Source organism: Astatotilapia calliptera, chromosome 14 (genome assembly GCF_964374335.1).
Source record: "Astatotilapia calliptera chromosome 14, fAstCal68.1, whole genome shotgun sequence".
Classification (NCBI taxonomy): domain Eukaryota; kingdom Metazoa; phylum Chordata; class Actinopteri; order Cichliformes; family Cichlidae; genus Astatotilapia; species Astatotilapia calliptera.
In genome coordinates, this window is record NC_137435.1 from 26,976,370 (window position 1) to 27,048,458 (window position 72,089).

At 41.6% G+C, this 72,089-nt stretch overlaps 1 protein-coding gene and 2 long non-coding RNA genes across 3 annotated transcripts; all 3 read right to left on the reverse strand.

Moving 5' to 3' along the window:
• Positions 1–578: 578 nt before the first annotated feature.
• On the reverse strand, positions 579–1,412 carry LOC145420003 (uncharacterized). Its single transcript, XR_013901282.1, has 2 exons — positions 877–1,412; positions 579–794 (listed from the first exon to the last, which is right to left on the reverse strand). It is a non-coding gene; the product is annotated as an uncharacterized LOC145420003 (long non-coding RNA).
• Positions 1,413–5,143: 3,731 nt separating this feature from the next.
• LOC145420004 (uncharacterized) lies at positions 5,144–5,575 on the reverse strand. The gene is made up of 2 exons (XR_013901283.1): positions 5,435–5,575; positions 5,144–5,352 (listed from the first exon to the last, which is right to left on the reverse strand). It is a non-coding gene; the product is annotated as an uncharacterized LOC145420004 (long non-coding RNA).
• A 9,052-nt stretch (positions 5,576–14,627) lies between these two features.
• Positions 14,628–38,076, reverse strand: LOC113036332 (acetylcholinesterase). The gene is made up of 10 exons (XM_026192622.2): positions 37,941–38,076; positions 36,987–37,286; positions 35,610–35,838; positions 35,275–35,407; positions 35,056–35,207; positions 33,908–34,094; positions 26,120–26,430; positions 17,131–17,340; positions 16,888–17,045; positions 14,628–15,168 (listed from the first exon to the last, which is right to left on the reverse strand). Exons 2-10 carry the CDS (start codon positions 37,276–37,278, stop codon positions 15,074–15,076), a joined length of 1,767 nt encoding a protein of 588 aa, XP_026048407.1. The 5' UTR covers positions 37,279–37,286; positions 37,941–38,076; the 3' UTR covers positions 14,628–15,073.
• Between the last annotated feature and the right edge of the window lie 34,013 nt (positions 38,077–72,089).

The window sequence follows — 72,089 nt, forward strand, 5'->3', positions numbered from 1 at the left end:
GTCTGAACAATTTGAACAGGAAGAGTTACGCAGCGTGTTGTCGGGAACGGTCGCAAAGTGAGCTTCTCCAAAATTAAAATGGGCTCGGGAGAAAGTCACTTATTGGGACAATCAGAAAGCGAGTCCATGTCTAAAAGGATTCTGCAAGGTAATCCGATCTAAATTATTTTTCTATATTCATAGAAAAAGAAACAAAACGGAAACGAAATGCGACGATAGATTCCACTATCAGCAACGAATAAATGAATGAATAAGCAATGAGTGAAAGAATGGGGAACTGACTGGACTGGTAAAAGCTGACAAGAGTTGACTGACATGACTGACTTGACACCACTATGCAAGGTTAACTCCCACCCAGATGTGACAAAGTGGGGTAGCTGTATGGATGTGTGTGTCTTTTGTTGCAGGAGCAGGAGGAGACCAGAGTTGGAAACTTTTGGTCACATGACACTGTGTGAGCTTTGCAGATTTAACCTTTGACTGTAATTTTTCAGGGTTTTTGTGTGACAGAAACTGTGTTTACAGGCTATATGTTGATTTGTCACGGCTGATGGAAGGTATGGACTCAAGCGCGGAGCTCTGGGTTGAAGCAGACAGTGCGTTTATTTACAGTGCGTGAAAGATAGTCCTTAAACATCAATATATCCAATAATTGTCCTTTTTTTTTCAGTTTCCAGAAGTGGTGAAGGTGAGTTTTCCCGTGAGGTCTGTGTGCGCTCCTTCCGTGTGAGCTCCTCCTCCCGAAAACACCAGTGAATCCTTTACTCCACTCCTCCGTCCCGTACTTCTCCAATCTGAAAGTCGAGCAAACACAACAATGGATGAGAAGGCTTGCCTGGCCACGCGGGTGACAAGATCACGCGCACACTTAGCTACCGAGCTCCGAGTACAATCCAGCGTCGACTGCCGTCTGGACACATCGTTAAATACCTCCGTCTAGTGAGGAAAGATTAGCGGCAGCTGGAGCCGAAGATTACACTTCCGGGTCAGAGATCGGCCTTTCTCACTCTCTCGGAGACGCCGTTCCTCGGCAGCCAGACCCGCAGAGTAGGGAGGGAGAGAGAAAGAGAGGAGGGCATACACACACATCACAAACAAACAAGCAGGTCGTCCGGGAAGACCATCCGACCGTGACAGTACCCCCCCTCTAACGGGAGCCCCCGGGCGACCCACGAAACTTATCCGGGTGCCGGCGGCGGAATTCCCTCACCATACCATGGTCGAGGATCGCAGACCGCGGCACCCAAGAACGCTCTTCCGGACCGTACCCAGCCCAATCCACCAGAAACTGAAAACCCCTACCGCGCCGCCTGGCATCCATAATGCGAGTAATGTCATACGCCGGGGCGCCAGCGACCATCCGGGCGGGCGGCGGGGGCTCAGGAGGCGGGCACAACGGGCTGGTCCGGACCGGCCTAAGTTGAGAAACATGAAACACATTATGCACCTTCATGTTGCGCGGGAGGGCCAGCCGAACCGTAACCGGGTTCAGGACAGCTTGCACCGAAAACGGGCCCAGAAACCGGGGACTCAGCTTCTTGGACTCGGTCCGCAGGGGAATAGTCCTAGAGGAAAGCCATACCTGCTGGCCCACCCGATAGGCCGGTGCAGGAACGCGACGACGGTCACCGAGCTCCTTATTACGTCCGCACGTCCGCAGAAGAGCTGCCTTGGTCGCCCTCCAGATCCGTCGACAGCGCCTCATGTGTTGTTGGACGGAAGGCACAGCCACCTCGCCCTCGGAGATGGAGAGAAGCGGGGGCTGATACCCCAAGGAGGCTTCGAAAGGAGAGAACCCCGTAGCAGCCGACGTGCTGGAGTTATGGGCATATTCAACCCATGCCAACTGGTCACTCCAGGAGGACTGGCTGGAGGAGACGACACAGCGCAGCAAGGCCTCCAGCTCCTGGTTAGCTCGCTCCGCCTGTCCATTAGTCTGCGGATGAAAACCAGAAGACAGACTGACCTGGGCTCCCAGCTCCGCACAAAACAGCCTCCACACCCGAGCGGTAAACTGGGACCCACGGTCCGAGACAATGTCCTGCGGAATGCCGTGAAGGCGAAAAACGTGCTGGGTAAGGAGCCGGGCGGACCAGTCCCGGGGTCGGGTTCCTGTCGCTGGGCGTCCCGGATCACCCTTTCGATCTCCCAGGTAAGAACCCCCACAAAGCAGGAGGCGGGCAGGATGGGCCTCTCTTTCTCCCCCGGGTCGACATCAGGTGCGAACTGGCGTGACAAGGCGTCCGGTTTCGTGTTCTTGGACCCGGGTCTGTAGGTAATGGTCAGGGTGAACCGAGTGAAAAACAACGCCCACCTGGCCTGTCGGGCGTTCAGACGCTTTGCCGCTTGGAGGTAGGCGAGATTCTTGTGGTCGGTCCAAACCACTACTGGATGCTCGCTCCCTTCCAGCCAATGCCGCCATTCCTCCAGCGCCAGCTTGATGGCCAACAGCTCCCGGTCGCCCACGTCGTAGTTCCTTTCCACCTGGGTGAGACGACGGGAGAAAAAGGCACAGGGGTGCAGTTTACCGTCGAAGCGCTGTGAGAGGATGGCCCCAACCCCTGAATCCGAAGCATCCACTTCCACCACAAACGGTAAGGTGAGATCAGCTTGGGCGAGAATGGGAACCGACGCGAACAGGCGTTTGAGACGGTCGAAGGCCTGCTGAGCTGCTGGAGACCACAGAAAAAACTGTTTGGGTGAGGTGAGTTGAGTGAGAGGCAAGGCTACCTTACTGAAGTCCCGGATGAAGCGCCGGTAAAAGTTGGCGAAACCAAGAAAACTCTGCAACTTCTTCCGGGTCGTGGGCACTGGCCACTCCAGAACGGCCTTGATCTTCGCGGGATCCGCTCGCAATCGGCCCTGTTCAACGATAAAGCCCAGAAAAGAGACAGAGGAAACGTGGAACTCACACTTCTCAGCTTTGCAAAACAGGCGATTCTCCAGCAGACGCCGCAACACCAGCCTGACGTGCTTGACATGCTCTGTTTGGGTCCTGGAGAAAATCAAGATGTCATCAAGATAGACAAACACAAAGCGGTTAAGAAAATCTCGCAAAACATCATTCACCAACGCCTGGAACACAGCGGGAGCGTTTGTAAGCCCAAAAGGCATCACCAGATACTCAAAGTGGCCCAGGTGGGTTTTGAAAGCAGTCTTCCACTCGTCCCCCTCACGGATACGAACCAGATGATAGGCATTGTGGAGGTCGAGTTTGGTGAAAACGGTGGCTCCCTGGAGGAGCTCAAAAGCTGACGCCAGAAGAGGAAGAGGGTATTTGTTCTTGACCGTGATCTTATTCAGGCCCCGGAAATCTATGCAAGGGCGTAGGGTCTTGTCTTTCTTTTCAACAAAGAAAAACCCAGCGCCCAGTGGAGAAGTGGATGGGCGAATGATGCCCACAGCCAAGGAGTCTGTTATGTAGCGCTCCATAGACTCACGCTCGGGCTTAGCGATGTTATAGAGACGGCTTGAGGGCAAGGGAGCACCAGGGAGCAGGTCTATCCCGCAGTCATACGGGCGATGGGGCGGCAGCGATTGGGCTCTGTCCTTGCTAAACACCTGACTCAGGTCGTGGTAATCCGCCGGTACAGAAGACAAATCGGGTGGAGCGGGCAGCCCGGCCGGGTCAGTAGTCACGCAGACAGGCACTGCAGAGCGTAAACACTGCTCGTGGCAATACGTGCTCCACCCAGTAATACACCCCCTAGCCCAGTCTATATGTGGGTTATGCTGCTGAAGCCAGGGAAAACCCAAAACTAAGGGGGTGTGGGGCGCCTTGAGGAGAAACAGGCGAATCCTCTCTGTATGATTGCCGGACAGGGTGAGAGTAATTTCTTGGGTGCGGTGAGAGACAGAAGCTAGTGTGCTGCCATTAAGCGCCGAAACCTCGAGCGTTTCAGGGAGAGGGACGACTGGCAAACCTATCTTGAAGGCCAGAGCCTCATCCACAAAACTCTGCTCGGCCCCAGAGTCGATCAGAACGTTACATGGGTGAATGCAGGTAAGAAACTGTAATTTCGCGGGACAGCTAAGGTGGAGAACCGAACTTGCAGGTGCACCCGTCAGTATCCCCACCTTTACTGACGGGCAGACTCTTTTGACCGAGAGGGGCAGGCATCCGCGAAATGCCCCCTCTTCCCGCACTCAAAGCACTCACCCACCAGTCGTCTTCTTCTCCGGTTGAATCTAGTCCGCCCCAATTGCATGGGTTGCTCCTCATCAGCTGGAGAGTCGGGTTCCTCCTCCCTCCATTCCAGCGAGGGAATTCCCACGCCCCCTGCTGACCTCCGCCCATCTCCAGATCGCCTCCCAAACTCTCGCATATGGTCATCCAGACTGATACACAAATTCACCAAGGCACTCAATGATTTAGGTAGCTCTTTGGATGCCAACTCACGTTTGATGTTCTCATTCAAGCCGTTCAAGAAGGCCCCTCGGAGTGCCTTCTCCTCCCAGCCGGCTTCTTCGGACAGGATCCAAAAATCCACGGAGAAGTCAGCCACGGTCCGCCGACCCTGTTTCAATGCAAACAAACGATGAGCAGCACTGTCTGGGTTAGACCCCTTATCAAATACACATCGAAACTTGCTTAAGAAGTTACTGTATGAGATAGAGGGCTGAGCGCTCAGCACCGCTTGAGCCCACTGCAGAGCCCTTCCCGTCAGTAGCTCAACCATAAAGGTGATTTTGGTAATGTCAGAAGCATACGCTTGCGTCTGCTGCCTAAACATCAAGGAGCATTGAATCAAAAACCCCCGACATTTATCCAGGTCCCCGCCGAATTTCTCAGGCACCGGCAACGCGTGTTCACGTCGTGGCGGGGGTGGAGACGGCGGAAGGGGAGACGCCGCCGCTTCGTCAAGCAAGGCTATAGGTGGTTGTGGTTGCGCAGGGCCCCCTTGTGGCTGAACGGGTGCCCTGGGTGTAGCGAGTAGCATACCTTTTAGCTCCGATACCACCTGTAGTAATGCGGACTGCTCCTTGGCGACATGCTGCAGCATTGTCTCGTGTCGCTCCAATCGTTCAGCCTGAAGCGCGATTTCGCGCTGGAGGGGGGTAGAGTCCGCTGAGTCCATTGCTGGCTGGATTGTTCTTCTGTCACGGCTGATGGAAGGTATGGACTCAAGCGCGGAGCTCTGGGTTGAAGCAGACAGTGCGTTTATTTACAGTGCGTGAAAGATAGTCCTTAAACATCAATATATCCAATAATTGTCCTTTTTTTTCAGTTTCCAGAAGTGATGAAGGTGAGTTTTCCCGTGAGGTCTGTGTGCGCTCCTTCCGTGTGAGCTCCTCCTCCCGAAAACACCAGTGAATCCTTTACTCCACTCCTCCGTCCCGTACTTCTCCAATCTGAAAGTCGAGCAAACACAACAATGGATGAGAAGGCTTGCCTGGCCACGCGGGTGACAAGATCACGCGCACACTTAGCTACCGAGCTCCGAGTACAATCCAGCGTCGACTGCCGTCTGGACACATCGTTAAATACCTCCGTCTAGTGAGGAAAGATTAGCGGCAGCTGGAGCCGAAGATTACACTTCCGGGTCAGAGATCGGCCTTTCTCACTCTCTCGGAGACGCCGTTCCTCGGCAGCCAGACCCGCAGCGTAGGGAGGGAGAGAGAAAGAGAGGAGGGCATACACACACATCACAAACAAACAAGCAGGTCGTCCGGGAAGACCATCCGACCGTGACATGATTATGCTATTACACTGTGTTGTTAAGAAAATGGTGGATATTACAGGGAAAAATGTCACTACTGTGTTACTTCTTTTTACAACAGATTGTTAACTCTGTGGAAGCGCAGACCCAGCATACGGAAGAGGATTAGGGCTACTTTTTTTCTTCTTTTCCAGAATTCTGAGAAAATCAGAAAATCAGTCTTCTGACTTTAATCTCAGAATTCTCAGAAAAAAGTCAGAATTTTGAGATTAAAGTCAGAATTCTGATTCTGACCTTTTTTCTCAGAATTCTGGAAAAGAAGAAGAAAAAAAAAGATGTGCCCACTTTTTTTCTTCCCCCAGTGGCCCTAATCATTTTCCGTATTGTTGAATTTACACTCATAAGACAAGAATTGATGGAACACCCCATAGAACAAGTTGTACATTGTCACAAAGTTTATGTATACAGACATAAAATTCCATGACAGTTACTGCATGTAAATTGTAAGTGTGAGTAAAGTGTAAGTAATATTAAAGTGTGACTATTTTTGTAACAAATATCTTTGTAAACATCCTTTCTAATACAGATGCATACACTGCTTGCTGCAACTGACCTACTCTGCCACCTGAGGCAAAACATCTCCATATTTTGTAAAGGGTGGTCAGAAAGCATTTTAGAGTCACTTTAAAAAGTCAAATAAAAGAGCAATTTAATATATTTTATGTGATATCTTGTTTACATAATGGTGTCCTTTTTATTTTCATTTAAAAGTAAAAATTCACTTTGAGATTTTATCAACTCCTGCAATTAAAAAAATTAAAAAAAATTTAACATTTGCCTGATGAAGTCTCCTTTTCCTATGTGGTTTATTATTACAGAGAAAGGGTAATTCTGGAGGTGTATTAGTATTATTTAGCCAGTGTGTGATCATGTTCAGTGAAGTGATGACTTATCCTCCTTACCTCCCACTCAGACTGCCACAACTAACGTGAAAAAGGGAGTAAGACCGAATGCAAATGTGCTCTACCAGCTGAACAAGGCAGAATCCTTATCAGATGCAATGCTTCTACTACAGATAGCTAAGTCATGGTTAAAATAAAGTACTTCCTGTTAAGTCTGAAATTTTACATATCGGAACATAACAGACAATTCCGTAGTTCTCACTAGGTCTTAATTTTACTTAATTAGGTAAACCACAGATGAGCAATTACAAATAACATATTACACTGACATTATTTAACAAAACTAAGCCAAAATAAAGAAACAGTATGTGGAAAAAACTATACTGTAGAACCCCGCAGAGCCACCTATAGCAGCTATGAAGTAGTTGTAGAGAAATTTTGGCTCACTCTTATTTACAACATTGCTTCAGTTCATGGAGGTTGAAGGCTGGACAGAATGGGGTTAACGTGAGACACATGGAAAGAGTTGTGAATTTTCACATGTCAGGTTAATCTCAGAAGGACAGTGACAGGGCTGATGATAGACAGGATCTCAAAGGGACAAACGATCTTGAAGACAATTTTTTTGACTTAGTGTGCAACAAGATATCGTTGATAGGCAACCATATTTTTTGACCTGGGGTGTACTCGGGCGCTGGGACTTGATGGCAGTCAGCACGCTGCTTGTTGCCATTTTCAACAAGGCATCCAGGTTGCCCTCCAAAAGTGCTGGCAGTGGTGGGGATGCTGCTGGACAGAGGGGGTGCTCAACTCAGCATCAAAGGATGACAAGTCTGTGTCGGCAAATGTTAATGAGTTCCAAAAAGTTGATTTTGTTCACCTGGACGTAGTGTTTTCACTAAAAACGCTACATCCAGATGAACAAAACAACTTTTTGGAATATCCTTACCTGGATGATTGAACATGCATCAAGACATGTTGATGAGTTCTTGGCATAATCAGCCCACACCAGGTGGGGGCTTCAGTTGGTTTGATTGGAGGATGGCACACAACAAAGTGCTGCCTCCAGCTCCTAAATGAGTCTCCCAGTATGTTCATTGGTCTGTGAATGGAAAACTGATGACAAACTGACAATTTAAATGTAGAATTCTTTCCAGTTTAAATTGGCAGGCTCAATCAAAAACATAGTTCAATTTTTCAATTAAATTTTATTTCATAATGTCCAGGGGAATGCAATGGAGTCGGAATACATGCTAGGCTAGAAACTGAGCAGTTTCCAAAGCCATTGGAAGTTTAGGAGGAGCGATGAGTTGGGCTGGTTTGCAGAGACGATCAATGATTGTAAAAATAGTGGTGTTACATGATGCAGAGGGATGCCTGTTGATGAAATCCAATGAGATGTGGGACCACAGCTGCCCAGGTACAGGTAAGGGTCTCAGTAATCCAGCTGGATGTGAACAGGGTGTTAGTTATTTTGTGTTCTGTTTTCAGAACACGCTCCCACATACTCTGCAAATCTTTGACCAAAGATGGCCACCAAAACAGCCTCTGAGGGAATGTTAGAGTTCTCTGGAACCTGGGATGACAGGTGAATTTGGCTGTGGCTTCCCAATGCAGTAGCTGAGATCTGGTGGAAAGTGGGATGAAAAAACGGTAAGGAGTTCCACTATCTGGATCTAGTTTATTTCCCAGGTTATACAGGATGCTATGGGGCTGTGCCATGGGGGAGTCCAAGACTGAAAACTGACAGGAGAGAGCAAAGCACCAAAATGTTTGCTTTTCTAGAGTTGGTAACAGCTGTTGATGATGCATGTTTCCAGAGCATGTTTCCTGAGCTCACAGCTTCCTAGCTCACAGTATCATTTGATAATAAAGTGTGTGAAATCTTTATTTCAGTATCTAGCACTTGGGTTTCATTCTTAGCAGCCTTGGAACTTTTCATTCAAGGGCGTAGATTTGGCATGGACGGAAGGGACATGTCCCCACCAATAATTTGATCTATTCGAGTAAAGAAAATCAAACACAATAATTTCATCCTAATGGTACTGACATATTCATAGGGTTAATTTTTGAGACAAAATGTCATGAGGTAGTCATGATTTTGCAAATATTCCAACCAACACAAAGCTCAGAGAGTAATGATGATACAAGTTCACAGGTGAAATTGGATGATGACTTGATGGTTCATGACTGTATTTGAAGCACATGTGTGACTGCATGTATGTGGAATGTCTCACTGTCATTCATCAGGTGACAGAGGCAGCTCTGCCATGTTGTAGCTCAGACAGAGGTGAAGAGGCGAGGTCACAGGTGACTGACTGATGATTTGGTGCTATAGATTAACTAGTATTTATTGTCATGACAATTGTTAGGCTGCTGATGTAAATTGATTCATTTGACAAAGAATCTGAATTGACACGTCTCACTTTTTATATGGCTCGAATCAATGTGTTATTTTATCAGGTGGCAATATGTCCTAGTGCAGTCAGAGGGGAAGAGCCAGGGCCAAAGCTGAGGCACATCAAGCACATAGTAATAATAATTGTAATCTGAGGATAAAACGCATGTACTTAGGCTGAAAGAAGCTTCAGTGCTCTCAGAAGACTAAAAAGATGGGTAAGGTTAACAATGACTCAAATGAGATTAAACAATGCTGCTGTATGTCCACCAGGAGAGACTGGACAGTATACAGTGGGGCAAAAAAGTATTTAGTCAGCCACCGATTGTGCAAGTTCCCCCACTTAAAATGATGACAGAGGTCAGTAATTTGTACCAGAGGTACACTTCAACTATGAGAGACAGAATGTGAAAAAAAAATCCATGAATTCACATGGTAGGATTTGTAAAGAATTTATTCGTAAATCAGGGTGGAAAATAAGTATTTGGTCACCTCAAACAAGGAAAATCTCTGACTCTCACAGACCTGTAACGTCTTCTGTAAGAAGCTTTTCTGTCCCCCACTCGTTACCTGTATGAATGGCACCTGTTTGAACTCATCATCTGTATAAAAGACACCTGTCCACAGCCTCAAACAGTCAGACTCCAAACTCCGCCATGGCCAAGACCAAAGAGCTTTCGAAGGACACCAGGAAAAGTATTGTAGACCTGCACCAGACTGGGAAGAGTGAATCTACAATAGGCAAGCAGCTTGGTGTGAAAAAAATCAACTGTGGGAGCAATCATCAGAAAATGGAAGACATACAAGACCACTGATAATCTCCCTCGATCTGGGGCTCCACGCAAGATCTCATCCCGTGGGGTCAAAATGATCATGAGAACGGTGAGCAAAGATCCCAGAACCACACGGGGGGACCTGGTGAATGACCTGCAGAGAGCTGGGACCAAAGTAACAAAGGTCACCATCAGTAACACACTACAACGGCAGGGAATCAAATCCCGCAGTGCCAGACGTGTTCCGCTGCTGAAGCCAGTGCATGTCCAGGCCCGTCTGAAGTTTGCCAGAGAGCACATGGATGATACAGCAGAGGATTGGGAGAATGTCATGTGGTCAGATGAAACCAAAGTAGAACTTTTTGATATAAACTCAACTCGTCGTGTTTGGAGGAAGAAGAATACTGAGTTGCATCCCAAGAACACCATACCTACTGTGAAGCATGGGGGTGGAAACATCATGCTATGGGGCTGTTTTTCTGCCAAGGGGACAGGACGACTGATCCGTGTTAAGGACAGAATGAATGGGGCCATGTATCGTGAGATTTTGAGCCAAAACCTCCTTCCATCAGTGAGAACTTTGAAGATGAAACGAGGCTGGGTCTTCCAACATGACAATGATCCAAAACACACCGCCCGGGCAACAAAGGAGTGGCTCCGTAAGAAGCATTTGAAAGTCCTGGAGTGGCCTAGCCAGTCTCCAGACCTCAACCCCATAGAAAATCTGTGGCGGGAGTTGAAAGTCCGTGTTGCTCGGCGACAGCCCCAAAACATCACTGCTCTCGAGAAGATCTGCATGGAGGAATGGGCCAAAATACCAGCTACTGTGTGCGCAAACCTGGTAAAGACCTATAGTAAACGTTTGACCTCTGTTATTGCCAACAAAGGTTATGTTACAAAGTATTGAGTTGTATTTTTGTTATTGACCAAATACTTATTTTCCACCCTGATTTACGAATAAATTCTTTACAAATCCTACCATGTGGATTCATGGATTTTTTTTTTCACATTCTGTCTCTCACAGTTGAAGTGTACCTCTGGTGCAAATTACTGACCTCTGTCATCATTTTAAGTGGGGGAACTTGCACAATCGGTGGCTGACTAAATACTTTTTTGCCCCACTGTAGATGTAAAACCAATATGCCAGCAGTTTATCTCAGTTAACGAGAGGAGCAGGCATGTGTGTGGTTACTGTAGTTATCTACTACAGATAACTACAGTAATGGTTAAATAAACAAAAGTCTCACCACCGTGTTGACATAGCCTACAAAGGGTAAATAATACAGACACATTCATTTAAGATTATCCTTTATCTCACTCTCCCTACCATCATCTGTCACACCAATTTGTTTGCTGTCCTTCACTATATCCATTTAACCCTAGAAGTTTGTTATATAAAACCACCAGTGTATTATCATTTTAGTGAGACTGTTTGTGACTGCATTATTGCATCTGACAAGTTCAACTTTATTACATTTTATTAGAAGTTAATTCTGAAATTATCCTTAAAAATTAGCTGTATATAAATATTAATTTATCCATAGTTAAACATAATAACTCTCCTGAGTGAATGGAAAGGCCATGACAGTTTTTAATTTCAATATAATAATGTGTGAATTCTAAGAAATGTGTTGAAATGAGTAAGAAGGGGTAATCAAGTATGAGTCTGTCATATAGCTCAAAACCACAGTTATGTGATCAGTGCCAGAAACAAACAAACAAAAACCCAATAATAGTTTTCTGAATAATATAATTATTCAGATATGTACACGATGAATCCCAACCATAAAAAATAAAGCCACAGTGTGGTGATTTTTACAGGAAGGCATGCAGACACCACCACCACCCCCTTTTAAATGTGCATACAGCACTACAGCAAGGGTGCATTTTACACATTAATAATCATTTAAAATTAACCTAGGCAACGTCTCTTTTTTATTAGGCCTGACTTAGTAAGAACTACAGCCCCCTCTCCAACATCGTCAAGGCATTCCTTGCTAAAGGAGTTATTAACAACTTTTCACATTCCATCCTCTACTTCACAGGTTGGCCAAGGTGGTGAGGAAGAGGAAAATCATCTGTCACAATGACAAATCACTGAAGCTTGTGTACTTGGAGATACAGTGGGGCAAAAAAGTATTTAGTCAGCCACCGATTGTGCAAGTTCCCCCACTTAAAATGATGACAGAGGTCAGTAATTTGCACCAGAGGTACACTTCAACTGTGAGAGACAGAATGTGAAAAAAAAATCCATGAATCCACATGGTAGGATTTGTAAAGAATTTATTCGTAAATTAGGGTGGAAAATAAGTATTTGGTCACCTCAAACAAGGAAAATCTCTGGCTCTCACAGACCTGTAACGTCTTCTGTAAGAAGCTTTTCTGTCCCCCACTCGTTACCTGTATGAATGGCACCTGTTTAAACTCATCATCTGTATAAAAGACACCTGTCCACAGCCTCAAACAGTCAGACTCCAAACTCCGCCATGGCCAAGACCAAAGAGCTTTCGAAGGACACCAGGAAAAGTATTGTAGACCTGCACCAGACTGGGAAGAGTGAATCTACAATAGGCAAGCAGCTTGGTGTGAAAAAATCAACTGTGGGAGCAATCATCAGAAAATGGAAGACATACAAGACCACTGATAATCTCCCTCGATCTGGGGCTCCACGCAAGATCTCATCCCGTGGGGTCAAAATGATCATGAGAACGGTGAGCAAAGATCCCAGAACCACACGGGGGGACCTGGTGAATGACCTGCAGAGAGCTGGGACCAAAGTAACAAAGGTCACCATCAGTAACACACTACAACGGCAGGGAATCAAATCCCGCAGTGCCAGACGTGTTCCGCTGCTGAAGCCAGTGCATGTCCAGGCCCGTCTGAAGTTTGCCAGAGAGCACATGGATGATACAGCAGAGGATTGGGAGAATGTCATGTGGTCAGATGAAACCAAAGTAGAACTTTTTGGTATAAACTCAACTCGTCGTGTTTGGAGGAAGAAGAATACTGAGTTGCATCCCAAGAACACCATACCTACTGTGAAGCATGGGGGTGGAAACATCATGCTATGGGGCTGTTTTTCTGCCAAGGGGACAGGACGACTGATCTGTGTTAAGGACAGAATGAATGGGGCCATGTATCGTGAGATTTTGAGCCAAAACCTCCTTCCATCAGTGAGAACTTTGAAGATGAAACGAGGCTGGGTCTTCCAACATGACAATGATCCAAAACACACCGCCCGGGCAACAAAGGAGTGGCTCCGTAAGAAGCATTTGAAAGTCCTGGAGTGGCCTAGCCAGTCTCCAGACCTCAACCCCATAGAAAATCTGTGGCGGGAGTTGAAAGTCCGTGTTGCTCGGCGACAGCCCCAAAACATCACTGCTCTCGAGAAGATCTGCATGGAGGAATGGGCCAAAATACCAGCTACTGTGTGTGCAAACCTGGTAAACGACCTATAGTAAACGTTTGACCGCTGTTATTGCCAACAAAGGTTATGTTACAAAGTATTGAGTTGTATTTTTGTTATTGACCAAATACTTATTTTCCACCCTGATTTACGAATAAATTCTTTACAAATCCTACCATGTGGATTCATGGATTTTTTTTTCACATTCTGTCTCTCACAGTTGAAGTGTACCTCTGGTGCAAATTACTGACCTCTGTCATCATTTTAGGTGGGGGAACTTGCACAATCGGTGGCTGACTAAATACTTTTTTGCCCCACTGTACAAGCTGTGTTTCCACACAAAGGATAGGAACTGATCTCAGAGCAGTGAAAGCAGAGCAAGTGGTAGCTTACCATGCACATTTACCATCAAAGACCAGAGGTTCATCCACAATGTGCATGCACAAACCACCAGAAAAATGCTGCTGGCTTTACCTATGCTCATTGCTTGTCCTAAAGAAAGGTTACAACTTCAACTACTGTTTCCTTAATTCATACAGTCTGGTAATGAAAAAAATCCACATTGTGGACAAGTTGTTGCTGTGGCAGTTCAGTTTAATTATTCAGTTAGCAGTAGTTTGTGGCTCAGCTGCAGAGGAGGGGTGGAGCAGTGGGTTTAGGGTGCAGGCTGGTCATGCCTTCACTATTTTAGTAGGTTGCCGGGACCTGACAGTTCTGTGTGGTGTGGAGCAATGAACGTGACTGGAAAGCTGCTCTCATAAAAGCAAAGGAAAACAGTGCAAATAAATTAGCTCTCATTGGATCAGCTTATGCAGATAAATTTAAAGCATGACTCTACTTGAATATTTCAGAACAAATGGCAGTGTGTTGAGGCTATTCGGTGCTCACAGTTAACTGTCCTAGGGTGTGGTGTACTCAGATAAAATATGTCTGTTGTTTGTCTCCTGCTTTGCCTCTTCAATCTCAGTAATTTTTCTACATGGCTACATTTTCTATGAGTTTTCGGTTTGTGTTTTAAAGTAATTTTAAAAACAGCCTCTAAATGTAGACTCAGGGTACACAACAAATCAAACATACTAGGTCTACTAATTGTACAAATTGTACGCTTGTTGTACTCTTTAAAACTGTAAATGGGCACTCTTGCACATTTTAGTTTATAACCTCTGGACATAGTATGTGTGAGTGCAAATATATTTGTATTAATTTATTGTTAAATGTTTTTTTTTTTTTTTAATGGAATAGTTAAATGACTTGAGCCCAATGCCCCATGTCAAAGGTGACTGCCTGTGCAGTCCATGCACTCCGGTGCAGATCCCAGACATTATTTTGAATTGGAAGACCAGTGGTAAAGGGTCACAGGGTCATCCTTCAACCTGCTCACATTAGCTGTCAGCATCCTCTATTGGACATATGTACCATATCCATATGTTCATCCTGTTCACATCGAATGATGAGACTTTCTGCATACAATTGTTTAAATGTCAAAAGTTTTTTCTTCATAACAGTTCAACCCTTTATTGTCATCATTGAGTTACTGAGAATTCACTGTCTGAGAGTAAATACAACAGTGCATGCATACAAAAAAATTATGTATAACTGAAAGAGGAATACATTTTTTGTCAAATACAGTGATAATTTTGATTGATGATTATGTTTTATTGCTTTAGAAAGAGCAACTCTATCTGTAATTGTTAAGCAATTTGAATTAGGCGTATTACCAAGTGTAATACCATCCTTTTGTGACTTTGTGTTTACATCCCTGTTCATCTTTTTTTATATATGTTATGCACAGCTGGATTAACAATTGACAATGCTTTACTGGGACTCTGATATATTGGCACAACAGGCACCGACACACGCCACGTCTCCTTTCTGTCTGGTAAATTTACATTTACCAGACTTCAACTTTGTAGAAGACAGGCCTCTTCAGTCCATCAGTAGGTTAAAGTTATAGCCAATAACATGAGCAGGAACAAATAATTACAGCGGAGTATAATCCCACTTGCATTATGACAAGACACCAGTTTATCTGTGGAGAAAAAAGCACAAGAACATCATGATGATGTTATTTCACAAAGAATCTTTCGGCTTTAGTTTACACGCGTGTGTGTGTGTGTGTGTGTGTGTGTACTGTTAGATGTTTCTCTTTTTTTGTCCTTTCCTTTTTCCAATAAAAAATATTTAATCATTCTGCTATGTGGTGTATGATTCCACAGTAAGTTTAATTGTGGAGGTGTATCAGTATTATTCACCCTTGTGTGATCTATGCTCAGAGAAGTGATGACTGACCCTCCTCTCCTCCCACTTAGACCTCCAAAACTTAGGTGAAACACAAGGGGAGCAAGACAGAATAAAACTCTCCTCCACAAGCTAAACGCCTTCCTAACAAAACCTGATGTAATGCCTCCTACTACAGATAACTACAGTAATGGTTAACAAATGTACACTCTCTATATCTTCTAAAGTGTTACATATTAAGATATAATGAAAAAGTATCTAGTCCTTACAGGATGTTAAAATTGGAAAAACAGAAACTGAGAGAAAGAATGTGGTGGACATTAGTGTCATTATTTAACAAAAACTAAGACAAAATGCAAAAAAAGGCTATGAAAAACTAAGAGTGACATATTTTTCAATAGCTTCCAGAACCAACTTTAGAAGCAATAATTTGAAGTGATCATTTTCTATTTGACTTTATCAGCCTCTCACATTGTTGTGGATGAATTTTGGTGCACTCTTCTTTACATTAGGGTTCGTTTTTTAAAATAAGCAGAGGTGAAAAAATACAGAAAGTTTTACCTTAGCAGAAGTACAATGCAAAGAAAAAAAGTAGCTATTTCAAGGACATTAGCTGTAACTTTAGCTAACAGACAAACTGTGCACATAAATAGTTTGTGTGTTTGCTGATATTTGTGAAGGTTATAAAAACTTTTGAAATTAGCTGCCACTCAAAAAAGCATTAAAATCTTTATGCTCTCTCCCCTTCTCTTGTGCTAGGTACAGTCCTACAATTCATGACATCTGCACCAAAAGTGCAATAAAATCATTCTGGCCTGATTTAACCCCCTGAGTACAGTGCTGTAAATGATGCTTAAATTATATTTTTTGAACTTTTCATGTCTTTGTATGTGACAAGCTCTTGTGATAAACACACCAATATAGCTGGCTCAGTATTGTTCCCTCCATTTAAGCACAAATAAGTTTTGGTTCGCAGGGCAGGGAAGTAAAAACTTCCCTCAAACGTGTTGAACCTTAAGTAAATTTGCTGAGACATCCATTCCTGGTGTGCTTGGCAACTGTCTTTAATGTTTTCCACTGGTTAATAATTGAAGGACTTAAATTCTTTGGAAATAGCCCTATATCCCAGCAACAATTGTTTCTTCTAAGAGATGGCTGATGTATTTTTCTCAAATCCTCCAGACCAGCAAACTGGCAACATTTCAGTTATTATACGCGTTCACACTTGGTGGTGACCAGTTAATCAAATAGATCTGAGTAGCAACACCTGACTGTAGATCACCCTCTTTATTCCTACAGAAGCACTTACTTTTTCAGAGACGGCTTCATTTTTTTAAAGTAAATAATGACACTGTGGAATATGTAATTTTTTTTACTTCATCTGAGATTATATTTAAGATTCATTTTAAACCTGCCAAATTTAAAGAAAATATACTTTCATTTAGACTATATAGAGTGATCTTTATATATGTGTCATGCATGTATGTGTGTAGGTGTTTGTGTATCCAACCTGACACGCTTTGGACTTTTGGGATAAATTTGCTCCAGAGCTGACATTCTTTGGCTTTCATCATTGTCTTTTCTTCTGGATGTTTATAATTCAGTGTGACATACTTCTGCTCTTGAACAGTAAACACAGGCCACTTAGCTCCCTCAAGGCCTGGATTTCTGAAACAGACAATAAATCAGTTCTAAGAATCATCAGGGTCTTCACACTAGTTGAGTGAGTGTCTGACCATCTGGTTATGCTTACCCTGTACGAGCAAAGTTGGCCCAGTGTTTCATAAACTTCTTGGTCATATTAACTTCCTCCTTTGTGTATCCCAGAGATGCATTCAGAGGCATTCCGAATACAAATTCTATCTCATACCCATGCATAGCACCCATCCACTCTGGCCAGGGATTGACTGATGAGTGGTGATCAAATAAATATACAAAAGGCTTACCACCATGTTGAGAGAGCCTGCAAAGTGTAAATAACAGAGATATATTATTATATTACAACAGGTTAGCTCAAGATGGATGAAACATAACAGAAAAATAAATAAAGTGGTTCATACAAACTGAGGAAAAAACACAAAAAATGCAGAAACATTGTTAGTGTTAGTAATTGTCATTTTTATACTGGTTTGCAGTTTTAACACTGGGATTTCCAGGCTTCTACCGTTCTACCTTTAAAAGCCGGAGAGCAGTCAAATGCTGGAAGTGGAAGCTAAATTGGCTAGTCATTCATATGTATATTAGGTCGTTACCTAGGAATTCTGGAGGGAGGGGAGTGGGGGTGAGTGATTGAGGGGGTGGGGGAGTGGAGTGTTTCAGTTTGCCATCTTAGGGAGAAATCAACACATGTCCTTTGTATGTCCTTTGTTGCTGACATTTATTGATGAAAACAGTACAAAAAACCAACCATTTGTACACATATTTACAAATAATGATAAAAAGTGAGTGAGTACATTTCAACATTTTCAGCAATCACTCACAATCCTGGCACTGCCACGGTATCTGTCGTCTGCATTTACCACATGTGTACCTGTAGCAGTGAACACATCGCACAGTGGCCTGATTTTTTTTGCATCTGTGTTTGACCTGACACGTGGCCCTTTTTCCAGGGCTCGGTGTGGAGGGTTGTGTCCGAAGCAACTGATCTTTTCTTGCCTTCTTCGCAGCTACATGAGAGCGAGCCAACTCCCTTGCAAGCTCCACCAGGAAGTCCACCCGTCTTTCCTTCGTCCCGGTGCATGCTTGATACAGCACATGTGCATTCAGTGCTGCCATGTCAATCATGTTATAAAACACGGCGACTGGCCAGCGCCGTGTTCCTTTGCGGACAGTGTACTCCCGAACCATCTGGTCCATCACATCCACGCCACACTTTGTTTTGTTGTAAAGGGTGACAGTGTTTGGCTTCCTTTTGGTAGTGTTATCAGTCTGAACCACGCTGTGCATGCTGCTAAGAATATAGACTGTCTTCTTCCGTTTGGCCGCATACGCCGTCAGCGTGGCAGCAGAGGTTGAAAACACCTAAGAAATAAGATAAATTGTTATTTCCATAGCCCTTTTACACACAATGAAACACATAAACATAGAACCACAAAAGACCTGCAACATACCTGAGTGGTGAATTCATTGCGATCTGTCTGTCTAGTGGATTGAGGAATTTCCCTGCGAATCTTGTTGACTGTGCCGAGGATGGTGGTTTTCCGTCCAAGAAGTTTTTGCGCAAGTGAAAGCGATGTGAAGAAATTGTCTGTGGTAACATTTCTGCCCTTGTCTAGGAATGGTTCCATCAGCCTCATTACTACATTTTCAGAAAGTCTCTCCCCAGTGGGACGATTGGGGTCCTTGCCAAGATATGGGAAGACATTGCAAATGTACTTGGATTTTAGGTCGCAGGCCACCCAAAACTTGATCCCAAACTTGTCCGGTTTACTTGCAATATACTGCAGGAAACAGCACCGAGTCTTTGATGGGAAAAGCTGTTCATCAACGGTGATATGTAGACCAGGGTTGTAGCACGTGATGCAGTTGGTGACAAATGATCCCCACACACTGGAAATTGCAGCGAACTTATCAGTCTTTGCTCGATCACTGCGGGTGGACTTGTCATCAAAGCGTAGGTGTTGCATGATGTCTTGGAAGCGGTTTCGTGCCATAGTTCCAATTATCTGTGGGTTTCCCAGGTTTGCTGACCAGCAGTCATTTACCGATGGAACCCTGTAAACCCCCCGCAAGATGACAATTGCAATAAATGCCATTAGTTCAGGGAGGTCCATGAACCAATGAACATGCTCCGTTTGCTGTGCATGTTGAATAGTCCATTCTTGAATGCTATGAAGCATGTCAAGAGTGATGAAACACAGGAAGCTCTGAAGGCGACTCGAGATACTTCTCCTGGCCTTAGCCGTTGGCTCTCCATCTGCAGTGTACGGTTCTATTGGGGTGAAAGGGAGACGGGTCCCCACATGTGCTTCACGCCACACTGTGCCATCTTTCGCTGTCTCAGTCCCCAAACAAGCTCTCTTTTTCGGTGAAGAAGCAGTCTCCTCATCTGCAGTGTGAACAAATTCAAATTGTGAGCAATGGGAAGGTCAAACAAACTTACAAACTACATCCACTTACTTGTTTGAAATGAAAAAGGAAATAACGTGAAATGAAACTAACCGGAAGACTGATCAGACAGCTCTGAGTCCGAATCCGGCTGAACTTCTAGGTCTTCTCCATCCGAGTCACAAGGGTCGACTTCCGTCAGGATCATTTCCAACGCCTGCTGAGTAGTGAGTCTTCTCTGCATTTTCTTTCCTTGGAGAGGAGGTCCGTACACCACAGAATTCTTCAGGGCACTAAGCGGGGTACTGTGACGGGGCACACCCAGTGCTCTATGATTGGTGCACAATCATCTCTATGATTGTGCACCAATCAGAGCACTGGGTGTTTTTTGTACTGGGTATATATACAGTGGGGCAAAAAAGTATTTAGTCAGCCACCGATTGTGCAAGTTCCCCCACTTAAAATGATGACAGAGGTCAGTAATTTGCACCAGAGGTACACTTCAACTGTGAGAGACAGAATGTGAAAAAAAAATCCATGAATCCACATGGTAGGATTTGTAAAGAATTTATTCGTAAATTAGGGTGGAAAATAAGTATTTGGTCACCTCAAACAAAGAAAATCTCTGGCCCTCACAGACCTGTAACGTCTTCTGTAAGAAGCTTTTCTGTCCCCCACTCGTTACCTGTATGAATGGCACCTGTTTGAACTCATCATCTGTATAAAAGACACCTGTCCACAGCCTCAAACAGTCAGACTCCAAACGCCGCCATGGCCAAGACCAAAGAGCTTTCGAAGGACACCAGGAAAAGTATTGTAGACCTGCACCAGACTGGGAAGAGTGAATCTACAATAGGCAAGCAGCTTGGTGTGAAAAAATCAACTGTGGGAGCAATCATCAGAAAATGGAAGACATACAAGACCACTGATAATCTCCCTCGATCTGGGGCTCCACGCAAGATCTCATCCCGTGGGGTCAAAATGATCATGAGAACGGTGAGCAAAGATCCCAGAACCACACGGGGGGACCTGGTGAATGACCTGCAGAGAGCTGGGACCAAAGTAACAAAGGTCACCATCAGTAACACACTACAACGGCAGGGAATCAAATCCCGCACTGTCAGACGTGTTCCGCTGCTGAAGCCAGTGCATGTCCAGGCCCGTCTGAAGTTTGCCAGAGAGCACATGGATGATACAGCAGAGGATTGGGAGAATGTCATGTGGTCAGATGAAACCAAAGTAGAACTTTTTGGTATAAACTCAACTCGTCATGTTTGGAGGAAGAAGAATACTGAGTTGCATCCCAAGAACACCATACCTACTGTGAAGCATGGGGGTGGAAACATCATGCTATGGGGCTGTTTTTCTGCCAAGGGGACAGGACGACTGATCCGTGTTAAGGACAGAATGAATGGGGCCATGTATCGTGAGATTTTGAGCCAAAACCTCCTTCCATCAGTGAGAACTTTGAAGATGAAACGAGGCTGGGTCTTCCAACATGACAATGATCCAAAACACACCGCCCGGGCAACAAAGGAGTGGCTCTGTAAGAAGCATTTGAAAGTCCTGGAGTGGCCTAGCCAGTCTCCAGACCTCAACCCCATAGAAAATCTGTGGCGGGAGTTGAATGTCTGTGTTGCTCGGCGACAGCCCCAAAACATCACTGCTCTCGAGAAGATCTGCATGGAGGAATGGGCCAAAATACCAGCTACTGTGTGTGCAAACCTGGTAAAGACCTATAGTAAACGTTTGACCTCTGTTATTGCCAACAAAGGTTATGTTACAAAGTATTGAGTTGTATTTTTGTTATTGACCAAATACTTATTTTCCACCCTGATTTACAAATAAATTCTTTACAAATCCTACCATGTGGATTCATGGATTTTTCTTTCACATTCTGTCTCTCACAGTTGAAGTGTACCTCTGGTGCAAATTACTGACCTCTGTCATCATTTTAAGTGGGGGAACTTGCACAATCGGTGGCTGACTAAATACTTTTTTGCCCCACTGTATGACACAATCTCACTGCACTTAGCCTAACCCTTCATTGCCCTGAAGAATTCTGTGGTGTACGGACCTCCTCTCCAAGGAAAGAAAATGCAGAGAAGACTCACTACTCAGCAGGCGTTGGAAATGATCCTGACGGAAGTCGACCCTTGTGACTCGGATGGAGAAGACCTAGAAGTTCAGCCGGATTCGGACTCAGAGCTGTCTGATCAGTCTTCCGGTTAGTTTCATTTCATGTTATTTCCTTTTTCATTTCAAACAAGTAAGTGGATGTAGTTAGTAAGTTTGTTTGACCTTCCCATTGCTCACAATTTGAATTTGTTCACACTGCAGATGAGGAGACTGCTTCTCCACCGAAAAAGAGAGCTTGTTTGGGGACTGAGACAGCGAAAGATGGCACAGTGTGGCGTGAAGAACATGTGGGGACCCGTCTCCCTTTCACCCCAATAGAACCGTACACTGCAGATGGAGAGCCAACGGCTAAGGCCAGGAGAAGTATCTCGAGTCGCCTTCAGAGCTTCCTGTGTTTCATCACTCTTGACATGCTTCATAGCATTCAAGAATGGACTATTCAACATGCACAGCAAACGGAGCATGTTCATTGGTTCATGGACCTCCCTGAACTAATGGCATTTATTGCAATTGTCATCTTGCGGGGAGTTTACAGGGTTCCATCGGTAAATGACTGCTGGTCAGCAAACCTGGGAAACCCACAGATAATTGGAACTATGGCACGAAACCGCTTCCAAGACATCATGCAACACCTACGCTTTGATGACAAGTCCACCCGCAGTGATCGAGCAAAGACTGATAAGTTCGCTGCAATTTCCAGTGTGTGGGGATCATTTGTCACCAACTGCATCACGTGCTACAACCCTGGTCTACATATCACCGTTGATGAACAGCTTTTCCCATCAAAGACTCGGTGCTGTTTCCTGCAGTATATTGCAAGTAAACCGGACAAGTTTGGGATCAAGTTTTGGGTGGCCTGCGACCTAAAATCCAAGTACATTTGCAATGTCTTCCCATATCTTGGCAAGGACCCCAATCGTCCCACTGGGGAGAGACTTTCTGAAAATGTAGTAATGAGGCTGATGGAATCATTCCTAGACAAGGGCAGAAATGTTACCACAGACAATTTCTTCACATCGCTTTCACTTGCGCAAAAACTTCTTGGACGGAAAACCACCATCCTCGGCACAGTCAACAAGATTCGCAGGGAAATTCCTCAATCCACTAGACAGACAGATCGCAATGAATTCACCACTCAGGTATGTTGCAGGTCTTTTGTGGTTCTATGTTTATGTGTTTCATTGTGTGTAAAAGGGCTATGGAAATAACAATTTATCTTATTTCTTAGGTGTTTTCAACCTCTGCTGCCACGCTGACGGCGTATGCGGCCAAACGGAAGAAGACAGTCTATATTCTTAGCAGCATGCACAGCGTGGTTCAGACTGATAACACTACCAAAAGGAAGCCAAACACTGTCACCCTTTACAACAAAACAAAGTGTGGCGTGGATGTGATGGACCAGATGGTTCGGGAGTACACTGTCCGCAAAGGAACACGGCGCTGGCCAGTCGCCGTGTTTTATAACATGATTGACATGGCAGCACTGAATGCACATGTGCTGTATCAAGCATGCACCGGGACGAAGGAAAGACGGGTGGACTTCCTGGTGGAGCTTGCAAGGGAGTTGGCTCGCTCTCATGTAGCTGCGAAGAAGGCAAGAAAAGATCAATTGCTTCGGACACAACCCTCCACACCGAGCCCTGGAAAAAGGGCCACGTGTCAGGTCAAACACAGATGCAAAAAAAATCAGGCCACTGTGCGATGTGTTCACTGCTACAGGTACACATGTGGTAAATGCAGACGACAGATACCGTGGCAGTGCCAGGATTGTGAGTGATTGCTGAAAATGTTGAAATGTACTCACTCACTTTTTATCATTATTTGTAAATATGTGTACAAATGGTTGGTTTTTTGTACTGTTTTCATCAATAAATGTCAGCAACAAAGGACATACAAAGGACATGTGTTGATTTCTCCCTAAGATGGCAAACTGAAACACTCCACTCCCCCACCCCCTCAATCACTCACCCCCACTCCCCTCCCTCCAGAATTCCTAGGTAACGACCTAATATACATATGAATGACTCCAGCATTTGACTGACTGCTCTCCGGCTTTTAAAGGTAGAAACGCAAAATGATGACTCCGCGGGGGTCTAAGGTAGAAAACCAAAATGACTGCTCTCCGGGGGTCTTTAAACTATTAGTAAGGTGGCATTTCTTTAAACCAGCTCTATTTGTCAGTGTTTTGTCAGGATTTGTTTGCAATAATCGCAAGAACATAAGAGTTGAGTCTTGTTCTTGTTCTTAGTCTCTAGATGTTGTGAGAATTGTGGTTTGTTGCAGCAGCTTCCGTAGTTAAGTGTGTTTTGCGGTTTTATTCATAGTGTCCTTTTTGTCTTTTTTTTTTAGATTTCAGTTTTTACAAACTATAGACCTTAGTCGTCTTTTTTGTAATTTTATGGTCCTCACTGTCTTTTTTATATTTGTCATGATGAGGGGTAAGACTGAGTGGAATGGCTCTGTGTTTCTATACACTAAGGACCTGGCACTCTCACACTCAGGATCTGGCACTTTCAAAAACACAACACTGCTGCCTGTAGCCAGACCGGTCATCCTGCAGGAACTCAAAAGGTGACGTAATCAGTGCCAGGCCAGAGTAAGAATATAATCAAGGAGAAGGAAACATAAACCCTCCTTTCCACCGGTCGTCATGGGGAATGTGAGGTCTCTTAAAAGTGGATAACTGGTAAAGCATCAGAGTAATCGGCAGTATCGGGAGCGCAGTGTATTATGCTTTACAAAGGTACCTGGACCACACCACCACAGTATCAGACTTTTTCATAGTTTGGCTGACAAAGACGCCAAGCTGAGGAATAAGAAGAAAAGATGGAGAGATTGCAGTGTTTGTTAATAAATGGTGATGCAATCCAGGACATGTTATCTACGATGAGAATTCTCCGCTATATTAATACGTGTTTATGTAGCAGCTAATGGGTCAGCAGCATGTGACATCACACACGGGACTTTCACTGACCTAAAGCATAAACCCCCAGAGCCTTTCATCACCATCACTGGCGGTTTCAACAATATCTAGCCTCCACTATGCCAACTTTAAAGCAGTATCTGGTCAAAACATGAAAAAATAAAACTTTGGATCTTCTGCACGCAAACATGCAGGATGTATACAAAGCCACTGCCCTCGCCAACTATGTAGATCAGACCAAAACCAGGTCCTGTTAACATCTCAGTATGTTCTTGCAGTTCTAAGACTTCCTGTTGCCACCAAGCCTGTAAGAAGAATTCTGGAGTCAGGGAGCCAGTGAGACTGCATACTGGGACATGCTGAATGAAAAGTAGAGGATCTTCAGGCCTGGGAACAAGGACAAGTTGAGAAACCTACACCATGACCTAAAGGCAGGGCTGAGAAAGTGTAAAGATACCTACAGAGAGAAGCTGGAAACCAAACTCCAGTTGAATAATTTCAAACAATTGTAGAGAGGGATGCACCTGATCACTGGCCTCAATCAAAGAGATCAACAGCAGCAGGAGGGCAGCATGGATACAGCCAGATTCTCGAGGTTCTGGATGGGGGGGCTGTAATGTTTTATTGCAGATACATCCTATCTGGAAGATCTGCTTCTTTTGATGTAAGCTTCCTGTGTTTACGACCCTTTGGTCAGCAGGACAATAAAGAAATTGAATTGAAATTGAATTGAATTGGAGGTCTGACACACACACACACACACACACACACACACACACACACACACACACACACATACACACACACACACACACATTCTTACTTAGATACAGAAGTTCACACATATACATACAATGCCTTTTCTTAGAACCATGTTGGTGTGGCTTTGTTCTGACGTGTTTTGTGTGAACTGTGTCTCAATAAAAAGGGCAGCAAGGGAGGTCGTCGTCGAGGTCATTTTCATGGTGGACACAGGCCTCCCTTGCGCAAGTGATTGATCAATCGACTGTCTTTTTTTCTTCATGATGAATAAGTCTCTAGAATTAGCGAGGCTTGTGGAAACACAGACCCAACAGAACCCTTCATGGACTGTGTGGAGTTTTTGTGTCTTGACATCAGTCTTATCTATCTTCTTCTGTGACCACCTTTTTATTTCAGTGTGCTATCTGACCTGGCGCATATGGATTGATACCTTTGATCTTATTCTTACCATTGCGTAAAAGAAAAAGAAATCAATTTTAATATTACCCTGATTCTCCCCATTATTGATTTTTGAAGCACATATGTTGTAAAATGGAGTGATGAAAAATACATGGAAAAACATTCCCGATATATCCATAACCATTTTTCTTGTGCTTACCAGAAAAAGTCTCATAACAAATATTCACACACAATCTCACCATTGCAGCACCTTTTTTTAAGTTGACATTTAAATGTATTCATTGCTTTACTACTGTTACTGTAAGATACTACTACACCATAGTATCTTGAACAAATCTCACCTTGTTTGATGTAGCATGCTACTGTATGTTCTTAAAAAACAACTATCAACACAATTCTGAGACTTTAATTAGTCATTTTTGAGTTTATTAACTGTGACTAAAAAATATGATCAATAAGAATTACTCATTACCTGTGAGCAAAGTCGAGCACTGGACAAATGAACATTTGATCTCCAACAAGACTACATACAGAGTCACGGTTTTTCACCCTGTTGTCCACATCTGTCCAATCCGTGTAATGGAAAATGGCTGCATCTCTCATGACATCACTCGCAGTATCCATTGCAAGCGTCACTCCTGCCAAGAATTCCTTTCTAGTGATGAGACTCTGACCGGTGTTATTAAATCCAGGGACTGCATAAACAGCAAAATATGTCCCTTCATCCTTATTTAAACCAAACATCACATCTTTCTTTGCAAAGTTACCAGAACTTAGAAGTACCTGCAGAAGGAAGAGAGAAAGTTGTTTAGTTGTTTTTGTGAAGTTAATTTGTTTATACATTTACACAGGGAGTGCAGAATTATTAGGCAAGTTGTATTTTTGAGGAATAATTTTATTATTGAACAACAACCATGTTCTCAATGAACCCAAAAAACTCATTAATATCAAAGCTGAATGTTTTTGGAAGTAGTTTTTAGTTTTAGCTATTTTAAGGGGATATCTGTGTGTGCAGGTGACTATTACTGTGCATAATTATTAGGCAACTTAACAAAAAACAAATATATACCCATTTCAATTATTTATTTTTATCAGTGAAACCAATATAACATCTCCACATTCACAAATATACATTTCTGACATTCAAAAACAAAACAAAAACAAATCAGCGACCAATATAGCCACCTTTCTTTGCAAGGACACTCAAAAGCCTGCCATCCATGGATTCTGTCAGTGTTTTGATCTGTTCACCATCAACATTGCATGCAGCAGCAACCACAGCCTCCCAGACACTGTTCAGAGAGGTGTACTGTTTTCCCTCCTTGTAAATCTCACATTTGATGATGGACCACAGGTTCTCAATGGGGTTCAGATCAGGTGAACAAGGTGGCCATGTCATTAGTTTTTCTTCTTTTATACCCTTTCTTGCCAGCCACGCTGTGGAGTACTTGGACGCGTGTGATGGAGCATTGTCCTGCATGAAAATCATGTTTTCCTTGAAGGATGCAGACTTCTTCCTGTACCACTGCTTGAAGAAGGTGTCTTCCAGAAACTGGCAGTAGGGCTGGGAGTTGATCTTGACTCCATCCTCAACCCGAAAAGGCCCCACAAGCTCATCTTTGATGATACCAGCCCAAACCAGTACTCCACCTCCACCTTGCTGGCGTCTGAGTCGGACTGGAGCTCTCTGCCCTTTACCAATCCAGCCACGGGCCCATCCATCTGGCCCATCAAGACTCACTCTCATTTCATCAGTCCATAAAACCTTAGAAAAACCAGTCTTGAGATATTTCTTGGCCCAGTCTTGACGTTTCAGCTTGTGTGTCTTGTTCAGTGGTGGTCGTCTTTCAGCCTTTCTTACCTTGGCCATGTCTCTGAGTATTGCACACCTTGTGCTCTTGGGCACTCCAGTGATGTTGCAGCTCTGAAATATGGCCAAACTGGTGGCAAGTGGCATCTTGGCAGCTGCACGCTTGACTTTTCTCAGTTCATGGGCAGTTATTTTGCACCTTGGTTTTTCCACACGCTTCTTGCGACCCTGTTGACTATTTTGCGCTTTGGGGTCCTTAGGGACTAAAGCGCTATATAAATACAGGCCATTTACCATTTACCATATTTTGAATGAAACGCTTGATTGTTTGATGATCACGCTTCAGAAGCTTTGCAATTTTGAGACTGCTGCATCCCTCTGCAAGATATCTCACTATTTTTGACTTTTCTGAGCCTGTCAAGTCCTTCTTTTGACCCATTTTGCCAAAGGAAAGGACGTTGCCTAATAATTATGCACACCTGATATAGGGTGTTGATGTCATTAGACCACACCCCTTCTCATTACAGAGATGCACATCACCTAATATGCTTAATTGGTAGTTGGCTTTCGAGCCTATACAGCTTGGAGTAAGACAACATGCATGAAGAGGATGATGTGGACAAAATTCTCATTTGCCTAATAATTCTGTACTCCCTGTACACAAACACGCAAATACACACACATATATATATACATGCATACATACATACATACACACACATATATATATATATATATATAAACACCCAGCACGCCCCTGCGGGCGGTTTATCCTTCAAGCTCGGGTCCTCTACCAGAGGCCTGGGAGCTTGAGGGTCCTGCGCAGTATCTTAGCTGTTCCCAGGACTGCGCTCTTCTGGACAGAGATCTCCGATGTTATTCCCGGGATCTGCTGGAGCCACTCGCCTAGCTTGGGAGTCACCGCACCTAGTGCTCCGATTACCACGGGGACCACCGTTACCTTCACCCTCCACATCCTCTCGAGCTCTTCTCTGAGTCCTTGGTATTTCTCCAGCTTCTCGTGTTCCTTCTTCCTGATATTGCTGTCATTCGGAACCGCTACATCGATCCCTACGGCCATCTTCTTCTGTTTGTCTACCACCACTATGTCCGGTTGGTTAGCCACCACCATTTTGTCCGTCTGTATCTGGAAGTCCCACAGGATCTTAGCTCGGTCATTCTCCACCACCCTTGGGGGTATCTCCCATTTTGACCTCGGGACTTCCAGATTATACTCGGCACAGATGTTCCTGTACACTATGCCAGCCACTTGGTTATGGCGTTCCATGTATGCCTTGCCTGCTAGCATCTTGCACCCTGCTGTTATGTGCTGGATTGTCTCTGGGGCATCTTTACACAGCCTGCACCTGGGGTCTTGCCTGGTGTGATAGACCCCAGCCTCTATGGATCTTGTGCTCAGAGCTTGTTCTTGTGCTGCCATGATTAGTGCCTCTGTGCTGTCTTTCAGTCCAGCTTTGTCCAGCCACTGGTAGGATTTCTGGATATCAGCCACCTCCTCTATCTGCCGGTGGTACATACTGTGCAGGGGCCTGTCCTTCCATGATGGTTCCTCGTCTCCCTCCTCTTTCTTGGGTTTCTGCTGCCTGAGGTATTCACTGAGCACTCGGTCAGTTGGGGCCATCTTCCCAATGTATTCTTGGATGTTCGTTGTCTCATCCTGGACTGTGGTGCTGACACTCACCAGTCCCCGGCCCCCTTCCTTCCGCTTAGCGTACAGCCTCAGGGTGCTGGACTTGGGGTGAAACCCTCCATGCATGGTAAGGAGCTTTCTTGTCTTTATGTCAGTGGCTTCTATCTCCTCCTTTGGCCAGCCTATTATCCCAGCAGGGTACCTGATCACGGGCAGGGCGTACGTGTTGATGGCCCGGATCTTGTTCTTACCATTCAGCTGACTCCTCAGGACTTGCCTGACCCTCTGCAGGTACTTGGTGGTTGCAGCTTTTCTAGCGGCCTCTTCATGGTTCCCATTCGCCTGCAGGATCCCCAGGTACTTGTAACTGTCCTCTATGTCTGCAATGTTGCCTTCTGGTAGTTCAATCCCCTCAGTTCTTACTACCTTCCCTCTCTTTGTTACCATCCGACTACACTTCTCCAGTCCGAATGACATTCCAATGTCATTGCTGTATAGCCTGGTAGTGTGGATCAGTGTATCGATGTCTTGTTCACTCTTGGCATACAGCTTGATGTCATCCATGTACAGGAGGTGGCTGACAACTGCTTCGTTCCGTAGTCGGTATCCGTAGCCAGTCTTGTTAATGATCTCACTGAGGGGGTTCAGGCCTATGCAGAACAGCAGTGGGGACAGAGCATCTCCTTGGTGGATCCCGCACTTGATGGTGACTTGTGCTATGGGCTTGGAGTTGGCCTCTAGTGTTGTACGCCACATCCCCATTGAGTTCCTGATGAAGGCTCTTAGGGTCCCATTGATCTTGTACAATTCTAAGCATTCCAGTATCCAGCTGTGGGGCATTGAGTCATAGGCCTTCTTGTAATCAATCCAGGCAGTGCACAGGTTGGTCAGTCTGGTCTTGCAGTCTCGGCTGACTGTTCTGTCTACCAGTAGCTGGTGTTTTGCGCCTCTGGTATTCTTGCCAATCCCTTTCTGTGTCCCGCTCATGTATTGACCCATGTGCCTGTTCATCTTAGCCGATATGATGCCTGACAGGAGCTTCCATGTAGTACTGAGGCAGGTTATTGGTCGGTAGTTGGAGGGGACCAGTCCCTTCTTGGGGTCCTTGGGGATCAGGACCGTCCGACCTTCGGTTAGCCATTCCGGGTGTCTCTCGTTAACTAGCAGCTGGTTCATTTGTGCTGCCAGACGCTCGTGGAGTGCAGTCAGCTTCTTTAGCCAGTAGGTGTGAACCATGTCGGGCCCTGGTGCTGTCCAACTCTTCATACTGGAGACCCTTTCTTGGATATCTGCCACTGTGATGGTTACTGGACCCTGTTCAGGGAGGTCGCTGTGGTCTGCCCTCAGATCCACTAGCCACTGAGCATTGCCATTATGGGTTGCGTCCTTCTCCCATATGCTCTTCCAGTATTGCTCCATCTCCAGCCTTGGTGGTGCTGTTCTCTTATTGTTCCCTTGCCACTGAGAGTACACCTTTGCTGGTTCTGTGGAGAACAGCTGGTTTATTCTCCTGCCTTCTATCTCTCTGGTGTACCTCCTCAAGCGGCTGGCCAAGGCTATGAGTCTTTGCTTGGCAGTTTCCAAGGCCTCAGGTATGGACAGCTTGCTGTATTTCTTATGCACCTTCTTTGTCGCACCTTTCTGCAACTCCGTTAGTTGGCTAACCTCCCTCCGTGCTACTTTGATGTTGCCCTCTAGCCTCCTTCTCCATGGAGGGTATATATACACTCAACAAAAATATAAACGCAACACCTTTGTTACTGCTCCCATTCCCCATGGGATGGACGTAGAGACCTAAAATTCATTCCAGATACACAATATAACCATCCCTCCCAAACAGTGGTCACAAATCAGTCCAAATGTGTGGTAGTGGGCACATCTGCTATATTGAGATAATCCATCCCACCTCACAGGTGTGCCACATCAGGATGCTGATGTGACATCATGAGTAGTGCACAGGTGTACCTCAGACTGCCCACAACAAAAGGCCACCCTGGAATGTGCAGTTTTTTGCGCTATTGGGGGTCTGGGGACCCAGAACCGGTCAGTATCTGGTGTGACCACCATTTGCCTCGTGCAGTGCAACACATCGTCGCATGGAGTCTATCAGATTGTCAATTGTGGCCTGTGGAATGTTGGTCCACTCCACTTCAATGGCTGTGCAAGGTTGTTGGATATTCGTGGGAACTGGTACACGCTGTCGTATACGCCGGTCAAGCACATCCCGAACATGCTCAATGGGTGACATGTCCGGTGAGTATGCTGGCCATGCAAGAACTGGGACATTCTCAGCTGCCATCTGCCCTGAACAATGTGAACCATGATTCATCCGTGAAGCGCACACCTCTCCAACGTGCCAGACGCCATCGAATGTGAGCATTTGCCCACACAAGTCTGTTACGGCGACGAGCTGGAGTCAGGTCAAGACCCCGATGAGGACGACGGGCATGCAGTTGAGCGTCCCTGATACGGTTTCTGACAGTTTGTGCAGAAATTGTTTGGTTGTGCAAACCAATTGTTCCAGCAGCTGTCTGGGTGGCTGGTCTCAGACGATCTTGGAGGTGAACCTGCTGGATGTGGAGGTCCTGGGCTGGTGTGGTTACACGAGGTCTGCGGTTGTGAGGCCGGTTGGATGTGCTGTCATATTCTCTGAAACGCCTGTGGAGACGGCTTGTGGTTGAGAAATGAACGTTCAATGCACTGGCGACAGATCTGGTTGACATTCTTGCTGTCAGCATGCCAATTGCACGCTCCCTCATTGCTTGTGGCATCTGTGGCATTTTGCTGTGAGACAAAACTGCACATTCCAGGGTGGCCTTTTGTTGTGGGCAGTCTGAGGTACACCTGTGCACTACTCATGATGTCACATCAGCATCCTGATGTGGCACACCTGTGAGGTGGGATGGATTATCTCAATATAGCAGATGTGCCCACTACCACACATTTGGACTGATTTGTGACCACTGTTTGGGAGGGATGGTTATATTGTGTATCTGGAATGAATTTTAGGTCTCTACGTCCATCCCATGGGGAATGGGAGCAGTAACAAAGGTGTTGCGTTTATATTTTTGTTGAGTGTATATATATATATATATATATATATATCTCCAAACGCAGAAGTTGCAGCAAGCTACAGTAACAGCAGAGGGAGATATTTTATTTCAAGCCAACATGAAAATAATCAAGGGAAGGTGTTTAAGCAGACATTATTATTAAACACAGTTACATATATATATATACATATTAGCCACCTATCTTAATCATTTCTTACAATTAACAACTCTGGAATATACTTCATATTATCTCCCCCTGCTGGTAATGCAACCTCTGCATGTGTTGCCATTTCACATTTTGGAGAGTCAAATCGTGAAATAGACTAGCATGTCTAGTTGTCTAGTAAACGCTTTGCTGTGATACTAGGTTGTATATATATATATATATATATATATATATATAGTCTGGAGCATTCAAGTATGTGTTGACAGAAAACATATTAGCCATGATTACAAGGAATCAACTGTTTCTGCCCATCAGTCTGGGAAGGCCATTTTCAAACAATGTGATGTCCATGATTCTTAAGTGATCCAACATTAAACCACATAATGATCAGAGAAATTATAAAAAGCCAGATAGCTACAACAGTCCTCTGCTAGTATATTAAATACTAAAATTCATGATAGTACAACTGAAATTATCTCTCAAAACTGAACATGACAGCATGGCTTAGGTTGCAAAATTGCAACTGAAGAAGTCACAAAACTTCTGGAACAATGTCCTTTAGATAGACAGGACCAATGTGGAGATGGGATTGTGATAGTAGGCTCAAATGTGAAGCAGTCTCCCTAACAGCTTAACCTTAGGCAAAACTGGGTCATGCAACAGGACAATTAACCTAGGCACACCAGCAAATCTACATCAGAATGAAAAAAAAAATCCAGACCAAGTGTTTGTGGTGGGATGTCAAGAGACTTGTGCATAAGCAAATGTCCATTAACCTCAATGAACTGAAGCAACATTGTAAAGAAGAGTGGGCCAAAAGTGATGAAGAGTCATGAAGTCGTACATAAAGCAGTTACATCAAGTTATTCCTGTGGAAAATGGTTCTACAAGCTACTGAGTCACAGTGTATACTTTTTTTTTAAATATTTTTTTTCCACACACTGCTTCTTTAACTTTGTTTTTAATAACTAAAAAATCACTCGGTGCATGACAACATGTGGACTGGTTGCATGCAACTTTTTCCTTAAACCAGTGTTTCCCAACATTTTGGAGCCACGCCACATATTTCACATTATAAAAATCACATGGCACACCACCAAACAAAAATGTCACAGAAAGCACATTGATATTTTTCCCGCGCACCAAATATAGGAAAATTTGCTCATCTGGGTAGGAATTTTTTCCAGGATCCAGGTCAGATTGACTACTTTTTCTTTTCAAATATTTATCTATTGCTATTATGTGCTGCGTTGTCTCACTCACAGCATGATTATTATGTCATTTATTCTTCGTCTTCTACTATTTTACTGTCAGTTGGCAACCAATTTAATTAGAGCAGATAGTTGTATTGCCCTCTATTTGAAGAGAATGTAATTGTTCTGCCCGTTACTCAGGTGGAACCAGTTAATCATCCACGGCCCACCTGATCATTTTTCACAGCACACCCATGTGCCGCGGCACAGTGGTTGGGAAACACTGCCTTAAACCCAATTATGAACAGCACTTATTGGAGATGCATGATGTAGCGAAAAAAATATTTCTTAAAGAAAGTCAACCAAATGCCAAATATGGGTACTCACATCAACTGCATCTGGTAAGAAGTTCCCATCAACATGAGGCATAAAGGGAAGACTTAATAGTGACGATTGAGTGAGAACCTCAAATTGCTTGGTTGAGACTTTTTGAGGATCAGCCTGCTGCAGACAAGCTTCTAGACGAGCTGCAGGAGATGAGGGACAATCCACAAGTTTTGCCAGCATAAGAGACCTAAATATTGAAAAAGAATAAAATAAGGAAGAACTCATAGAACCAAACTTTTATTCAATGCAAATCAAATCAAATCAAATCACTTTTATTGTCACATTGTCACACAATATGATCTCACAGATAGTATGAAAGACAAATGTAGATTTTGGAACTGAATATTGAAGTCAAAAATCATGCTTTTTTGTAGTAGATAAATATATATAACTGAATGAAAATATATATCCACACACACACACACACACACACACACACACACACACACACACACACACACATTATTATTTATTTTTTACTGTGATCAAAGCCTTTTTTGACAAAAAATAATATATGTTTTTATCTATTGCAAAGCCACAGTGTTCTTGTTAGTCTGTTAATCTGATTGCTAAGAATTGTTAAAATTAAACGTGTCAGTATACAGAAAGACTACTGTGTGTAAGTATCTTCAAATTTGGCAGATCCTTGTAAACTTAGCTGCAGCCTGGGACAACAGCCAAGCCCTCACTCTAGTAGGATATTTTTAACTGTGTGGGATCACCACAGCCATTGACCTGAAGCACAAAACTAAACACCTCGATACCTGGTTAGTATAAGACTGCAATGAAAAACACCATTTGTGTGCTAGCCAACACTTCAGAATTAACTATAGCCACTGCTGTGTATTCTTTTTACACTAAACTCTGGAGGGTAGTATCAGAAATAATATCAGACTATCAGGATGTATTAATATTTGTAAGTAATATCAGTTTCAATATTGGTATTGATAAAATCCTAACGGTACCTATATGGACAGAGGATGAATGAGAATGTCGACCTATTGTTGGAGCTAAAGGCAAAGTCATCAGGTTTCAGCCTCTGGAAATCTTCAGACTTTTTAATACACTTGTCATTTTGTCAGTCTAGATACAAGGGTTAAGTCAACCAAGTTGGCTCAAGACAAAGATGATAAAAAAATGTACACTACCTGTCCCAGGCCTCAGTCTGACTAATTGTGCCCCAGTATGCATTGGGGGAGCCACTCTGCATCACAGCCCTTTGAAAAAGATCCTGGCTGCCCGGCGAGAGCAGCTGGAAGCCAACAGATGCAGACCCAGCACTTTCTCCGAACAGAGTAACCTGGAAACAATGCCAAATTAAAATTGTTTCAACATGTGAAAAACCTTTCTAGAATTAAGGCATTTACCTTAGAAGGATCACCACCAAAAGCTGCAATATTATTTGCAACCCATTTAAGAGCCAGGCGTTGGTCCAAAAGGCCTGCATTACCCTGGATATTTGTGTTGTCGGGAAGAGACAGGAAACCAAACGCTCCCAATCTGTTATTGATGACCACAACAATAAGGCATACTGACAATGTATGACTGAAGCTAAATCACAATATTGCTTACTCTTATTATTCTAAAAAGAATATCACCCAGATTTGTCATACTCAATTTTATTTTCTTGTATAAATGTGTAGAGTTTCTAGTTACATATAATAACTATATTTAATTACTATTAGTATTTATTACCTCTTACCTGTAATTCATTGATACCACAACAACACTTTCAGATTTACTCAGGAAACGGCCGTCGTAAATGTCCAATGACGATGTTCCTGAGATGAACCCACCACCATGAATCCAGACAAAGACAGGGGCAAGTGGTGCAGGCTGCGTTTTGTTGAAACGTGGCGACCAGACATTGAGGTACAGACAGTCCTCACTCAGAGGAGTGTTTGGGTTCCACATTTCTACACCTTTGAACCCTGGAAAGAATTTTGTTAGATAACAGCAGTAGTATAATTATATAATTTTGAAGAGCCTGATTGGGACAACATTACTGCAATCTACAAGTTCAAATTAATTTATTCATCGGTCCATTTCATTTTATTAGCTTGAAGAAAAATTAACTTGAATTTACCATTAATGTACTGTGTACAGTTGTATGGTTGTTTTTACCTAGAATGAGAATCACTGACAACAACCTGATAACAGTGAGTTAGGTTCATTTCTATCTCTGATGTCATATCTAAATTAAGTGAGTGTGCTTATTACATTGATATATGTCTGGTATCCGTTGCAGTAGTTCAACAATCTCCGACAGGTGGCTTCATCTATAAATACAGCCAGCCCAACCGCAGTAATTCTTTTGAGTGAGGGGAAAGGCATTTGAAAACTTTGACTCGTGTATTCGTGTTAAGGAATATATGAAAGTGTAATGTGTAAGAGATACATTCTTTATCAGTCTAGAAAATAATAATACAAAAAAAAATTGCTTAACATTTATGGGTCATGTCCAAGATTTACTTTTGCAATTAAAAAAAGTGTTTAGTTGGGAAAGGGAATGCATACACTACGAATGAGATCATGTTTCCTAACTGCCACTCCCCACTAAAGCATTACTCTGAAATGAATACAGTGCAAAAAAAACTCTGCATGACAAAACTGTCCGAGAGCAAAATGCTACCCTTTATAAGCTAGTGTTTAGGTAACATAAAATGTTTTTTAAAAAACAGTCTAAAGTGGATTGCAATCCTAACTCTCTCTCTCTCTAAAAAGAAAAAAAATGAAGATTACTTATCAGTCAAACAAGTGATGAATTAGTGCTATCAGGTATGATAAATATTTTTGCAGGTTTTATTTTTAAATAAATTATAAAATAATATTATTAATTTATTTATAGTAATGTAACTCTCTGGTTATTGTTTAGATAAAACATGTGTACATAACATATAAATAACAGCAATATGAAATATGTTGAAAATATTTATTTAATACTATGTTTGGATTTTGTTTAGTCCTTTGAATATTTCATATTATGTAGTGGCTATATGTATGTAAGTGTACAGATATGCACTATCCATTACACAGTCTGTGCATGCATTGTGCCCAGTTGTGTTAATGTGAGTCCTACCAGGAAAGGCTGTATCAGGCATCTGGTAGCAGGAATTTGGAAAGTTGGTAGCATCCTTCACACCATCCCATTTCTCTACTGGCTCTGGCGCTCTGAATCTTAATTTCCCAACAGGTGGTTTTCCATAGGGAATTCCAAGAAAGGCTCTAACATCCGAACCCAGCACAGAAAGCAATTTCCCTTGAATTTTCCCATCGCTTGTACTGATCATAAGGTCATCTTGAGTGCCAAGTGATAATGTCAGAAAATTAAGCAATATAACAAGAAGTGCACACTGAGAGTTTGCAGCCATGGAAAATCCTGAGGATAGAAAAATAAAGGCATATTACACTACAATATGGCCCTAACTTTAACTTTTTAAGTGCAATAAGCATTGTAGTATAAGTAAGACTTTGTAGACACTAAAAAAAAACCCAAAAAAAAACACATGCAGATAAACACACCAGCATTCCAGATACTATTGAAGCATGCCTTTGTTAACTAAAATAGCTTGTCTTCAGGTCATAGAAAGTTTAGGGTGGGTCGATGTGTGTGGATATATTGCGCAGAGACCGTGGGTGTGTATGTGCGTGTGCATGTGTGTGTGTGTGTGTGTGTGCGCGCGCGCGCGCGCGCACGTGTGTGAAAGAGAGAGCGAAAGAGAGGGAGAGCGAGAGAGGGGATCATTCCCGCTATCAGAGTGTCACTTTAAAAGCATCTTTAATCCTCGGATATTCACAAATACTGAAGCTGTTGGCGAGTATAAAAAGTGCAAGTAACTGCACGCACGCAGATCACGTGTGAAGCCGCCTTACTTTGAAAAGGCACAGACTAATCGAGGTTAGAGTGAAAATCGCGCAAGGCTGGTTCGATGCGCGCAATGGGGACACAAGCGCTCATGCAGAGATTATTATAAATGACTGCAAGAATTAAATCCGCCAGTTCCAGTTTATAAAAGCTTTAGTGATGTCTTACCTTGTCAGCTAGCAGTTTGTGTCTGTCTGGAGTGAGTGAGGAGGGCACGGTACTGATAGGATGAAAACATGGACAACCTCTGTCCAGTGATCCCTGGGCCGGCCCAGTGCACCACCCACTACTACTGCTGCTTGTACTACTTGTATTTTATATAATACAACACAGTATTACCTTTCCCTGAATACAATTAATAATAGTAAAAGACAAAAACATTGCCATCCATATTATGAATGATAATAAAGACTGAGTGAAGAGCAAAATTTCGTGAATAAAGTCTTCAGTTTTATTATCTTTACAACACATTTTCTTGAAGAGGAAAAGGAAAGTTTGATTTGCAGTATTATGATTGTAACGATTTGTGAGTGCTGGTGTGATATTAATGTATAAAATGCACTCTTGCTGTAGCATTGTTATTTTTTATTTATTAATGATTTACAACAATGTATTTACACACACACACACACACACACACATATATATAAATATATGTATATATATATATATATGTATATATATATATATATATGGGCTGTTTCTTTTCATAATGACACATCCCTTTATTTATATCACAATCAGAATCTTTGTATTGTCATTAAACTTCAGATGTTCAACAAAATTAGAAGCAACTCCCTGGTAGCAGCATTTAGAATAAATAGCAAAACACAAATAAATAGCTAGAAAAGAAACCCAAATAAAATGTAACTGACAAATATACAAAACTAAAGAAACATCGGTTTATAATGTAAGGTTGCTCTGAAACACTCTCTTTCTCAAGGTTAATACAGTAATGCATGCAGAAAATGGATCTAAGAAACTGTAAATAAGAAAATTAATGCATAATTAAACCTGGAATGCATTTTTGTGTAAATGTAAACTCTTGGATGTATTGAATGCACTAAAAATGAAATTAAGGAATTGTCTTTTATGACTGTTATGTTACTGCTTTAAAAAAAAGAAAAGAAAACAAATATATCTGCAATTGTTAACAAACCTGAATTAGGTATGGTGCCAAGCATAACCCAGAAGGAAATCCAGCCCTGATAATTATCATTCTGGACATGGATATATATATATATATATTTTTTTTTTTAATGAACTCCGTGGAAACTTAATTTGATCATTCTATGTAGTCACGCAGAGCCTCCTTAATTCTCATTATACCACTTCCTGTGTCTGTTCCTTGTTTATTTCTCACACTGCTGTCTGCTTATTATACCTGTCATTTCTTTCTTTCTTTTTTTTTTTGGGGGGGGGGGATCTTTGCTTTTCTTTCCCACTCCCATGGTCAAAGCTAGAGAGAAATCTAAACCCCTTTGGAACTGTTAATAGTGTGTAGTTTGAGCATATGTTTGTGTACGCCCCCTGTGTGTGAGTGTGTGTGTGTGTGTGTGTGTGTGTGTGTGTGTATGGTTTCATGTTATTTATAGCATGTTATGTGCAGTTGGATTAACAATAAACAAAGGCTTACTGGGACTCTGATGCAATGTCTTGGCACAACAGACTGAGGCACAGACACAGGCCGCATCTGTGTATGTCAACCTGATTAATAATGCGTTCCCTATCATGGTGCATACTGAAGATTGAAGTTAATTTTAGACATGGAAACATTCAACCCTATACCCTAGGCAAGGATTTGTTTCCTTTTTGTGTCTCTCCATCAGTCTACCACTCACTTTTAAAGCCTCTTGCTCTTTCAGTATGCCAACCAGCTGTAGTCATGGACATCAGCTTAGGAGAAAGGGAGCCATGGGAGTTCTGGCTTTTTAGAGTTATGTACAACTCAGCAGGAGGGTTTGATAGATATGCGGACAGTGACAGAAAAATGCAGAAAAATGAAGCAGAACCATTTGTTTTAGAAACAGCACAGCAGTATTCACTACAAATGCATATTTAATCAAGAATTAGGTTACCAGGATCCAAGTGAGCATCTGGTGTTTTTCCACTGCCTTCCTGTGTTTAGCTCCGTCCACCTTCTTGACAAAACCCTGGTTCCTCACCTGTCATCCACTCACAATGTTCAGCAAGGCTGTATTTACGATCAGTGCAGTCATCTATTCCAGTTTGTCAGCTGCCGCATGGTGGTAACCAGGCCTCATTGCTTCTTGTTTACATGTTCATGCTCTGTACTTACCTCAGTCTCCTTGTGTCTCCAGTTTCCTCATCAAGTCACCGCTTCACTCCCCTGCAGCTTAATTACCTGGATGCTGGTCTCCTTGTCAAGATTCTCTGCACCTTTCTGCAACCCACTTGGTTGGAACCGCATTCACTCACTCACCTCTCGGACGCTCACTGGGTTGCCCTTCCCAAAGCCTCACAACCTCTGCCTGCAAGTAAGCCCACAGAATCAGTATTCCTCTCTCCTCCACTCATTAAGTCCTCACTCTAAGAACCTAACCAAACTCTCCCTCTGTTCTAGTGCCTCCACGTCAGAGACTCAACACTGCGTATCCTCTTGTTGTCATTTCCAGTTTCTGTTTTCACAGTGAAGCTTGTTAAAATCTTAACGCTGTTCCATTAGGTTTCCACATTTGAGTCCCCTCCCACGTACTGGCCTCCGGGCCCCCTTGACATAGGTGTGTAAAGGAAGAAATGGAAGATATTTGATAGGACCCTTTGAGTAAATGTTTTCTTTCTCTCATTCCAGTATCATCAAAATAAGCCTGCAGACTGAAATGGAAACCCCACCCAACCTCAAACACACAAGTTAATTTCAGCCGTGCCCCTTTAATGTCAGTCTTCTGTTATGAAGCCAGGGATAAGCAGCAAAAAATTAAATAAATAAATAAATGAAAATTAAAAAGAAACAGAAAAAACCCTATTAAATTCATTTCTGTGTGAAAGCTTGGAGCAAAGAGATATAATAATAATATCCAATCACAGTGTCATAGAGAAGGATATTAGTTTATGCCATGCTCTCTGTATCTGTTTCTGTTTTATTTGAATTTGAGCTGTGTGTGTGTGCGCGCAAGCATGTGTGTCCACATGTGTACTGAAATATTCAAAGTGGAGCTGAGGTTCTTTACTCTTGCACTTGGTGATTGTGACGACCCTCTGCACCTTACCTTCCTATCTGTCTGTTTGTTAGGCTGCTGTGTCTTGCAGATCCTGCAGAGGAGGTGAAATCTGTGCAAAATCAGCAGTGGTGCTCAGTGTGGCAGTGCTCCATAAAAGAAAATTTGTCCCTCAAAATTTTTTATTTTTTTTATTTTAAAGGATTTTAGTCGGCGACAGAATAAATAATAGACATGGACATGAATATTGTAAACTCGAGCTCTTTTAACTTATGGGGAAAAATGTTTAAGCAGTCCAGATAATTTAAGCTTAACTCAGGAGGGAGTCCAAGCCTAATAATACCATATTAAACTATGAGGTTAAACTGTACAACCTTGAAATATGAGAATTTCGAAACAGAACAAATGTTTCTTTCATTATCACCACTCTACAAATGGTGATAATCCTCCTATAAACTGGAAAGTAAATAGGAGCCCTCTAATAAAAAGATCATTAACGTAAACTGAACCGGTCCAAAAAAATATCAGTTGAAATTTTTAATACTTGAACCGTAATCAAATTAACAATCGTACCAAAATCACTACCACCAATAATAATACTAATAATATAACACATGATGCCATGATTTAAAGAAACACATGAGAAACAAAGTCATTGACATCTCTTAGTCCAGAAAGAGTTACAAAGTCATTTCTTTGGCTTAGCGACTCCACGTTGAGAGCTATTATCTACCAATGGAAAAACCTTGGAACAGTGGTGAAACTCCCCAGGTGTGACTGGCCCATAATTTCTCCAAGAGTGCATCAACAAAAATCTAAAGAACTGCAGACCTCACTTGCCTTGCAGTTAAGGTTAGGGTTCATGATTCAACAATAAGAAAAGAACAGGCAAAATTGCATCTATGGGAGATTTCAAGACATAACCCAATGATTACCAAAAAGAACACAAAGCCTCATGTCACATTTGCCAGAAATCATCTTGATTATCCCCAGGACTTGGGGGAAAATACTCTGTGGACTGACAAGACAAAAAGTGTACTTTTTGAAAGGTTTGTGTCTTGTTACATCTGGCATAAAACCAAGACAGCATTTCATAAAAAGATCATATCAACAACCACCAAATGTGGTGGTGGTAATACAATGAGATGAGGCCGCTTTGTTCAATTTGTGCTTTTTTCTTCACCTAAAAATATTTTGTTACCTAAACAAAACCAAATAGTAACCACAAATAAAACAAAAATCAAAATGGGAGTGACGTGCATTGGTTTTCTAAGGAAAAGGTAGCATCGATCGTCAAGCATTTTTTCTTTAAACAGGTGTTGTGTATATCAGTGGCATCGTGGTCAGAAGCATGAATGTCAAGAATGTCAATTTTGCCCTTTTAATTATTTGTTTGAACTTGTCTAATTTCAGGGTTTAATGATCGTGCAGGCTTAAAAACCAACAACTCTGATCTCAAGTCTACACAAATACATGTCTGCACATAATAATAACTGTTTCTGGGAAAACCATCACATTTCAATCCCAGTGCCAACATACTTAGGCCTTTCTGATCGTATTTCAGCTACTCGTTACCCATTCAATATAATTTTTTATTGTGCAAGTTGCGCTCTGCAACAGCTGCTTGTGGTTGTGGTAAAAAAAATTTATAATGCCAGTGAAAACAGCATATTAAGTGGAGATTAGTTTCCATTTTACTGATGTAACTCTAGATCAATTTTTGATAATATATTTCTGACAGAGGGGAGGTAAATTCATTGACTGCAAACACTTGATGATGCTATGTCCATTCCTCTAAAAGAGACTTTTTGGTCTGCTTGCACTCATGCATGACATAGTGATACTTAGTAATGGGTCATAATCTTGGCTAATGCCCACATCCATATTTGGGTCAGGCTTCACTCTTTGGTGTAAGTCAACAAGGTCCTCATGCCTGTCACAAACAGATTACAAGGGATTTAGCCTATTTATGCTACAGTATGCTGGTGGCTAAAAGGTTACAAAACTGTAAATGCAGCATGACTGCGGGGTAGCCTTTGGTCTAGAGTCCTCTGCGCCTGTTTGTGTGTGGGCTTGTGTACGTGAGGGTGAGAAAGAATAAAAAACAGGATGATAGATTGTAGAGCCATTTCAATGGTGTAAAATTTCATTTGAAATCCTACTTTCAATTCAATCTTAATAAAACACTCAAATGCCTTGCGACCCATTTAGTGTCCCAGTGCACTCATACCTACCCCACACTCACTCACTCTGTCTTTCTGACTACCTCATGTGCACACATGTACACACAAAAGGGTCTTATCAGGCTGCTGTGTGTCTGAAATGTTGTTTTTATATTGCAGTCATATTTCATTTTGGCCTACTTTCTTTAAATTGCCTATGGGGTTTTGTATGGGGAGAGGAACCATCACATTTATATATGAGATAGAAGGGGGAAGAAACAGAGGTGAGAGAATGTTTATGTTCTTATTCATTTTCTTTGTCTTCTTTTCTCTTTGAGTATGGTGCATGCTTTTCCACATTGTGTTTTATTTCCTTTACCCTGCTTTCTATTAGATTCTTTTATGTGTTAAAACACATCTCTGTCTCTCTCCCTCTCTCTTTGACTGCAGATCCCCAACCGTGGCATGCAAGTGAGGTTTAATTGCTGTTAGGACTCTCCAGGTGACTGGGGAATGATGCATGGGAACAGAGGAGGAAAAAAAGAATGGGAAGATAGTGTGCAGTTTATTATGCAGTGTATTGTAAGAATCTTTTAAAGTTGTAGGCCAAGTTAAATCTGGAAAACTGTCAGTGAATTAAAAGATTTTTTCTTAAGTTTTCTTTTTTTTTTCCACCCCAAAAAGTGGAGCTGGATAGATAAGTAATAATGAGGTAGAAAGTATCTGCTGTCAATTTCAAAATGTGTTTTATAAAAGATGTTTTTTTCACTGCTATTCATAAAATTATTTGAGTAGCACAAAGAGTAATACATTTTTGCTCCCTCCTCAAATATTTATTTTCTTTCCTGCTCTTGCATCACAAATTTCCAAATGTTTCCATTTTGTGTGGTAACAAAGAGAAACTCACTGTCAACATAGCTCATGTCCACTGGAGGCTGCAGGTAAAACAGGAAGATTGAATAAGAGATTACAATAAATCTGTAGTTCAACTGAATTTTTATTACGGGTATGGAACTTTATTAACAGGTCAGCTGGGTGGTTAATTATACTACCAGCATATCCAAGAAATCAATGCTCATTTTACTATTTACTCACTTTATTATTTTGTTGCCTAGCACTAATTGGCAGGTGTTCATATGATGCAACAATGCTGTCTATGGATGGAAGTTCTGTCCCATTAAACACCTCACCTAGGTGCCTCATGGACACCCAGTCCTAGGATACCTCGGTATCCAGCAGACATTCTAATAAGGCCCTCTAACATGGCTTCGTTCATTTTACAGTTATAATGACTCGGCTTCGGCTTCATGACCCTTCAGGCTTGGGTCCTCTGCCAGAGGCCTGAGAGCTTGAGTGTCCTGCACAGTATCTTAGCTGTTCTTAGGACTGCGCTCTTCTGGACAGAGATCTCCGATGTTGTTCCTGAGATCTGCTGAAGCCACTTGCCTAGCTTGGGACCTAGTGCTCTGATTACCACTGGGACCACTGTTGGTATTTCTCAAGCTTCTCGTGTTCCTTCTTCCTGGTGTTGCTGTTATTCAGGACCGCTACATCGATCACTACAGCTGTCTTCTTCTGCTTGTCTACCACCACTATATCCAGTTGGTTAACCACCACCATTTTGTCCGTCTGTGTCTGGAAGTCCCACAGGATCTTAGCTTGGTCATTCTCCACCACCCTGGGGGGCATCTCCCATTTTGACCTCCGGGCCCCCAGGCCATATTCGGTACAGATGTTTCTGTATACTATGTCCGCCACTTGGTTATGGTGTTCGATGTATGCCTTGCCTGCTAGCATTTTGCACCCCAGTGTTATGTGCTGGATTATTTCAGGGGGACAGCCTGCACCTGGGGTCTTGCCTGGTGTGATAGACCCCAGCCTCTATGGATCTTGTGCTCAGGGTTTGTTCCTGTGCTGCCTGATTATTGCCTCTGTGCTGTCTTTCAGTCCAGCTTTGTCCAGCCACTGGTAGGATTTCTGGATGTCAGCCACTTCGTCTATCTGTCGGTGGTACATAACATGCAGGGGCCTGTCTTTCCATGATCGCTCCTCCTCTTGCTCCTCTTTGTTGAGTTTCTGCTGCCTGAGGTATTCAATAAGTACATGGTCTAACATGTCTTCCTGGCCTTTGCAGCAGGGCCGTGCAGAGAGGTTTAAAGGGGCGGGTGCTCAAAGTTAAAAAGGGGCACATTGAACCAGGTTGAATAGCAACAACACACATTCATCAAGAATCTAATATGGGCAACAATGCAAAGCAAACGTAGCCGATGTTTTACCTGATGGGTACAATGTTACTGTTGAGGGGTTGCTGTGGATAGTGCTGGAGGGCAGGGCTGTGTTGATCTGAGACTGTAGACATTAAAAAGTCCATAGGAGAGATGGTAGCTGATTAAACAAGTATCATGAGATAATAACAATATGCAAAGATTGGTGACAGCGCTTGGAACCATAAGGCAACAAAAAACTGTGAGAAATAATTTAGGCTCTGCCTGTGAATTACTCTTTGCTTCTCTTCTTCCTTCCATCCCATCTTTTCATATATCACTCTCCACTTGCTGTCCATCTGAGAACAAGGCAAAACTTGCTATTGCAATAAACTATAATCTAATTATCCACACCTAACAACTCTTGCACTTAATCTATAATAAAATGATGACAGAAAAATGTTATAGCACTGCCTTTAGTAGCCTCACACAGCTCCTACTGTTTCCTCCTCATGTCCTTACCAGCCATGTCTGGACAATGTTACATCATGAGTAATATTTTTTTTTAAAAATCCATCTAAATAAAACACACACATGCACGCACACACAGTGACATTTTAGACCTTCTTCAGAATACTGTATATACTAAGGGCATCATGGAGCTGATCCAGAATCCTTACATTATTATTTATTACTAGAGCTACAATAATAAAGCAATGAGGAGGGGGAATTAATAAATATGAAATAATGTATTTATGATGATTCCATTTGTTTCACTATCCACTTTGTGCAGGGGCAAAGCTTATTACATTTTTAAACTGTAGAGATACAATAATTTTACTGCTGTAAAATCCAAATTTTGTCTTATTTAAAATATAAATCTAATATAATCTGCTTCTTAATGTATGTTCTTTAAAATACAGTGTGTGTTTTTTAATATATTATAATTATGATAATGCACAATTATGTGGACATGCATATTAGATCGTTTTTTAGTGAAATATAATCCCTCCAGAAAGGCAGGAAAAGCCCGGAAACTTACTTTAAAACTGAATATGTTCTAAATACTTTAAAACTAAATATGTTCCCTAAAACGGTGACAGAGCTACAGACCCATGACAGCCTTACACAGGTAGCCAGCAGCTATGACCAGCACTACTTGTGCAGTTAATAAAAGGACAGGTAATGTTTGTCGCGCTGTTGCACACACAGCACGCTCGTTTGTTTCAGTTCGTCAGTTGCAACAAGACAGCTTACCAACATGTACGTAATAAGCTAATACTCCTGGGTGCTATACACTACAGTGTACGCTGTACACGTACTTACTGGTTTTGTCACATCAGTCTGTGTCTCTGAGTTAACTTGTGTTTCTCCTACAGCTCTGGACTACAAAAAATGCACGTGCTCTTTGTGAGCTCGTTCCCAGCTCGCAACCAGCGCGTTCTGCCATCAAGGGCGATCATTGGTTAAATGTGATCATGTGACTGATGCAAGCCAGATACTTTTATTTAGCAAAACTGTGATTAATAGTTAAATATTATTGTTGAGGGGCACAGACAGGACTGCGCACGCACACACACATAAAAAAAAAACAATAATTAAAAAAAAAAAAGTTGCCTCAACAAAAGGGCACTTTGGGCACCCATCAGGAAAGGGGCGGGTGCTCAAGCACCTCTAGCCCCCCCCCCCTCTGCACGTGCCTGCTTTGCAGTAGCATTTTTGTTGTACCTCATCAATCTCTAGCCATGACAGCAGTTCCTTCTTCCGAATGTTAGAACACTGAGCTACTAGTTGTTTCGCCATCAATCTGGATGCTGGGTATCGAAGAGTCCATCTGTCCCACATCCTATTTACAGTATGTAACCCCTTCTGCTGGGGTTACTTGAGTAGAAGCATTCCAATAGTGCCCTGTTCTCATCTCTTGCCCACCTGTGCCTTCTTGTGCCAGTAGCCCACTTCTCACACTTCTCATTAGTGCGTTCTGGTTTCTCAACACCTGACGTGGACTTTGCTAATACATGTGACATCCGAGCTTGTATGGCTTGTATGGTTTTCTAGTTTTCTGCCTCTTGCTCATATCCGAGGTAGGCTTGGTTAGCATGGAGAGTCTAGCCTAAGGACCCTTACTGGATACAGACACCCTGGTCAGGAGGCGATATATATATATATATAAATATATATATATATATATATATATATATATATATATATATATATATAAAAGAAGCAAAGCAAAGCATTTAAGAGCAAAGAGATGAACCCAAAAATCTCATTAATATCAAACCTGAATGTTTTTGGAAGTAGTTTTTAGTTTGTTTTTAGTTTTAGCTATTTTAGGGGGATATCTGTATGTGCAGGTGACTATTACTGTGCATAATTATTAGGCAACTTAACAAAAAAAAATATATACCCATTTCAATTATTTATTTTCACCAGTGAAACCAATATAACATCTCCACATTCACAAATATACATTTCTGACATTCAAAAACAAAACAAAAACAAATCAGCGACCAATATAGCCACCTTTCTTTGCAAGGACACTCAAAAGCCTGCCATCCATGGATTCTGTCAGTGTTTTGATCTGTTCACCATCAACATTGCGTGCAGCAGCAACCACAGCCTCCCAGACACTGTTCAGAGAGGTGTACTGTTTTCCCTCCTTGTAAATCTCACATTTGATGATGGACCACAGGTTCTCAATGGGGTTCAGATCAGGTGAACAAGGTGGCCATGTCATTAGTTTTTCTTCTTTTATACCCTTTCTTGCCAGCCACACTGTGGAGTACTTGGACGCGTGTGATGGAGCATTGTCCTGCATGAAAATCATGTTTTCCTTGAAGGATGCAGACTTCTTCCTGTACCACTGCTTGAAGAAGGTGTCTTCCAGAAACTGGCAGTAGGACTGGGAGTTGAGCTTGACTCCATCCTCAACCCGAAAAGGCCCCACAAGCTCATCTTTGATGATACCAGCCCAAACCAGTACTCCACCTCCACCTTGCTGGCATCTGAGTCGGACTGGAGCTCTCTGCCCTTTACCAATCAAGCCACGGGCCCATCCATCTGGCCCATCAAGACTCACTCTCATTTCATCAGTCCATAAAACCTTAGAAATAATCAGTCTTGAGATATTTCTTGGCCCAGTCTTGACGTTTCAGCTTGTGTGTCTTGTTCAGTGGTGGTCGTCTTTCAGCCTTTCTTACCTTGGCCATGTCCCTGAGTATTGCACACCTTGTGCTCTTGGGCACTCCAGTGATGTTGCAGCTCTGAAATATGGCCAAACTGGTGGCAAGTGGCATCTTGGCATCTTGGCAGCTGCACGCTTGACTTTTCTCTGTTCATGGGCAGTTATTTTGCGCCTTGGTTTTTCCACACGCTTCTTGCGACCCTGTCGACTATTTTGAACTAGAAAAATTTGCATTTCCTGTGAAAATGCTGTGTGGATGCCTTAACGCTGAAGATGTCTGCTGAAAAAAGCTGTAAAAGTTGAAAAAACAAAACAAAAAAATGTTGCCCTGAGCAGGATTCAAACCTGGCCCTTCTGGTACTCAAGGCTGGTAGTCATCTCACTGCGCCACACTCTTTCTCACAAAGAAGAGGTGGAGAAACTGACAATTGTTCTGAAATGAGCAGAAGAGGCTGAGTATTGTGCTGATAAGAGGTGAAAAGGCTGAAGACTTTGCAGAAAAGAGTTGAATGAGCAGGTGAACAACAACTAATTGTTGTTCACCTGTGAAAAAAAATGAAGAAATAAAAATAAATTTAAAAAACAAGAAGGAACAGCCAATAGATACACACAAAATCAAATATGTATACACAAATGCACAGAGAGAGAGACACACGGAGGGTCTATGCCAGTCAACCAGTCTGAATATATTATATTTTTTTCCAACAATGAGATGCTGCCCTAAACAGGGTCTCTCTCTCTCTCTCTCTCTCATGCACACACACACACACACACACACACACACACACACACACACACACACACACACACACACACACACACATACTCGCTTAAGTCCCGTTTGGGGTCGCATATCTTAACTCCCCCCCTTTGGGGACACCACTTTCTGTATGGTTTAGAAGCAAGCTGGCAACTCAGTTTTACTCCTCCAAGACCACAGAAATAAAAAATCACTTGAGATTTTCATTTTAAGCAACTTTTGTCCAGACAGTATTTTTACCTTCCCATTGGGGACTGGGAATGTTTTTAATGTCCCCTTTGGGGTCTTCAGCGATACACAGATAAAAAAAACTATATTATGCCACTTTTGGGGACCTTACTTCCATTTGGGGTCTTCGGCGACACACACATACACAAACTATTTTATGCCACTTTTGGGGACCTTACTTCCATTCGGGGTCTTCAGCAATACACACATACACAAGTTATTTTATGTCAGTTTTGGGGACCATACTTCCCTTTTGGGTCTTCAGCAATACACACATACACAAGTTATTTTATGTCAGTTTTGGGGATATTAATTCCCTTAAAGGCAATTCCTTCAAAGTACAATGTAATGTTAACTACCCAATCTAACAATAATCTAAACAATAATTAAGGTCTCTATTTATCTTGAAGAAATCAAAACTATGTCCAATGTCTCGGCCACAGAACAATTTAAATTTTTGACTGCATTTTTTACTACTGTGTTGTTTTGGGAGTTTATATGCACATCATTAATGCAGAGAAACTTGGATAAAAAAAATCATCTGTACTATTGAGTGTTTGTTACCAGCAAATTGTAAGGCAAGAACTTTGCTTCTAAATATGTTCACTGGGAAGAAGTCCCTGGTCCCCTGTCTTCATCTTGATCCGTTTTCTTATTCTATTGTGTTTTTGTTGGCTCCATACCTGACAGAAGAGACTCAATCTCATTGCTTGAGGAATCTGGATTTTGCAGATCAATTTTTTTTTTACATTTCAGGCATTTCTCATGATGCTGCTTCAGCTTGGTTAGTCTTGAGTAGATAAACATAAGTTAAATAGGCAAACATTAGACAGTTAAACTAGTTTTTATATTCTATTTAAACTAAAAGAAATTTCTAATTTCACCTATGAATTGTTAACACAGATAATTTGAACACAATTACCAAGAGTTCATTTGATTTTCAGAAACTATCCAAACCTATCATAAAAGATTTAATTTAATTATTAATAAACACACTACTTTAACCTACATTAGAAGCAATCAAAATATCCTTTACATCAGGGCACCAATGAGTACAGTATTAAAGATCTGTGAGTGATAAGACAAGCTGTACGATTTTAGAATGGATATCTTAATTTTAGTTTTCACTGACGTTACGAGTAGATTTAACATGAATAACAAATAGACAAGAGACAATTAAAAACTGCCAAAGAAGATGACTCTTATGACTTCCGGGGACATTTCTAACAAAAATGCACTGCATTAACCTGAATGAGGACAATCAAAAGGATATACATAAATGAAATTGAATTGATATAGTACCAGAGTACAGTGATCATTAACTGATCGTCATTAACGATCAGTGACCATTAACGGTTTTGTCACTGATCTCAAGGGTAGATTAATACTAAATACAGAAATATACCTCCATTTAAAAATTGCAAAAACATATGCAACAATAGTTATTGGTATACCTGACTCTTATGACTTTTGGGGACGTTTCTAACACAAAAACACTCCGCTTTAACGTAAATGGGGACATTCAATGGGAAACTTTCCTTAGGGAACTGGTTAATACAATAAACTCTGATTATTAAACATATTTGCTATGTTAAGGTATGTGTAACTACTTTTCGGATGGATTTCTCTATCTTAGTCCTCATTCTGATTGGTATTTGTTCCGTATTTTTAAATCTTAGACATAGTGAAGGTTTTTTTTTTTTTAACATAACCCTTGAGTGTGGGGATCATTGATAAATTGTTTACAGACTTCATGGATAGATTTATACTGAAAAAGAACATGATACTATTTTTAGAAAAAAATTATGAAAAATATCCAAATATAGTCATTAGTATGCCATATACTTATGACTTTTGGGGACGTTGTTAACACAAATACACTCCGCTTTAACCTAAATGGGGACATTCAATGGGAAACTTTCCTTAGGGAACTGGTAAACACAATGAACTCTGATTATTAAATATTTGCTCATGTTAAAGCATGGGTCCCTGCAGGTTTTAGATCTCACCCTGGGTCAACACACCTGAATCACAATTCAAGACATGTTGAGATGGTAATTTATCCATTTAAATCAGCTGTGATGGATCAAGGACACATCTAAAACCTGCAGGGACACCCGCCCTCGCGGACTGGGATTGGGGACCCCTGTGTTAAAGTATGTGTAATGATCTGGAGGATGGATTGCTGTATCTTAGTCCTCATTCTGATTGGTATTTGTTCCATATTTTCAAATCTTAGACATAATGAAGGATTTTACAACATAACCCTTACTTGAGTGTGGGAATCATTGATAAATTGTTCTCCGACTTCATGCATAGATTTATACAGAAAATAGGGACATGATACCATTAAAAAAAAAAAAAAATGCAAAGCATATCCAACTATAGTCATTAGTATGCCATATGCTTATGACTTTTGGGGACGTTTCTAACACAAATACACTCCGCTTTAACCTAAATGGGGACATTCAATGGGAAACTTTCGTTAGGGAACTGGTTAATACAATGAACTCTGATTATTAAACATCTGCATATATTAAGATATGTGTAATGATTTGGGGCATGGATTTCTTAATCTTAGTCCTCATTCTGATTGGTATTTGTTCCATATTTTCAAATCTTAGACATAATGAAGGATTTTACAACAATAACCCTTACTTGAGTGAGGAGATCACTGATAAATTGTTTGTTGACTTTATAGGTAGATTTATACAGAAAACAGGAACATGATTACATCTTTTAAAAAATCCCAAAGCATATCCAACTATAGTCATCAGAATGCCATATACTTATGACTTTTGGGGATGTTTCTAACAAAAATACACTCCGCTTTAACCTAAATGGGGACATTCAATGAGAAACTTTCCTTAGGGAACTGGTAAATACAACGAACTCATTACACATACCTCAACATATGCATATGTTGAGGTATGTGTAATGATTTGGGGGATGGATTACTTTATCTTAATCCTCCTTCTGATTGGTATTTGTTCCATATTTTCATATCTTTGACATAATGACGGATTTTACAACATAACTCTTGAGTGTGGTGATCACTGATAAATTGTTCTCGAACTTCATGTATGGAGTTATACTGAAAAAGGGACATGACAGTATTTTTAAAAAACAATACAAAAACATATCCGACTATAATCATAGGTATGCCATATACTTATGACTTTTGGGGATGTTTCTAACACAAATACACTCCGCTTTAACCTAAATGGGGACATTCAATGGGAAACTTTCGTTAGGGAACTGGTTAATACAATGAACTCTGATTATTAAACATCTGCATATATTAAGATATGTGTAATGATTTGGGGCATGGATTGCTTTATCTTAGTCCTCATTCTGATTGGTATTTGTTCCATATTTTCAAATCTTAGACATAATGAAGGATTTTACAACAATAACCCTTACTTGAGTGAGGTGATCACTGATAAATTGTTTGTTGACTTTATAGGTAGATTTATACAGAAAAAGGGAACATGATAACATCTTTTAAAAAATCCCAAAGCATATCCAACTATAGTCATTAGAATGCCATATACTTATGACTTTTGGGGACGTTTCTAACACAAATACACTCCTCTTTAACCTAAATGGGGACATTCAATGGGAAACTTTCCTTAGGGAACTGGTAAATACAATGAACTCTGATTATTAAACACACGCATATGTTAAGGTGTGTGTAACTACTTTTCGGATTGATTTCTTAATCTTAGTCCTCATTCTGATTGGTATTTGTTCTGTATTTTTAAATCTTAGACATAATGAAGGGGTTGTTCTTTTTTTTTACATAACCCTTGCTTGAGTGTGGGGATCATTGATAAATTGTTTACAGACTTCATGGATAGATTTATACTGAAAAAGGGACATGATACTATTTTTTAAAAAACAATACAAAGCATATCCAACTATAGTCATTAGTATGCCATATGCTTATGACCTTTGGGGACGTTTTTAACACAAATACAATCCACTTTAACCTAAATGGGGACATTCAATGGGAAACTTTCGTTAGGGAACTGGTTAATACAATGAACTCTGATTATTAAACATCTGCATATATTAAGATATGTGTAATGATTTGGGGGATGGATTGCTTTATCTTAGTCCTCATTCTGATTGGTATTTGTTCCATATTTTCAAATCTTAGACATAATGAAGGATTTTACAACATAACTCTTGAGTGTGGTGATCACTGATAAATTGTTCTCGAACTTCATGTATGGAGTTATACTGAAAAAGGGACATGACACTATTTTTAAAAAACAATACAAAAACATATCCGACTATAGTCATAGGTATGCCATATACTTATGACTTTTGGGGATGTTTCTAACACAAATACACTCCGCTTTAACCTAAATGGGGACATTCAATGGGAAACTTTCCTTAGGGAACTGGTTAATACAATGAACTCGGATTATTAAACATCTGCATATATTAAGATATGTGTAATGATTTGGGGGATGGATTTCTTAATCTTAGTCCTCAGTCTGATTGGTAACTGTTCCATATTTTCATATCTTAGACATAATGAAGGATTTTACAACATAACTCTTGAGTGTGGTGATCACTGATAAATTGTTCTCGAACTTCATGTATTGAGTTATACTGAAAAAGGGACATGACACTATTTGTAAAAAACAATACAAAAACATATCTGACTATAGTCATAGGTATGCCGTACAGTATATTTATGACTTTTGGGGATATTTCTAACAAATACACTCCTCTTTAACCTCAATGGGTACATTCAGTGGGAAACTTTCCTTAGGGAACTGGTAAATACAATGAACTCTGATCATTAAACACATGCATATGTTAAGGTATGTGTAACTACTTTTCGGATTGATTTCTTTATCTTAGTCCTCATTCTGATTGGTATTTGTTCTGTATTTTTAAATCTTAGACATAATGAAGGGTTGTTTTTTTTTAACATAACCCTTGCTTGAGTGTGGGGATCATTGATAAATTGTTTACAGACTTCATGGATAGATTTATACTGAAAAAAGGGACATGATACTATTTTTAGAAAAAAAATCCCGCAACATATCCGACTATAGTCATTAGTATGCCATATGCTTATGACTTTTGGGGACGTTTCTAACACAAATACACTCCGCTTTAACCTAAATGGGGACATTCAATGGGAAACTTTCGTTAGGGAACTGGTTAATACAATGAACTCTGATTATTAAACATCTGCATATATTAAGATATGTGTAATGATTTGGGGGATGGATTGCTTTATCTTAGTCCTCATTCTGATTGGTAACTGTTCCATATTGTCATATCTTTGACATAATGAAGGATTTTACAACATAACTCTTGAGTGTGGTGATCACTGATAAATTGTTCTCGAACTTCATGTATTGAGTTATACTGAAAAAGGGACATGACAGTAATGCTGCACTAATGAATTAGACTAACTATTCACTTTAGCTAAAGTTATTAAGTTAGCTAAAGAGTTGGGATGCTGTGTAAGACATAAATAAAGCTAAAATACAAAGGTTTGGACACCGTTTTGCATGTTTCCCTACTGTAGGGGTCTCTGCAAGCATACAGAGGGGGTACTCTGAGAGGGTCCAAGATGACAACTTTGGAATTCTACTAGAAACAGTCGATCATATTTGTTGTCAAAGCTGAATTCAGGGCAAACTACGCTAAATTAGCGTTTTTAGCTAACAGCTACAATAAGCATAAAAGTTACCGTACGGCTATCATTTGTTAACATGACGCTTGTTCTTATACATGTAGTACATTTATTACCAACCTGAGAGTTCATCCGCTGGTCATTCGACATGACGAATGACTTCTGAAGTCTTAATTCAGCTCAAGACGCTGTAGATTCCCGTCGGTAACACTTTCGGTCCGCTAGTAAAACGTAGTTCTATTAATCTCGCTTGAACCGGAACCGGATGTAAGTTTCAAAAAACTGAATTTTGGAACTGAAATTGAATTGTAGAACTGAAACTGAATGGTGAGAAGTGAAACTGAAATTATTCGAGAGCTGAATTTTTAAAGGATAAAATGCAGTTTCAAAGCAAATCAATTCATTTTCAAAATATAAAATTCAATTTAGTGATGATCATTTTCAAACCAAAAATTCAATTTCAAATTAGACTAATTCAAATTCGGTTTTCAAAAGCATTTATTCAAGTTACAATTCAGATCCAATCTGAGCAATTCAAATTCAAAATGAACTTATTCAAATTCAGTTTCTGATGGCACAGATTTCTGCCCATAGGTAATAGGTGAGAAAATAATTCTTGAATTGTGAGCGTTAGGAGTGTCTGAAGATATACTGGGACAAGCCTTGTATCTTAACTTTGCTTTGTTAAGGAGATATGACGATTTGAGTATGCCTCTCATTACAGAAAACAAGCTCTCCATTGACTTTCTATGGAGAGTTTTGCGACTTTGTGTTGGTCTGAGGAGATTTGCCAAAATTCTATAAATCCCACAACAATGATAGTGAAATTTTCGGAAAGCCAGCAAAAATACCTACGTTTTGATGTATAATTTGTGGAGGTTGAGTGAAAATTGAGCAAGTAGCAAGAAGTTGTTCGGACATGAAGAGAAGACTGCAAAACCTTCAGTGGCACACTGGAAGCCAAGTGCATAGCAACCATAACAACGCATGTATTTTGTGAAAAATCACAATTTTGCAACTGAAAACTTTAAGAGGCATAAAAGTAAAACGGTAAAAGATTTGAAAAAGCTGATTTTTACCTGAATAGCCCAATAATTTGAGAACATTTTAAAGTTTGAATGCTTGTTCTAAGTGAAAATATGAGGAAGTAGTTAAGTTTCAGAAACAAGCAAATTTTAGCAGAATTGCAGAAGTTTCCCATTCATTTCAATGGGACAAATTAAGCTTAATATTTTAAAAAGTATAATAGTGAAAAATACCAAAAGATATAGCACACATTAGCAGAAATAGCAGAATAGTTTAAAATTTGAACGGTGAAAATCGGCTGAAAATTGTGGAAGTAGTTAAGTGCCAAAAAGTGTACGGAAGTCCCAAGAGGAACTCAATAGTGTGGATGCTTAAAGCGTCCACACAATAAAGAGAAACAGGATCTCAATAGTGTAGGCATCCACACAATGAAACGCTTGATTGTTCGATGATCACGCTTCAGAAGCTTTGCAATTTTGAGACTGCTGCATCCCTCTGCAAGATATCTCACTATTTTTGACTTTTCTGAGCCTGTCAAGTCCTTCTTTTGACCCATTTTGCCAAAGGAAAGGACGTTGCCTAATAATTATGCACACCTGATATAGGGTGTTGATGTCATTAGACCACACCCCTTCTCATTACAGAGATGCACATCACCTAATATGCTTAATTGGTAGTAGGCTTTTGAGCTTATACAGCTTGGAGTAAGACAACATTCATGAAGAGGATGATGTGGACAAAATACTCATTTGCCTAATAATTCTGCACTCCCTGTAATATTCAGACATATTGTAACACACTTGAAGTCTGTCTGAGTCCCATTAATAGGTGCTTTTTGAGGTAGAGTCAGTTCTGTAAAAAGCATTTTGGCTGCCTGTAAAACAAAAGACATCCTTGTTTGCATCACGTTCCTTCCCTTTTTCTGGCACTGAGTTCAGTTAATTTATGCTATTTAGTTTTCATAAAAATACCAGTGTTACTGAGGACCAGAAACATGTGTGGCTCAGTTCCAAACACGGGGGGAGGACTCGGTGAAGAGTTCCAGGACATAGTCACATGTTATGTTCCACTCACACTAGTGTAAACAGAACAGCAACTGTCTTGCAACAAGGAAAAATTATCTCTTTAACAGTGATTATGCTGAATTTTTGTGCTGTGAATCATTTGCAAGTAGTTACAACAACCAGTTGGTTGCAGAGGGGCTGAACATTTGACTCATGGCCAGCTGATTATACACTGATTATATTTAAAAGCAAGGTTGTTTTTTAAACTTTTGGCTGGATTGTGAATCGTTTATCATTTATTTATTTATATAGCACATTTAATTACAACAGCAACGTTGACCAAGTGAATGTAAGTAAGTAGTTAATATGAGATTCTGTATGTAGACAGCAGCAGATTTGTAATTCTCACCAACTTACCACAGTAAATAACCAATTGCATGTAACTGTCAACTTCACCCGACACAATCGTATACTGATAGAAGACTTAATCCGTACTATTGCCATATTATCACTGCCTTCTTAATGCACGAAGGTCACGTTGAAGACTGTTGTTAACTGGAAGTGGTTGCAGACCTGGCTGTCTTCAAAGCAACCATTTTAAAGGCGACAAGGTTGCAAGTCCATTGCACATGATTATAGTGTTTTTGGTCATGTCATAGTTTTAAATTGCTGTTCTCACTATCATGACTGTATCATTATGTATCACACACATTGGGTGCATAATAAGAAATGATTATTCTGATGATATACACAGCCAGACTAACACAGCCAGCAAATTTTATTATTTGATTTCTTATGAGTACATATTTCCTCAGTTTGAACACAATGCAACCACACAGACACATACAGTACCCACACACATACACACTTACTCCCACCTATTCCAAATCAAATTCAAATCAAATTCAAATTTTATTTGTCACGTACACAGTCATACACAGTACGATATGTAGTGAAATGCTTGGACAACTGCTCGTGACCTAAAGAGAACAAAAAAGGAAAAGGCTATGAATAAGATAGGAAATAAATATGAAAAATTAAAAAGGGTAAATTTAACTAGGAAGGAATAAAATATAAATTAAGGTTAAAAATGAAATAACTGTACAACACAAATTAGAATGAAGGGTAAATTTAACTGGGAAGAATAAGATAAAGATAAATATATAAATTAAAGTTGAAAATAAAATAACTGTACAACAAAATACACAATACACAATATAGAACTATATAAGAATGTATGAAGAAATCTAAATATAAATAAATATATACACAATAACAGCAGCTGTACAAGTATTAACCGGAAATGAAGAATATAGTGACCAGTGTTGTGCAAAACCAAAGTCCAGAAAGTCCAGTGTGTGTGTAAGAACCATATGTGTGGGTCAGTACTGTGTGGTGGTGTGATTGAGAGACCGTATCGCCTGCGGGAAGAAGCTCCTCCTCAGTCTCTCTGTGTTGGTCTTCAGGGAGCGGAATCGCTTTCCTGACCTCAACAGAGAGAACAGTCTGTTGTTGGGATGGCTGAGGTCCTTCACGATCTTCCTGGCCTTGGTCCAGCACCGCCTGCTGTAGATTGAGTGCAGGTCAGGGAGCTCGGAGCGGATGGTGCGCTCAGCTGACCGCACAACCCTCTGTAGAGCTCGTCTGTCCTGCATGGTGCTGTTCCCGAACCAGGTTAAGATGTTTCCCGCCAGGATGCTCTCTATGGTGCACGAGTAAAAGTTCCTGAGCACCTTGGAGGGCAGTTGGAAGTCTCTCAAGCGTCTGAGGTGGTAGAGACGCTGTCGGGCCTTTTTCACCACGGTGTTGATGTGACAGGACCATGACAGGTCCTGCGTGATGTGAACTCCGAGGTATTTGAAGCTGTCCACTCTCTCCACTGGGCACTCGTTGATGACGGGGGTCTGGTAGTTCCTCTCCTGCTTAGTGCTGAAGTCCACTATCAGCTCCTTTGTCTTACTGACATTTAGAAGGAGGTTGTTCCTCTGGCACCAGTTCTCCAGATTCCTAATCTCCTTCAGGTAGGCCGTCTCGTTGTTATCAGAGATCAGGCCCACCACGACGGTGTCGTCAGCAAACTTGATGATGGTGGTGGAGCTGGTAGTGGCCACACAGTCATATGTGTACAAAGAGTACAGCAGGGGGCTCAGAACACACCCCTGGGGGGCTCCAGTGCTGAGAGTGGTGGAGGCTGAGACATGTCCGCCCATCCTTACTGCCTGTGGTCTGCCAGTTAGGAAGTTGGAGATCCACTGACACATAGATGAGCTGAGTCCCAGATGCTCCAGCTTGGTGGTGAGTGTGGAGGGAATTATGGTGTTAAATGCAGAGCTGTAGTCTATGAAGAGCATTTTAACATAATTCCCCCTTCTAGTGTCCAAGTGAGTGAGTGATGTGTGGAGGAGATGAGAGATGGCATCGTCTGTGGAACGATTTGGACGGTAAGCGAACTGTAGTGGGTCCAGTGTGTCTGGTAGTGAAGAAATGATGAAGTCTCTGACCAGGCGTTCAAAGCACTTCATCACTACTGAGGTGAGGGCTACAGGGCGATAGTCATTGAGAGAAGCAGGGTGGGGTTTCTTCGGGACAGGAACAATGATGGACTCTTTGAAGCATGTGGGGATCACCGACTGAGATAAAGAGATGTCCATGCATTCTCTTTAAGTATATTTTGTGAAATTATTTGTAACTCTTCAGGTATTACCAAGTACTTATGGAGTCTTGTAGTCACAGCACTTTTTAACACAATAAAAGGTCTGTGCTAGATGCCAAAATGCATTTCTTCATTATGTATCTTCATCTCATTCTAAGGAAAAATGGTAAGATTGGAGGACAGTGTCTTCCTGGTGCAAATGAGGATTTTTTTTTCTTTTTTGTTCTTTCTGAAGAACTGCTGCGTGCATCTCTGCACATATCTACTGTTAAATGCACTAGCTGGCATCTTCCACCTTGTACATGTTTTTTAAACCTTGAAATCCTTGCTGTTTGTTGCCTTTTTGTCTGAAAATGAAATTATTGGTCCCAAACAACCACACACAGCATCAAAGGTTGTACACCATGGTCAAATAACTATGCATATTCTTGTAATGTTTACCTTACTGGTTAAAGAAAACAAAGCATGAACAGACAACACACACACATAAGAACACTTAATTAATCAATTTTAAATTCACGATTGATTTAGTCTAGACCTAAAGTTTTTCTCTCATTGCTTGAGGAAACTCTTTGAAAGTCATTTCATATCTTACACCAGTGCAGAATTGATTGGATATTGTCATAATTAACTTGGATTTTTACAAAGGCTTGCCTTGTTGCAAATAAAGCCATCAATATTGTAACCTTCCTGAGCACATTCACTCCAAATATAAACTCTGCCTAGATCAATACAAAACTTTGAAAAAGTGCTTGTTTTGAGATATTTTAGATAATTAAACAGTGTCAGATAACAAAAAAGCATAGAATGAGACAAAGGCATTGTCAGAGATGGAGAATTGGTTGATCCATTGCAACAAAATTAATGTATATTGTATAAGAATTTGGGCCTTTATGTGTTGAGTTTACATGCACTCCTTGTATCTTTCTGTGATGTGATGACTTGTGATGGGTGGGCAACTTGTCTAGGGTTTACAACTCTCTCCCCATGATAGCCACTCTAGAACATATAAGCCCTTGAGAAAATGAATGGATGGATGGATTCTTTGAGTGTTGAGTTTCTGTTTCATAATGTTACAGTTGCATGGAAGAAGTGCATCTGTGATGCAGCATTTGATTTCCTCTAGTTTGTCAAAAAAAACCAAAAACCCCCCCCCCCCCCCCAAAAAAAAAACACAAAAAACCCCCAAAAACTAACCCTTCAACTTCTCTTTAAAATTCACGTGGAAAGAATTCACATTAAAACAAAAAAACAGCAATTGGAGAGGTATGACATATTTGTGTGGCAAAACAAACAAACCAAGAAACAAAAAACCTACTTGACCCTGGGGAAGACCCAGTACAACATAAAAGTTGAATCAATTTGAAATAGAAGTTGATGGTTTCTTTTTTATGCAAGGTCCAGACTGAAATTTCAAAGTCACAACAGGAGTGAGCAGAACAGGACTTCTAGGGTGCAATTTTAAAATAGCAAAAGCATTAGAAGTAGTCCAGAGGTGGACAAGGTCAGAACTTAAAGAGAAGTTGGCCAAAACTAAATTACCATATGATGCATGTACGGTGGAGTGTAAAGTCCACCAAAATGTTTGGGAATACAGTAAGACATTACTCCTAATATGCCATGAAAACTGCAGTTGCACTCACTCCAGTATTGTGTACTGTTTCCTTTGCCAGCTGCGTCAAAAAGCAGTCATTATGTGACATAAAGAAGATTGCACCTCTAGACCGACCATTTCCTGAATCATTCAGCAATATGTGTGTGTGTGTGTGTGTGTGTGTGTGTGTGTGTGTGTGCGCGCGCGCGCATGTGTGTGTCTGCTACTGTGAATATGTGTGGAGACTTCTCTGTATGGATACTAGGGTTGTGGTTTGTGTTAAAGAATTGGTCCCATTGGCAACATTGGTACCCTCACTATGAGCTAATAGACCTATCAAACAGTCCCCCCAGGTCATACAAGGCTGTATAATTGAGCCATTGAGGATTTTCTACTAACCTGTAACTACTACATTCTCTCACATTCACGCACTTATGCACATTCACTGCTGTGGCTCAAAACACACAGCCACTGCAGTTGCTTTGTGGATATGGGCTTTTCTTTACACATACCTTCATCTCAACTGATGATTCTCTATTCAACTTCAAGCTCTTTTACTGAGTTCCTTTTAAACCTTTAACATTTCTCCTTCTTTTCTCTCACCTCCAGCATGGACAATGGTGGTTCTCATTTTTTAAGAGAACCACCATTGTGCTCAGCCACCTCAGGAAACTCTATGCCAGGGTACTTTAAAAGAGATTACATCCATTGGTTACACCTCAGATCCAACCACATATCTGTCATCCGGGTCATAGAACACTGGACTAGCTTTGAGGATATTAGATTTCTTGGAGTTTGCCCAGGCATCTATTTTGGGAATTTGTGTGCCTTGGAATGTCTTATGGAGGGGTTCTTCTGAAGTATGGCGTAAGAGGCCTATTGTTATGAGCCCCATACATCTGTAATGAGAGGTTTGCTTGAGGGCTGTCATGTCCTTTCTCAGCAAACCTAGGACACACTGGAGAGATTACAGCTGCTGGTTGGCTTGGGCTTGGTGTCCCTCAAGAAGAGCTAGAGTTGGGTAGTTGGTGATGGGGGAGTCAAAGTCCTCTGCTTTGACTGATGTCCCCACAACCTGGTGACAGAAAATGGATAGATGGAAACTTCAAGAAATCAAAATATACAAATGTTTGCTCTATCTTTGTACACTTTCATATAGTGTACCTCAAGAAAAGTTGCTAGATCAGTTAAACTCTTCTTTCTGGGGTTAATTCATAGGAACAATAGAAATAAAATGCCTATCTTGAAACACTTGAAATACAATTATCAGCAGTCTTGAAAAGATTATCTTCAAACAGGCATAGATCTCCAGTATTATCAACAGGCTGTGGATGTCTTGGTTGATACATCCCTGCAAAATCATGCTGAAGTTGGGACCGATGCCTCTGGACTGGCACACTGAAGTGGTGGTTCTCTTTTTTTTAAGAAGAGGGACTAGAGGGTGTGCAAATAATGCTTATTTTAGGGAACTAACTCATTCAAAAAAACAACAACAAAAAAACCTTGCCATGCTGTTTTATTCAAAATTGTGTGAACTCTTGAGACGTCAAAGGAGATGGCAAAGAAAAGCGTCTGGCTTCTTTAAGTTGCTTGAAGATGTTTCACCTCTCATCCGAGAAGCTTTTTCAGTTCTTAGGTCAAATGGCAGAGAGTCCCAGATTTAAACCCAGTGGGAGTTTCACCCCAAAGAGGGACAAAAGGACCCCCTGACGATCCTCTAATCACCTGAGGTCAAGATGTGAAAATGGATGTGGGTCCCATTGTGAAACCTGGCCCCACCTTATCATGGGAAGCTGTCCACAGCCTCAATGTGCCCAGGGTTACACCATCTGTCGTTCACAAAAACTGCCAGTCCCCCTCCTTTCCTCTTACCGCTGTCTCTGGTCCTGTCCGCTCGCAGCAGCTGGAATCCCGGTAGTGTCACGCTTGTGTCCGGAGTTAGCGATGTTAGCCACGACTCCGTTAGCATCATGATGCTACATTGCCGGTACTCCCTCTGTGACCAGGTTAGCGACATGAGCTCATCCATCTTATTGGGCAAAGATCTTACGTTTCCAATAATTACAGAAGGAAGAGATGGTCGATAACGTCTCCTTCTCGGGCGACGGCGCTCCTTCCCAGCACGACACCCCCGTCTTTTCCTCCTCAGCTCGCTGGGAATATCGGGTCTGTCCGCCGGCAGTACCGCTGCAGGACTCAGCGCTAACAGCTGATCCTTACTGTAAACAAAGGATCTCTGCTCTGGGTCCCCAGACACGGGTGAAAAAAGTAGAAATAAACTGAGAAAAACGACCAGGACTAGCACAAAACGGTAGAACATGGTTGCAGAGTCTAATTACTAATACGTTAGTTATAAAAAAATTACGAGAAAAAAGATAAGAAAGAAAGAAACTCAGAATGAGCAGAGCTGCTGTAACAGGCTGCGGCACACGGGGGGCGCCGGAAGTATATGGCTGTGGACAGCTACAGGTACCTTGGTGTTCATCTGAACAATAGACTGGACTGGACTCATAACTCAGACGCCCTCTACAGGAAAGGGCAGAGCAGGCTGTACCTGCTGCGGAGACTCAGGTCGTTTGGAGTGGAGGGCCCACTCCTGAAGACCTTCTATGACTCTGTTGTGGCTTCTGCTATCTTTTATGGCGTGGTCTGCTGGGGCGGCAGCATCTCTGCTGGGGACAGGAAGAGACTGAACAGGGTGATCCGAAGGGCCAGCTCTGTTCTAGGATGCCCTCTGGACCCAGTGGAGGTGGTGAGTGACAGGAGAACGGCGGCTAAGCTGTCATCCCTGATGGACAACATCTCCCACCCCATGCAGCAGACTGTAACAGCACTGAGCAGCTCCTTCAGTGGGAGACTGCGGCACCCACGGTGTGGGACGGAGAGATTTCGCAGGTCTTTCCTCCCCACTGCTGTCAGACTCCATAATAAAGACTTTAACTGATCAAGCACACACATCCATACATATGCAATAATACTAAGTGCAATAATCCTTTCTGTCATCGTTGTATTTTTACTCAGTTGTATATAGTATTTGTATTTGTATTCTATTTTTATCTTATTGTATATTTATTTTATTTTATTCTACTGTATATAGTATTTTATTTTATTCTATTCTGTACAGTTGTGTACTGTATTTATTCTTATTGTATTCTAATTTTTGCCTCATAACTTTTGCACTGTCCACTTCCTGCTGTGACAAAACAAATTTCCCACGTGTGGGACTAATAAAGGTTATCTTATCTTATCTTATCTTATGCAATTTTCTGAGGTCAGATGGCCCAGGATGTGAGTGGACGTTAAGGCGTCTGGGGAGGGAACTCAAAACTGGATTATAGAAAGCAGACAGTTGGTGTCATAAACCCCCGCCTCTGTTCAAAGATGGTCGCTCACAGTGGACATAGATGGCTTCTTTCATTCCTCTTTCAAACCATCTGTCCTCTCTGTCCAAAATGGGAACATTGGCATCCTCGAAAGAGTGTCCTTTATCCTTAAGATGCAGATGGACTGCTGAGTCTTGTCCTATGGAGGTGGCTCTTCTATGTTGTGCCATGCGCTCGTGAAGTGGCTGTTTGGTCTCTCCAATGTAGAGGTCTGGGCATTCCTCGCTGCACTGTACAGGATACACTGTACAGCATACACCACATTGTTAAGTTTGTGTTTTGGAGTTTTGTCTTTCGGGTGAACCAGTTTTTGTCTGAGTGTGTTGCTGGGTCTGAAGTACACTAGGATGTCATGCTTAGAGAAAACTCTCCTAAGTTTTTCTGATACACCGGCTACATAGGGGATGACAATGTTGTTGCGTCTGTCTTTCTTATCCTCCCTCGCTGGTGTCTGATCTTCTTTTCTGTGCCTCTTTGCTGACTTTATAAATGCCACAGTTTAAATTGCACCCCGCAGTTGCCCTGACCAACCAGAAAAAACTGCGAATGCAGGAAAATGCATAACCCCCCTCTTCTGTTAGCATAAATGTTGAGAATATTCACCTGAAAGGAGAATGCTGAACTGAAAGGTCAATGTGTATAAGTGTTTTCTATTTTGATTTGGCTTAATTACTCTTCCCCCAGTTTTGTTAATTGTAATTAAAAAAATAAAGATACAAAAATGAATTACATTAATAAACAATTACTTAAAATAAGCTCTCAACCAATTTTTCACAGAAGGTACAAAACTCATTGCATACTTGGTGGCCAGACAAGGCGCACACACATAGGTACATAGGGAGACAAGAATAGTTTGTATATCATTGATATTCCACTTGGCTTCAGAGACAGCTTTTGCCCACCATGGCACACATACAAAAAAGGAACTAGGAATATTACAATTTATATATTATGGCCAATTAGCAGGTAATCATTTCTCTTAACTGAAGGACAGAAATTTAAATAGAAGAAATAATTTGCAAATGAAAATATGAACCCCGACTGCAATTAAATGTGGATATGAACCATTAAAATTTTACAGTAGCCTAACCTAAAATTAAAAAAATAATAATATTTACATCAGTGAAAAATTGTGTGTACCTATTGTGATGGAGTTTCACCGTCCCGGGCCACAGACAGCTGAACTGAGCGAATACACGCACAACCACCATTAGATTCTACACTTGTTGTGCTGGGTCACCGTGGCTGCACGTCTTTTAGTCAGGCAGGCAGATAAACAGAAACGGGTGAGAGCTATATTTTGAGCGGCACAGAGGGTGGCCAACATATTTTTTTCCACTTACCTTTAATAAAGCCGGTCGTGTAAACTGATCGCCGATTATACGAGTAGTTGGGCAAGACGATGGTAGGGTGTTCCGGGGTTCAAATAGTGGGTTTGCGCACTTGGAAAGGTCACGTGAACTGCATTATTTTTTGTTTATTTATTTTTATTATGAAACACTGTAGGCTGCCTGGAAGGGGCCATAAATGTAGGTATATGTATTGTAGGAATACAGCTGGAAATAAGCTGAGCAAAAAAGAGTGTTTTGGGGAAAGAAATGATAAAGGGATGATTATTATGCCCTGTGGGAGGGGCAATGGGATATAAGAGGAGGCCGTCAGGGTCTACCGGGGCATTCTGTGAGATGTTACAGTGAGGGTAACATGTAGGCTGTCTTAGCCTCTTGTATTTTGTATATAGATTTTTTTGGTTGTTTTGAATTAAGTCAGTTGTTGATTTTCTTTGTAAATAATCTTTTGTGCACCTGGGAGCCGGCAGAATAAACTATACACATTGAACGCTTCCTGATTACGCCTACATTTGTTCGGGAGAAGTTAGGGAGAAGACCCCGTGACACCTATAAAGAGTTCCAGAAATATTGTTTCTGAATCAAGACACAAGTGATGTGTCGGTCGCAAACGAAATGGCTCTTAGAGCCGAATCTTTGACGTGAACGACGCGAGCCGTGGGTTTTGGGTTTTTTTTTCCTTTCTCTCACCCTCTCTTTTGCACTTTTTTTCCCGCTTCACTCCACATGCGAGCCTTGTGCTTTGCGCTGGGAAGAGGGGGAGGGGCGGTAGTTACACTCGCAGTAGCAAAGGGACAGAGCGGGAGGGACAGAGAGAGAGAGAAAGAGAGCCAGGGACAACAACGTCACATTAGAAAGGTATAGTAATCATCCACAACTATTTTCAGTTGCAGATGATAAAGGATTCAGAAAGTTTATTCATGCAGGCCCATATGACAGAGAATATGCATCTTCTTTTTGTTTTCATATTTTAATTTATATTTAATTGTGTTGTGGTTTGCAGTGTTTTGTGTTGTTTCACTTTAAATTTGTTTAAAAGGAAAAAGCTGAAAATGTAAATAGTTAAAAGTTGAAATGTGAATAGTTGGTTTTTGTATTATATGATTTATTTATTACATTTTATGTGGAGTGAATAAATAAAAGCATATTTACGGTGGCCCCTAGAGACAAAGCACGTACAAACTTCAAAACAGTTATGAACCCCGACGCAACGTACAAAAGACCACAGAAGTGCTCCAGAATGCTAGGCGCAATGTTGAGCTTTTGTTACTTAGTGGCTACACAAGCCAGCAAGTAGCTCTGTTTTGGAAGTTCAGTTAACGCTAGAAATGTGTTTTGGAATTTGTACATGCTTTTTGGAGTTTGTACGTGTTTTGTCTCTAGGGGCCACAGCATATATTTATATATAAGCATATATAAATAAAACCACTTTTTTTTTACATTAGTAATTCCTTTTGTGCATAGTTTTATATTGTTGCTAATGATAAATTAATTAGAGCAACAAAACAACCTGAAGAGCCAGTTCGGAGCCAAAAGAGCCGGCGCTTTTTAGCGAGCCGAGCCGAAAGAGCCGGTTCTCTAAAAAGAGACGGAAATCCCATCACTACAAGACACTGGATCAGGTCAGCAGGGTCTAAGGATTTCTGGTATTGTGGGCTGATTCTGACAATACATAATACCATGGCAATAATTTGGCTTTAACATGCATTTACATGTATTTATGCATCCATGATCCATATTTTTTTTTTGTTATTTTTGTTTTGTTATACTGGAGCTCAAAATAACTGCACTACTTTGGGGAAAAAAAGATACACTACAGGAAGACAGCAAGCCTCTTCACATTGTTTTTATAGCACCACTGTAATCTTTTGGCTAATTTGATTATGTTCTATATTGTGTTCAGAGACTAATGGATGAACACACATTGAAAATGTCTGAAAGATAGCCATGATATATTTTCTATATGGCTTTGAAAGTTTGTTTGGCTTTGACACAGTTAGGCTTTCTGGCTGTTATTTCTGTTGAAGGAAATTTTGAATTATTCTCTTTTTGTAGTCCAACCATTCAAGATTTACATGAAGAAACAATTAGTTTGATTTCCTTGTCTTGCTGAAATGGGTCACAATTTGTGCCACATAGTGATGGGTCGTTCGCGAACGAAATGGCTCTTAGAGCCGGCTCTTTGACGTGAACGACGAGAGCCGGCTCCTTATCGCGAGCCGTGACGGCTCGTGGTTTTTTTTTTTTTTCTCTCAGCCTCTGTCTCGCACTTTTTTCCGCTTCACTCTGCACGCGAGCCTTGTGCTTTACGCTGGGCAGAGGGGGGAGGGGCGGTAGTTACACTCAGTAGCAGGAACAGAGCCAGAGAGAGAGAAAGAGAGCCAGGGACAACAACGTCACATTAGAAAGGTATAGTAATCATCCACAACTATTTTCGGTTGCAGATGATAAAGGATTCAGAAAGTGCGGATTCATGCGGGCCCATATGACAGAATGTGCATGTTCTTTTTGTTTTCATATTATAATTTATATTTAATTGTGTTTTGCAGTGTTTTGTGTTGTTTTCACTTTAAATTTGTAAAAGGAAACAGCTGAAAATTTAAATAGTTAAAAGTTGAAATGTGAATAGTTGATTTTTGTATTATATGATTTATTTATTACATTTTATGTGGCGTGAATAAATAAAAGTATATTTACAGTGGTCCCTAGAGACAAAGCACATACAAACTTCAAATCACGTACGAACTCTGAAGCATGTACAAACTCCAAAACACGTAAAAACTCCAAAACACGTAAAAACACGTACAAACTCCGAAGCATGTAAAAACTCAAAACACTTACAAAAGACAACAGAAGTGCTCCAGGATGCTGGGCGCAGTGTTTAGCTTTTGTTATCTTGTGGCTACACAATCCAGCAAGTACCCAACGACCGGATTTGGTGTGTGATAGTAACAGGTAGATGAACTTTTTTTTAAATTATTTGAATATATTTGAGTGCCTGTGTATAAATACACAAACAATACACACATGCTTTCAATTGTGTAATTTAAGTGATCTAGTAGCTCTGCTTTGGAAGTTCAGTTCATGCTAGAAATGTGTTTTGGAGTTTGTACGTGTTTTCAGAATCAGAATACTTTATTGATCCCTGGGGGAAATTATTTTTTGTTACAGTGCTCCATTTTAAACCAACTTTAAGACAAGACAGACAATACACTAAGAATAGTACAATATATACATATATATACATACATACATAAGTCACTCATAAATAAATAGTCGGAAAAGAAACATGTGTAGTTGTAGCAGCAAACAGTGTGTTAAGTGGATGCGTTGTACAGGGAGATGGCCACAGGCAGGAAAGATTTCCTGTGTCGTTCAGTGGTGCTTTTCGGTAATCTCAGTCTCTCACTGAACGTGCTCCTGTGACTGACCAACATGTCATGGAGAGGGTGGGAGGTGTTATCCAACATTGTCTTTATCTTGGACAGCATCCGCCTCTCCGACACCACCTTGAGGGTGTCCAGCTCCATCCCCACAACATTGCTGGCCTTACGGATTAGTTTATTAAGTCTGTTGGCATCTGCGACCCTCAGCCTGCTCCCCCAGCATGCAACAGCATAGAGGATTTTGTCTCTAGGGGCCACCGCATATATTTATATATAAACATATATAAATAAAACCACTTTTTTACGTTAGTAATTCCTTTTGTGCATAATTTTATATTATTGTGAATAATAAATTAATTAAAGCAACAAAACAACCTGAAGAGCCGGTTCGGAGCCGAAAGAGCCGGCTCTTTTTAGTGAGCCGAGCCGAAAGAGCCGGCTCTCTAAAAAGAGCCGGAAATCCCATCACTAGTGCCACAGCTGTTTTAAGCATCTTATGCCAACAAAATTTAGGACAAGCCAAGACCGGTCCCCCAGAGGATTTCCATCGCAAACTCTGCACACACAGGTAAGTAGACAATGATGGAGGAGCCAGATGTGAGAATCATTCGTTTGTCCGATATCTATCTCAAACCCATGAAAACTAATAAAGACGTGAGCCATGTTTTTGTTTTGTGTTCATGTTTTTTTAATTTGAAAGTGTTTTCACTAGTTTGCAGGGTACACTTACTTTAACGTTACTTAACCCTCCCATTTTTTTTAGTAAATATTAGTAACATAGTTGCAAATAAAGGCTTTAAGAAAGTGTTCACTGTCTAAAACTGTGGGAGAGTGTGGTGCCTATGACGTAGACATTTCTGTGTGACGAGTCATATATTGCATTTAAAAACTACAGTAGATTGCAAGACTGTCTAGCACCAAGACACTGTTCAACACAATGATGTCCTGACTGCCTGATGCCCAGTTCTGTTAAGTGGTTGGGGAATAAGGGACTTGCTCCCTGCAAAGGACAAGACGTTACCCACTGTTGTGTATCATGAGACAACCCTGTCCTCTGTGTTAGTCAGCAGCCCATTACTGGCAGATATTTTTCAGTCAATAGCTATGGCATTAAACATGTCATGTCCATGTCAGCTTCAGAGCAACACATATTTGGAAATCAACAACTAAGCAAATGTGTTTGGCTACAAGTGGTGGCGTTGTATGATGTTAAGATTTTTGTAATGTCACTAGCAGTGTTGGGAAGGTTACTTTTAAAATGTATTCCATTACAGATTACAGAATACATGCCCCCAAATGTATTTTGTAACGTATACCGTTACATTACTCATTGAGAGTAACGTATTCTGAATACTTTGGATTACTTAATATATTATCATGCTTTTTACAACTACATGAATGTACTATTGCTGTGTGATTTATTACTATTACTGAAGGTTACTCGCCATACCAATACCAACGAGATTTTTAAATCTTAATATAAAATGAGTAAGAGTAGGGTGGACATTAGGTAAGGCTGCACTTTATGCAGCGATCTCATAAAGAAAACTGTTCTGCGCGTATAAAAACACAGGTCTCCAAACCATAGTAAAGGGACCTCTGGCTAATACGTCTGGTTCCGTGTCGGGCTTGTAGCTGAAAACTAGCTTTACTTTGTTGTCTGGGTCAACTTTGTTCTTGAGAGACAGAGAGAGAGACAGAGACATAACGAATATGGCAGTCCATTCTCCCTGAAGCACAGACTACACTGCCCATGAGTCTACATTCTTTAGGGCTATGCCTGTAACACTCTGCCTATTGCCTATTAAATTAAATAATTTTTTGAATAATATTCTTTAAAATATATTTTCTTCATGTCATTATGCGGGCCGCAGGTAGAGGTGACAGGAGACGCGAGATTGAGGCACAGGCATTAGAGCCTCTTAATGTGACATGTCTTTACCTAATGGACCATCCCAGCCTTGCCGTAATGGTCTATTTGATTCACCTTTTATTGTTTATTTTATTTTATTTTCATTTGTTAAATACGGGACAGACTTGACTGGGGAAAAGAAAGGGGAGAAAGAAAGGGAAAGAAAAACAGCGGGGAAGAGGGACGGGGATAAAGGGCAAAAAACAAAAACCAACAAAATTACTGCACCCAGACCCAGGTAGTGTTACCCTTTTCCCCGGGGTGGAGAGAAGCAGACTCCCCCGGCTCGGCAGCAGCAGGGAGGCCCCACTTTCCAGACCCCGATCAGGCGGCCATCTCCTCCTCCTAGTTCCCCTGCTCCGACAGGCCGCAGAGAACGGGGGTGTGTGAAGACTCCAAACCTCCTTCCACCCGCTCATATGTAGTGTTGATGCATGTGTGTTCTAAGGTACATTTAAAACCCAGGAGGGCATGGATCTACCTGCCAGAGAGCAGCAGGTAAGCGCATAGCCCCTCCTGATTGCCCTCGATGTCTACATGTATTTAAAATTGAGAGGTGGGCAACAACGCCAGGGGTGAGGTCGTACACCCTGATCGTCTTTTGGATTTCGTGTAGCGTGCCCAC

What these genes read in the sequence shown, in the direction of transcription:
- LOC113036332 (XM_026192622.2), bottom strand. Translation starts at nt 37,278, where the DNA reads ATGGCTGCAAACTCTCAGTGTGCACTTCTTGTTATATTGCTTAATTTT. An exon ending in GCCTGATACAGCCTTTCCTG is followed by an intron (nt 35,839 to 36,986) that starts GTAGGACTCACA and finishes AATTCTTTCCAG; the next exon opens with GGTTCAAAGGTGTAGAAATG. An exon ending in TTGGTGGTGATCCTTCTAAG is followed by an intron (nt 35,208 to 35,274) that starts GTAAATGCCTTA and finishes CATTGTTTCCAG; the next exon opens with GTTACTCTGTTCGGAGAAAG.